The 72,089-nt window shown below is 35.5% G+C and overlaps 1 protein-coding gene across 2 annotated transcripts; it reads left to right on the top strand.

Moving 5' to 3' along the window:
• The first annotated feature begins 43,148 nt into the window (after positions 1–43,148).
• Positions 43,149–47,591, top strand: LOC113353841 (heavy metal-associated isoprenylated plant protein 41-like). Of its 2 annotated transcripts, none has more exons than XM_026597318.1 (4): positions 43,149–43,221; positions 43,341–43,485; positions 45,786–45,984; positions 46,481–47,591. In XM_026597318.1, exons 1-4 carry the CDS (start codon positions 43,171–43,173, stop codon positions 47,271–47,273), a joined length of 1,188 nt encoding a protein of 395 aa, XP_026453103.1. In that variant the 5' UTR covers positions 43,149–43,170; the 3' UTR covers positions 47,274–47,591. The 2 variants fall into 2 exon arrangements, with proteins under 2 accessions (XP_026453103.1, XP_026453102.1); XM_026597317.1 differs by having other exon boundaries at positions 46,448–47,591.
• The last annotated feature ends 24,498 nt before the right edge of the window (positions 47,592–72,089 follow it).

Raw genomic sequence — 72,089 nt, 5'->3', positions numbered from 1 at the left:
ACCGAGCCGAAAACCCGAACCGATCTGGAACCGGCGGAACCGTACCTGTTATTGTACCGAACCGAGGAAGGGGGTACAGGTACCGGTCCAAAAAATAGGAACCGAGGCTGATGAGGTACAGGTACACGGTCCTGCCTAAGTCCCGTACCGTCCCGGACCGAATATACCGAAGAATTCTAGCCATCAGATTTAGAGGTAGTAAACTAATAATAGCCATTAGATTTAAGGGGGTATATATAGAACATAAGGCTAGGGTTTCTTATTTTCTTCTTTCTTTTTTCCGTCTCTCTCAGAGAAGGAGAAGAACTCCATTAGAGTTACAGGGAAGAGTTTTATTCTAAATCTTCTCTTCTCCATTAGACTTCAACTCCACGAACACCAGTTACACTTACACCACCTCTAGATCGAGAAGAAGAAAGAGAAATTGTTAACCAAGGGTAAGTTTTTTTGCTTTTTTTCTCTCCAATTTTACTGATTCTTTATTTATTGTGTTTTATTGTGATTCACAGAACTTGATTCGTTATTTTTATCGTGATTTTTGATGGCCAATTGCTTGGATTTGAATTAATTTAATTTAGGGTTTGATATAGGGTTATATCACGCCAAGGAGAAGACGAAGGGAAAGGATTCAAGGAACCATCCAGCTCAGAAATTGTTAATCAAGGGTAAGTTCATCAAAATCTCTCATTCATTCCTGTGAAATCTTCTTTTGTTTATGTGAAATCTCTCATTTTTGTAGGGTATTTATGTTTGTTTGATCCTCGGATTTCTAATTCAGTGACTTGAGATGCTAATTAAAAAATTTATGTGAAAATTCATTAAACCATATTGTAATGGAATTCAGAATATCTAAAATTTGTTTATCTGTGCTGTGTAGGGTTTCTTTGGTTTGATTTAGGTTTGGTTGGGGAACTGTATATGACTTTACTTAGCTTGAGATTTGTAAATGAGTTTAACTTGTCTATTTTAAGGATATAAGTGGAGTGTGCTCTCTGCTATGAGCAATGTATTCTAGAGCCTTTAAATCCAACTTTATAACAACAACAAGGATCTTGATGTTTTCCTTTTGTTAAAGGAAATGGTCTGGGATACATAGCAACATGATCTTTATGTGCCCATATAATTATAATTATAATGGCGTTGCTCAGATAAATCTTTTCTTGTAAATTTGGGGAAGCCATTTTTTGTAGATTTCGTGACTTTGTTATGTTATGCATTTGGTAAATTGTGTAGGTCCTAAGTGGATTGTGTACATCATTTGCATTTGTAGGTCCTAACTCCTAAGTAGATTTTTTACGTAAAATTTTCATTTATTTTGTTTTCAAGTTGCATCATGTCCATTTTTGCTTTATTAGAATTGTGTCTGTAGTTAACACTTGTATTATCTAGTGTAGCTTTGTTATATTTGTAGTACAAAGTTGTCGCCACTAAATAATTCGTTGTTAGTAATAGCTTTAAGGTACTTACTTCCTTGTTTTGTAAATATATATATATTTATGTGAACTGTTTTTTTTTCTTGAGCTTATAAGGTGCTTGCGAATCTGCTGTACAAGACAAGGAGGAAGAAAAAAAGAGATTAGTAATTGTTTCTACTCGCGGTTTAGTGCCGGCGGTAAGTTTCTTGAAACAATAATGTGAAATGATGCTTTTGTGATAGATTTTTACTATGGTTGCTTACTGAAACTTCTGCTTTGCTTTGTATCATTCACTCCCTGCAAATATGGTGTGTGCAAATTTGGAAACCATGACTCTCTCATTCCTTATCTGACCCTTGTGCATTTGTTTGATGTTCTAGTTGCTCTTACTGATTCATGAACATGTGTGTAGTTTGGCACTTTGGCTTGTAATCTTCTTATGTATTTTATATGCAAATGGCATCCTGAATCTGCAAAGTGATAATGGTTGTTGTTGTTGTGGATTGTGGATTGTGAATCGAAATCATGTTTGAATTGGTGCCTGTTTCAGTTTATTCCATTAGTGTTAGGCATTTCTGTTTGCAGTATCTTGTACTTTGTTGGTCTTTTATGTATTAAACTGTAAACTCTAAACTCTTCTTCGGATTTTCAAATTTGCATTTTATAGAAATGCTTGCTCATTTTCTTTCATTTTGCTCATATATTTCTGAGTTGGGTGATCGGTATGTTCTTATATACTTAAAAATGTTGTTTTTGGTTCAAATTACTTACTAACTGCTATTAATTTTTTTTTTTTTGCAGAGTTCCACTGGTTCTATCATAGCCACCACCAGTGCTGTCATGGAGTTGGAATAGCCGAATAGTCATCTTTTCTTTGCAATGTCCTTCTTTTCTTCATTCAAATTACTTAAGAGTCTCAAGACTATTGTTTGTAATTGTGTATGTCTATGTGTTGCAGCTACTTTCTACTTGCTATGTATTTAGCTTTGATTGTTAATATTACATCTATCTTCGATTATAAAGAACAAGAATTTTTTTTACAAAAGTACCGACTGATACCGGAACCGTACCTGGTACCGTACGTGTACCGAATTGTACCGGAACCGAGGTGCAAGGTACAGGTACCGGTCCAAAATTTTGGAACCGAGGCTAGGGAGGTACAGGTACTCGGCCTCCGCAAGAACCGAGCCGAACCGTACCGTGTGCACCCTTAGTCACACTAGCTTTCCAAAATTGGTTGACTAGGTACTAGGATTGGTTACCACATTATTATGGTATTTTACTTGTAATCGGTTGCACAAGTCATATGATCGGTTACCAATTACTAAGACTTGTTGTACGTCTTACAAGGATCAATTCCACATACTTGTGATCGGTTGCACCTCTTACTAGGATCGGTTCCCCAATGTCTAGAGTTGGTCATACCAATTACAATATATCGATCATACCATCTCAGGTGATTACTTAAGATCGGTTTCACTAATAAAGTCATACCAATACAAAAGTCAGACATTATGAATAGTTTTACCAAGATACCTAAATAAGTTATGAGCGGTTATACTAACACACATATTGGTAATCCAAAGATTTGCAATGAATAACAATACCAATAAGCCTAACGATTTCCCTTTCGATTCACAAAACAAGTTTATGAATTGTACTTCCTTTGAACGAATGTAAAACATTGTTTCCTAGGAAGAAATCTTCGCCCATACTATATTTCTCTAAACTTGACATACCAACGCTTGGTGGGTTCAACCGAGCTATGCTCTAACAAGTTCTATATTTCTCTAAATCAAATCGAAACATTCCTGAATATCACTGTTCCATGCTATTTTCGAATAATAAACTTGAATCATAATTTGGTTCCGAACAATAAATTGTTCTCCATCGAAATTTTATCAAGTATGAACAAATTTTCATTAAGCTTAGTCATTATATTTCGAGAAACTCGTAAACTAAATAACTAGTTCGCGACTCGAAATTCTTGTATATGCATGTTAGTCTAATTAGTTATGCTACAATCGTCTCAAGGATAGAAAGGTGAATATAACTTGAGAAATAGGTGGTTCTCCAAAAGCTTCGGTTGATCTTCGCCTTCAAACAGTAGAAAGCAAATGATGACTGGTTCGTTTCTCAACCACCTCTATCCTGGACCGAGACCTAACTAATTGTAGACTATAAATCAAGATATAGCTTTGACAACTAAATTTGATAACAAGCTTGATATAACAACACTTGTGAGTACGACCGAGCAATGCTCTAACAATCTCCCCCTTTGTCAATTTTAGTGACAAAACTATTTAATACATATGGATAACAAAAATAAAGTTTGTAAAACTCCTCGATCCATTATGCCTTGATTTCCTTGGTATCTTTAACTCTCCTTGAACTCATGATTTTGAACGTGTTCAACTTAGCATCATCGTTTGTGAATATATGATTCCATAGCAATAACAACTTTGAAAATAATATTCTCAATTTGTTGTTACACAAAAACATAGTATTATTATCTTCTCTCCAAAGTTAAGTTGTATATCATCTCTGAAGTAATACTACAGTGATATGTTTTTCCCCTTTAATCAATACTTACATCTTTTCTAGAATAGGTAAACCTATTGCTTAAATGATTCACTCCCCCTTACATAATGATTTGTAAACCATATGTATGTAGTATGAAACCACTAAATATTTCTCCCCCTTTTCGTCAACAAAATTAACAAAGGTACGAAAATTGCGGGATCATAATGATACAACCAAAAGGTATCTCAAGTTTAAGGAAGATGGAGATACTACATGTTAGAGCATTGCTCGGTCGAACTAGCATGCGTTTATATCTGAAGCATGTTTGTCAATGTTAGTGATCAAAACTATAAGTCTTGATTTCTAGCATATCTGTAGATGTCTCGGACTAGGACATAGATAGTGTAGTTGAGCTTAAATCTCTCGACGTTCATTTCCTGAAGACGAAGAACTACTAAGGGGAGCTTGTGGAACTTCTTCGACAAAAGGTATATGGAGACTTGAACTTATCTATCACTTGGAAAGTCTATTTCTACTATCTCCTATATTGAGACATAAGTCGTGTTACAATATAGTTTTCTCTATATACATTTGAGATTTCGAGCTGAGTATATCTCACTTACATATTTCTCAACATATGTGTTGGTAAGCTTTCGCTTCGACCAAGTTCATCGTATATCATGAGAAAATTGTCGAGTAACATCTTACATGGTTTGTGTGATACAATCATTTGGTGTAAGACTTGGAAGGTTTCAATAATGATTATTTCAATATCTTGAAAATTGCTTTGATGCTAATAGTGTGTGAAAACGACTATTGACATTACAGAATAATGTTTCAATGATTCAAATAAAGAGTTGATGATGTAACCATCTTTGGATATAAACATATATAGTCTTTTCGCACATTGGTGTATAAGTCCATAAACCGGGAGCCAAGAGTATGCATATGTGTGTATACGGAATTGGTGAAGGAGACAGGTTAAGTATGCGTACCCGTACGCATACTGGCGGAAGTTCTCGAACCGAGAATTTCTGCTAAGTTTGGTTTTGTCAAAACTCATAACTAGTCACCTTAAGTATGCGTACCCGTACGCATACCGGCGGAAGTTTTTAAACCGAAAATTTTTGTTGAGTTTGGAAACTTTACAAACTCAAATACGGTTGCTTAAGTGTACATACCCATACGCATACTTAAGTTGGTTACTTTGAACTAGTTATGGTTAAGATGAATAAGGTTGATATGAGAGTAATCATATGGCTAACCTCGGTTAACTATTTGTGAACCAACATGGTGTACACCTTTAGGTACGGCTACATAAACCTAAATGAGGGTACATTTAATTTGTGTGTAACAAGATAAGTTCGATCTAACGGTTGAAAGATATTAACTTGGTTGAATCAGGTTTTTCATCTAACGGTGAATATTGAATGATTTGTTACCAAGGTAAATTGGATTGCAAACCCTGATTTGAAAACTATATAAAGGAGAAATCTAGCAACTAGGAAACCTAATCCCCACACCTCCTGTGTGTTACTAGTTGCATAACTAGAGTCGATTCTCCTTTAACCTTAGGTTTCTTCTCGAGACCCTGTAGGTTAACGGCTTGGGATTGTGAAGCCAGACCCAACTATTATCTTTGTAGTTGCGTGATCTGATCTTGCTGTTTCTATCGTGTTGAGTGTAATTGAAATAATTGGCTCGAGATTTTATATCTCCGATAGGCAAGATAGAAAAGTAATCACAAACAAACTTTGTCTCATCGTTTGTGATTCCACAATAACTTGTTTCGCTAGTCGATTAAGTTTATTGTGAGGTGATTGATAATACTAGGTTGTTCTTCGGGAATATAAGTCTGGTTTATGATTGGCTCCTGTTCACCTTGATTTATCAAAAGACGGAACAAAAACTCTTGGGTATTTCTGTGGGAGACAAATTTATTCAATCATATAGACTTTTCTGTGTGAGACAGATTTGTCTATCAAGTCTTCGACTTTGGGTCGTAGCAACTCTTAGTTGTGGGTGAGATCAGCTAAGGGAATCAAGTGCGTAGTATCCTATTGGGATCAGAGACGTATGGAGCGCAATTGTACCTTGAATCAGTGTGAGATTGATTAGGGTTCAACTACAGTCCAGTCCGAAGTTAATTGGTAGTTGTCTAGTTTCTGTAGCGGCTTAATATAGTGTGGTGTTCAATCTGGACTAGGTCCCGAGGTTTTTCTGCATTTGCGGTTTCTCGTTAACAAAATTCTGGTGTCTGTGTTATTTCTTTTCTGCATTATATTTTGTTATATAATTGAAATATCATAGGTTGTGCGTTAAGATCAATCAATTAGAATATCCAACCTTTGGTTGTTGATTTACATTGATTGACACTTGAACATTGGTCTTTGGTACCGTTCAAGTAACTCCTCTTATATTCAATCAGGCTCCCAGATTTCTATTTGCTGATTGCAGATTGAATTAAGAGTTAGAGATATTAAACTCTTTGATATACTTTATTCTAGATTGAGTCTGACTGTCTAGTTGATTCTCTAGAAAGTGTATTGGAGTAAGTCCTCTCAGATTGCAAAACGAATTCTTGGGTGTGGTTGTTAGACCCCCGCATTTTCAATTGGTATCAGAGCAGGCAAACACATTAAAGACCTTATAAGTCTATGTTTATAGCGATCTGATATGGACAAAGGTGTTATCTCTATAAACGTACCACCAGTCTTCGATGGCTCTAATTACTTATGGTGGAAAATTGCTATGCGTGTCTTTCTTCAAGCGCGTGATTTTCAATCATGGGTTTATGTAGTTAATGGCTATGATGCTCCCGTTGTGTCAGTAGGTAATGTGAACGTTCCAAAGAATATTGGTGAATACAATGTTGCCGAGATACTTGTTGCAAAGAAAAACTCCTACGGTTTGAATACCATCATACATGCTATTACCCCAGATCTTCAGCACCATGTGACTACGTGCACTAGGTCTAAAGATGCTTCAGATATCTTAGAAACCGTATTTGAAGGTAATACCAGTGAAAAGGAAGTTATATTTCAAAACCTTAATTCCGATTGGGAAAACCTTCGTATGGCAGATGAAGATTCATTTGATGAGTTTAATCACAAAGTGTCTGAAATTGTTAATGCATCTTTTACATTGGGTAAGACTATTCCTAAAAAGGACATTGTGATGAAAATTCTCAGATCGCTGCCATCTAGATACGATTCTAAGAAGCATGTCATCGTTGAAGGAAATAAATTTGATGTTCTCTCCAGAAAAACGTTGGTTGGAAAGCTAAAGATCTTTGATCACGAGCAGATATCCAAAATCGGAAAGGATGTTGCCTTCAAAGCACAAAAGAACACTAAATTACTTGATAAAAGTAAAAGCGTTTATGTCTCTGAGGATGATCTTTCTGAGACTGATTCATCAGATGAAGATCTTGACAAATCAGTATTTTTGATCACAAGACAGTTTACGGATCTTCTTTTAAAGAGAAGTAAACGGGTTTCAAGAGACAAACCTAGGTCGTCAATTAAACCTCACAATCGCGTTCCTCTTAAAAACAGGGATGCTGACGAGGCTGATGACGAGGATATACCATTGTGCTTTACGTGTAAAGGTTTTGGTCATTTTGCAAATGAGTGTCCAAATCGTAGAAAATACATGGGAAACAAATATCTTGCTGCAACTCTTGATGAAATGTCTGAACATATGATTCCAATGAAGACGAAAAATCAAGTGTTGCACTTCTTTGTGAAGATATCGATTTTGATAACTGTAGCAATACATACATCAATCTTGATATTCTTCCAGAAAGAAACTCAACCATCCTGGAAGAAGAAATTAACCTTTTGAAACTCTCGATCTGATTTTTCAGGTTCCACTCTGTGCCTAGCAGCTTGCACATCTCGGGAGTCTGAATCAGCGAATCCATTGACATGTTCTTATTGTTCACTCAAGGGTCGTGAACTTTCAAAGTGTTGCAAGTATAAACACAAGATGAGACATGTCAAGAGACTTCAACGAAGAGAAAATCGCCTAGCAAACAAGCTCAAACTTGTTCAAAAAACCGTTGAGGTATGTAAAATTTTATCCTCTTCAAAGAAGTTGGTTTCCAAAGATAGGTCAAGACCACTAGAAAAAAGATTATGGTCTAAACACCTTAATAGACATGGATCTATGAATTCCTTTCAAAATGGTCATGGTGGACAAATTATTGTTCACCACATCACAACTTAATTGTGTTTTTTTGTGCATCTTGTCTCATGTGCCTGATCAAAAGAGACAAGAACTTGCACACCTCAGGCTCAAAAAAAGGAAAAATCAACTTTTTGTTTTTCTTTTCTTAGATTTGCTGTATGATTTGAAATTCCTTCATATCTAATTGATATTGGAAGGAACCTCCCTATTTATCAAAAGAGGGTTATTCTCGACTATTTCACTCTCTTTAGGGTCGTGAATCGAGCGTGCGTGAACCTGGTTGGTTAAAAGGTTCCATAACCCTACATTCCTTTTTCCTTCACTGAAACTCTTTTCATCTTAAGACTGCTTGTTGAGTTTATATTGTGATTTCCTCTCACAAAACCATACACGTATGGAGACTCCAAGCATCATGTGTTCTGATGGAAAAGATGTTAATATGATTGTTAAGACATCAATCATAAAGGAAAAAGAAGAATCTCCGTTTCCTCCGACTTTGAAAAGAAAAAAAAAGGAATGTCAGGAAGCCAAGAGTTGTTCCTTCAAATTCTCAGAAGTTTTCTGATGTTCTTGAAGAGTTGAAGAAAGCAAGGAATGAGATTCAGAAAATAAAGGCTTTTGTTATGAGAACTCTCGAAACTCAGAAGGCCCTGGTTCGACATCATCAGCCTAGAAGGTTCGTTGGAATCGACTCCTTTCTCCATGAACCCTATGTACCTATGGCTGTTGACGACAAGGAGTTCGAGGACGATAAAGAATTCTTCAGAGGTATCAATGTCTAGTAAATCTTATTTTTGTGTTTTTAGAAGAATAACTAGGGTTTGGAATAGCCATTATTGTGAGTACACATAGCTATGTCCAACAATTTTTCATCTTCATTGTTATTAGATTTATTTATTTAAATTCTAAAGTATTTTTGGAAGATGATTTTTGCAATTTTAATCTTTATGATTTTATATATTGTAAATTGTTATGGGATATGTTGTTTACGTCCGTGAACCTGTGACTATCCCATACTTGTTCAAAAGTTATCTCTATTATGTCGATATGAATGTATTGATGGAAGATAGAATGAACTTTTGACATTACAAAAGTTAAAGCCTTTTATGTCATGTTTTTGATAAAAAGAAAGGATAAAACTTTTGTTTACAAGGATTAAGTCTATTATATGTCATTGTGCAAATAGTGATGAAAAATAAAATGAATCCTTGTTTATTCCGCAGTATTTGGTCAACCTCCGATCCACTTTTTGTGCATATATTGTGTTGTTCCATAAGGTTTCTTATGTTGAGCACAATCGACTGAGTTGTTCATTCTCTTATGATAACTTAGTTGTTGCTCCGTAAGGTTCCCTATGTCGAACATGATCAACTAAATTAATCATTCTCTTTTGGTTATTTTAGTTTTTGCTCCGTAAGTTCACTTATGTCGAGCTTGACCAATTAAATTGATCACATTTTGTGGTTAATTTGGTTGTGTATTCCAATTGAATTAATCATGGGTTCTCTTGTGATTAATTTGGTTGTATTTTTCGATTGAGCTAATCATGCGTTCTCTTGTGGTTATTTCAATTGAATTTTTTTTGATACAAATTCATGTTTTCATGTGATTTGGCTGTCCAAAGAAATCCTTCTTTTCTTGTAAAAGAAAGGTCGCCTTTGTTGTTCCTTCGGGGATGACATTTTATGGGGGAGAGTTTATTTTGAACTTGTGCATAATTGCCAAATCTTTGTGGGGAGAGCGGCTGTGGAATTTTTAGGGGTCATCTTGTATCTTCATTAACTCCTTGATGAATGCATTTAACTTCGGCTTTATGATTGCATCTAAATTTGCTGGTATGTTAATACACCTTTTGGTCATGATGTATCTCCGTGGAAATTTCATTAGGATCCCACTAATTTTCGTACATTTGCCAATTATTTTGACAAAAAGGGGGAGAATTAATGTGTAGTTCACACTACAAATACATATGGTTTACGGATCATTATGTAAGGGGGAGTGATTTTCATGTTGAGATATGTATTGACTAAGGGGGAGTGATGCATATCGCCATAGTGTTATTGTCAAAGTTGTAATACAATTGAACTTTGATGTTATATAATAATATTATGACACTGTATAACAATGATTGAGATCATTTTGATTTCTCATTGTTATAGCTACGGATCTTCAACAACTGTGATGCTGAACTTACAACCTTTAGGATCATGGAGTACTTGGAAATGACGAATATTTCGAGTCGCGTTGAAGATGCCAAGGAGATGAAGCATGAGGATGAGAATCTACATTTTTTTTCAATTTTGTAATCCATATGTATTGATAGTTTTGTCACTAAAATTGACAAAGGGGGAGATTGTTAGAGCATTGCTCGGACGAACTCGCATGCGTTGCTATCTCAAGCATGTTTGTCAATGTTAGTGATCAAAACTATTAGTCTTGATTTCTTGCCTATTTGTAGATGTCTCAGACTAGGAAATATATAGTGTAGTTGAACTTAAATCTCTTGACGTTCATCTCTTGAAGACGAAAAACTACTAAGGGGAGCTTGTGGAAATTCTTCGACAAAAGGTATACGGACACTTGAACTTATCTATCACTTGGAAAGTCTATTTTTACTATATCCTATATTGAGACATAAGTCATGTTACGATATAGTTTTCTCTATACACATTTGAGATTTCGAGAAGAGTATATCCCGCTTACATATTTCTCGAAATATGTGTTGGTAAGCTTTCGCTTCGACCAAGTTCATCTTATATCATGAGAAAATTGCCGAGTAACATCCTACATGGTTTGTGTGATATAATAATTTGGTGTAAGACTTGGAAGGTTTCAATAATGATTATTTCAATATCTTGAAAATTGCTTTGATGCTAATAGTGTGGGAAAACGGATATTAACATTATAGAAGAATGTTTCAATGATTAAAGAGTTGATGATGTAACCATCTTTGGATATAAGAATATATAGTGTGTTCGCACATTAGTGTATAAGTCCATAAATCGGGAGCCAAGAGTATGCATATGTGTGTATACAGAATTGCTGAAGGATACATGTTAAGTATGCGTACCCGTACGCATACTGGCGGAAGTTCTCGAACCGAGAATTTCTGCTGAGTTTAGTTTTGGCAAAACTCATAACTAGTCACCTTAAGTATGCATACCCGTACGCATACCGGTGGAAGTTTCTGAACCGAAAATTTCTGCTGAGTTCAAAAACTTTACAAACTCAAATCCGGTTGCTTAAGTGTGCATACCCGTACGCATACTTAAGCTGGTTACTTTGAACTAGTTATGGTTAAGATGAATAAGGTTGATATGAGAGTAATCATATGGCTAACCTCGGTTAACTATTTGTGAACCAACATGGTGTACACGTTTAGTTACGGCTACATAAACCTAAATGAGGGTACATTGCATTTGTGTGTAACAAGATAAGGTCGATCTAACGGTTGAAAGATATTAGCTTGGTTGAATCAGGTTTTTCATTTAACGGTGAATATTGAATGCTTTGTTACCAAGGTAACTTGGATTGCAAACCCTGGTTTGAAAACTATATAAAGGAGAACTCTAGCAATTGGGAAACCTAATCCCCACACCTCCTGTGTGTTACTAGTTGCATAACTAGAGTCGATTCTCCTTTAACCTTAGGTTTCTTATCGAGACCCTGTAGGTTAATGATTTGAAGACTTCATTGGGAATGTGAAGCCAGACCCAACTATTATCTTTGTAGTTGCGTGGTCTGATCTTGTTGTTTCTATCGTGTTGAGTGCAATTGAAATAATTGGCTCGAGATTTTATATCTCCGATAGGCAAGATAGAAAAGTAATCACAAACAAACTTCTTCTCATCGTTTGTGATTCCGCAATAACTTGTTTCACTAGTCGATTAAGTTTATTGTGAGGTGATTGATAATACTAGGCTGTTCTTCGGGAATATAAGTCTGGTTTATCAATTGCTTTATATTCACCTTGATTTATCAAAAGACGGAACAAAAACTCTTGGGTATTTCTGTGGGAGACATATTTATTCAATCCTATAGACTTTTCTGTGTGAGACAGATTTATCTATCAAGTCTTCAACTTTGGGTCGTAGCAACTCTTAGTTGTGGGTGAGATCAGCTAAGGGAATCAAGTGCGTAGTATCCTGCTGGGATCAGAGACGTAAGGAGCGCAACTGTACCTTGAATCAGTGTGAGATTGATTAGGGTTCAACTACATTCCAGCCCGAAGTTAATTGGTAGTAGGCTAGTTTCTGTAGCGGCTTAATATAGTGTGGTGTTCAATCTGGACTAGGTCTCGGGGTTTTTCTGCATTTGTGGTTTCCTTGTTAAAAAAATCTGATGTCTGTGTTATTTCTTTTTCCAATTATATATTATTATATAACTGAAATATCACTGGTTGTGCGTTAAGATCAATCAATCAGAATATCCAACCTTTGGTTGTTGATTTACATTGATTGACACTTGAACATTGGTCTTTGGTACCGTTCAAGTAACTCCTCTTATATTCAATCAGGCTCGCAGATTTTTATTTGCTGATTGTGGATTGAATTAAGAGTTAGAGATATTAAACTCTTTGATATACTTTATTCTAGATTGAGTGTGAGTGTGAGTCGTGTGACTGTCTAGTTGATTCTATAGAAAGTGTATTGGAGTAAGTCCTCTCATATTGCCAAACGAATTTTTGGGTGTGGTTGTTAGACCCCCGCATTTTCACTACATAATAACATAGTTAAAATGAAACTCTTCATATCAACTTATTCAGATGATTTCACATAGTAATAAATACTTAGCGCTCATCCTAGGAGATTAAAAAGATATAAGCATCCTCTTTATAATTCCACAGCCACACTCCCCACAAAGATATAACAATTAAGCACAAGTTCATTTAAGAACTCTCCCCCATAAAATGTCATTCCCTAGAGAACAACATGAGTGACCTTACTTTTGTGAAAAAGAAGGATTTTTGCGGACATTAGCAAATCACAAGGAATTGTATCCATAGTATCGACGTCAATTAATCTCAAGGCCACGAACAACGAGACAATTTTACTCGATTTTACTCAACATAAGAGAATCTTACGGAGTGTGTCAAGCAGCAAAACATAAGAGTGTGATCACAAAAAGATCAATAATGCGAGGAAAATCTCAAAGAGTTATTCTATTTTCTGTTTATAAAAACATAATATATTTAACTTCTGAGCATATATGAAATATTAGCTCGATTCACGAGAACGCAAAAGCACAAATATTTCATAAGATTTTTGCAATAATTAAACCAATAATGATTACATACTGCAAGTTCATCTTATAACAACTCTAGAATTTAAACAAATAAATCTAAAAACATGCAAGATGAAAAACGTTGGAAATAGCTATATGTAATCACAATCTTTGCTATACCAAACCTAGTTATCCTTCTCAAGAATAAAATCCTCAAAAGAAGTTTCCTAGTATTTAAAGTCTTTGAAGAATTCTTTATCATCTCCAAACTCCTTATCAATAACTGGAATAGGAACATAGGGTTCATGACTAAAGGAGTTAGCTTTTGCAAACCTGGTAGGCTGTTGACTGACAGGCGCTTGAGGTTTGGGAGATATTTGAAAAACTTCTTCAGTCCCTGCACTTCCTTCTTGGTTTTCTTAAGTTCTCCAAGAATATTTTCAAACCTTTTCTGATTGGAATAGTCCAATCTGGGTTTCTTTTTTATTCTTCCTTTTCCTCATAAGAGACGAGACAAGAGGAAGAAACATCTCCTTCTCCTGGTTGGAGCCTCCATGATTTATGAGAATAAAATGGATTTGTGAGACACAAATATATGTATCAACAAGAAAACCTTTTTGTGAAAGAGATATGAGTCTTAAAGAGGATGACATTTATTATGCAGGATTTCGGAACTTATAAGGGTTCACGCACTGGAATAAACAAAATCTAAAATGGAATAAAATGTTATTTTTATCTTTTTAAAGTTTATCAGATCAATCTTTTTTCAATATTATTAGAGGGTGGAGAACCAAGTAATAAGAAACCCTGATGTGCATAGATTTTATCTCTTTCAAGAGCGCATGAGATAAGACGCACATTTCAATACAATTAGATTGTCACCAGATTCCTGCACGAAATTTACAATATCCTTCAATACATAACGTTTAGTCCGGACTCTTCTCTTTGTTTGAGATCTTTCCTTATCCTCTGGATTAATCGATCTCTTGGAAGACGAAGAATTAACCTCGTGTACCTCGGGATTGGACTTTTGAACAAGTTTAAGCGACTTTGCCAACTGACTAGCCCTCTGTTGCAGTTTGTTGACATACCTTAGTTCATGTTTGTACTTGAAACATCGTATGAGTCCGTGACTTTTACTGGTACAATAAGGACATGTCAAATTGGAGATGGTTTTAGGAATAACTTTAGCGGCTAAACACAGGGTACCTGAAACATTATCAGAATTCTCATTAGTATACGAAAAATCCATAACGCTCTCCAATGATTTTGATGAAGAATCTTCAATTAAACTATCAAGATTGATATGAGTATTTCTACAATTATCATGACAATTTCACCCAAGAGTGCTACACTTGAATTTTCTTCCCCTTGGAATCGTAATGATCAAAGGTTTCATCAAGTCTCGCAGCAAAAATTTTGTTGCCAGTGTATTTTCTTCGATTTGGACACTCATTGGAAAAGTGACTGAATCCTTTACACCTGAAGCACTATGGCATATCCTCGTCGTCAGTGTCGTTGGAATCTCTGTTTTTAGCAGAAATACGATTATGTGGCTTAGCTGACATTTGAGGTTTGTTCTCTGGAGAATCGTTCATTTTTATTTCTAAGAAGTTCTCTAAACTATCTTGTGATCAGAGAAACTGAGCTATCAAGATCTTTATCTGACAAATCAGGATCGCAAGATCATCTCTAAAAGAAGGTAATTATCTTTTATCAAGATCTTTCACTTTTTAGGGTTTTAGTGTTTTTCAGTGCCTTGAACCAATATCCTTTCCGTTTTTGGATTGCAGTTCATGATCAAAGATCTTCAACTCCCCAACAAGAGTGTTCCTGGAAAGTGTATCAAGGTTATTTCCTTCTATGATGACATGTTTCTTAGCCTCGTATCTTGCTAGTAAGGATCGAAGAATTTTCATCACAATGTCCTTTTGGGAGATAGTCTTCCCTAATGCAAAACAAGCATTAAAAATACTAGACACATTTTGATTAAATTCTTCAAACGAATTCTCATCAGACATACAAAGGTTTTCCCAGTCAGAAGTTAGGTTTTGAATCCTAGAATCTTTCTCTGAGGTATCTCCTTCAAATACGGTTTCAAAGATATCCCAAGTATCTTTAGACTTAGTGCACGAAGTCAAATGGTGCTGAATATCTGGGATTATGGCGTGGATAATAATGTTTAACCCGTCAGAATTATGCTTTACGACACTTATCTCGGTTTCACTATATTGTATCAATGGCTTCGCAACAATAGCTTCGTCTACAACAACTGTTGGAGCATTATATCCAATAACTACAATTTTCTATGTCTCAAAGTCACGGGCTTGTAGAAAGGAATGCCGACTTTCCACCATAAGTAATTTGAGCATCAAACGTTGGCGGTATGTTTATCGAGATGACACTCTTGTCCATATAGTCAGACTGCTTCAAACACAGACTTATTAGGTTTTAATGTGTTTGCCTGATCTGATACCAATTGAAAACACTGGGGGTACCAAAATACACCACCAACTTTTACATAGGAAATCTGTATGGACAAACTCAACACAACTCCAAGAGTTAAATCTCAATCAAGGAAAGTGTCTAGAGTTATACATCTCTCTATCTCTTGTTGTTAGAACGTTTATAGAATTGAATCTATGAACCTAACTATAAAGAGAGTTCTTGGATGGTACCAAAGATCAATGTCCAAGGATTAATCAAGTCTTATCTAACAAACAAGTTCAGACATATCTATAGTGATTGATCAACGCACAACCTGTGATATTTCAATTATAAAGATAAACAATATAATGCGGAAAAATAAATAACACAGACAACAGAAATTTTGTTAACGAGGAAACCGCAAATGCAGAAAAACCCTGGGACCTAGTCCAGATTGAACACCAAACTGTATCAAGCCGCTACAGACCCTAGCCTACTACCAATTACCTTCGGTCTGGAACGTAGTTGAGCCCGAACTCAGTCTCCCACTGATTCAGGTACAATCACGCTCCTTACGCCTCTTGAATCCCAGCAGGACTCTGCGCAATTGATTCTCTTAGATGGTCTCACACCAATTAAGAGTTGCTTCAACTCAATTGAAGACTTTAAACCAAATCTTCCTCCCACAGATTACGCCTATGATTGATTTCCTAATTTACGATCTAAACGGATGATCAGATCAAATGATAGATCCAGGAGGTGGAAATCGATATAAACTTGACAGAAATCCGGCTATCCTCAAAATTCGGATTTATGCAACCTGAAGTACATCCTAGATTATTATTCACCTCACAAGTATAAAACTTGTGGAATCAACAAAGTCTGAGATGAAGAAAACTTTGATGATTACTATCTATCTTGACCGTTAGAGCAAGGCTCTACAAACAATCAAGATCAGGATACTCAAGTTATCAAGATAAAAGATAATTAATCCTGGCTTCACAAATCCCAATGAAGTCTTTGTAGTCTCTAAATCCTAAAAGGGTTTCTGGACAGGACGGCTTTACATACAACTAGGACACACCCAAAAGTAGTGTCGGGATTCAAAGATCTCAGTTTCCAAGAGTTCCCCTTATATAGACTTCAAAGCCTAGGTTGTTTTAGGTTTAAGCTAAGATAACTTTGGAACCAAACAAACAATATTCACCGTTAGATGAAAGCTTTGAATCTTATTCACATATACAACATATACACTCTGGTTAGGTTAATTGTAACTGAATCGTGTATAAAGAATATGTTCAAAATGGTTAGCCGAAACTAACCGGTTTGAACTTTAAAAGCTCAACACTCATTTTCATGTTCACTAAGACATTAATCTTGAGTCGCAATCATGTGATCAAATAAGTCTAGTGTCAATTAGAGAATTGATCAAAGACAAATTACTTCATAGAAATAATTTAATTGCAATTGAATCATAATCGACATAGTTGGTAAATGTACAAGGTACAAATACTTGAATCGTTCGTGAGTCGGCTGAGTCACAGTACGCGGACCGGTTTGCAAACTTAAGCAATTACCGAGTTCCGGAATCTACAAAACTTTTCAGTTCACGTAATGGTTTGCACACTTATATGTAATTACCGAATTCCGGACTCTACATAACTTTTTAGTTCACGTACCGGTTTCCAAACTTTGAACCAACTCAAAGTTCCGGAGTCTATAGAACTTTTTAGTTCACGTACCGGTTTGGAAATTTAAGACCATTACCGGTTCCGATGTTCACAGAACATTTCAGTTTGCGTACCGGTTTGGGTACTAAAATGGTTCCAGAATATAGAATTGTATTGGCTCGCATACCGGTTTGATACTTTAACCCGGTTCCCTTACCACAGTTTCAAAATGGTTTGTATATGAATATACATACCTATCTGGATAACGAAACAAACAGATTTTCCCATGATGTACATACGAATATGCAAAACACACAAATCTAAAAGTCGATATATAGCTACTCCGCTACGTATATGAAGCTATGTATACAAATACATGTAATACGGCTTCAGACATATAACAGTTTTCTCAGTTTAAGACTGATAACATTGTCTTGTATTCTGAATGTAGTAGTTCTATATTTCTTAAAATCAAATTGAAACATTCCTGAATATCACTTTTCCATGCTATTTTCGAATGATAAATTTGAATCATGATTTGGTTCAGAACAATAAATTGTTCTCCATCGAAATTTGATCAAGTATGAACAAATTTTCATTAAGCTTAGTAATTATATTTCGAGAAATTCGTAAACTAAATAATTAGTTCTCGACTCGAAATTCCAGTTTATACATGCTAGTCTAATTATTTATGCGACAATCGTCTCAAGGATAAATGGTGAATATAACTTGATATAGGTGGTTCAGTCTTCACTTACCTTTTGTTGATGAAGTCCTCCAAAAGCTTCGGTTGATCTTCACTTTCAAACGGTAAAACGCAAATGATGACTGGCTCGTTTCTCAACTACCTCTATCCTAGACCGAGACTTAACTAATTGTAGACTATAAATCAAGATATAGTTTTGACAACTAAATTTGACAACAAGCTTGATATAGCAACACTTGTGAGTTCGACCGAACAATGCTCTAATACTATCTAATTAATCAAAATAAAGAAAACTCTGTAAAGGTAAAGGACACCTACTTATAACTCTTAGATCTCCAAGAAGGCTGAAGAACATACCCCGTGTAAAAAATTGTGCTCATAATTAGCAGCAGGAACTTTATTGTTTCTCATAAATTAGCGGGTAATATTTTTCTAGAGAATATTATTCAATGCCAAAACTCGACGTATGTCGCCTGATTAGAAAATGTAGAGAATATATCACCTAGATCACTAGCTGGCAATCCAATAACTTCATTAAAATATACTCCTCTTCTTGGGGAAGAGAGAAGAATAATTGATCGCCAGAGAAATCCTCGATCAAAGTAAAGAACTAAGATCTAATACCTGGGTCATATTGTCTATCTATATAATATCATCTCGATGAGTTGTTAAATCTTATCTCAGAGCTAAGTTTGTAAAGTACATCTTTTAGATGAAAAAATATAATATCTACCAACAATTGACAACTGGAGTGTCCTGGAGATCGGAGTTATGAAGGAGCTCACGTCGAGATCGATTAATAAATCCTCAGCTCGAGCACGATCAGAAGATAATAACTTAACAAGAGGACAAGACGAGACAAATAATATTACAACACGTGGAAGATGCGATTTCTGGAGCAGGATGCGAAGAAAAGGCCAAGGATGTCAGGATCAAGACTTGGAGATCGAGAGATATCGAAGATCAAAGCTCGAGAGATTAACTTACTAACGAAATAAAGTCTGAGTGGATCATGACGTCACTGCCAGCTAGACAGAAGTGGTCTCTCTGTAGCTACGTATTCAGCGTGAGTCACACTCTAAACCAATTGAATATAAGCCCACGAAGGCTCGCCTTATAAAATAAGACGTATAATTCAGTCTTACTTGATAATAAGAATTATCTTTTTTATTAACTATGTTCTCTATCCTACTTTTTGATCACGACCTAGGAATTACTCGATTATCGCCAATTGGACCTATAAATAAGTAATCTACAGACAAAGATTAGTAATCTAACAGAGTCGGGAGATAGAATTAACCAGAAAACAAATCTATATCTTGTGTAGGTACGTATTTCGTTACCATTGATCATACACGAAAATACGCATCTTCAACTTTTTTGTAACTTGAGTATACCAGCTGATTTGGACATCCCGCGATCTTATCAATACAAAAAGTTTTTAAACTCCGGGACGAAAATCATCCACAGACTATTTTGGTCAGTTCACAAAATGTTTTAGTCTTATGAGTTATTAAACTCCATTAATGCTTGAAGGTTGACGAAAAACTTAACAATTATTTTTGACTTCTTGGGGTATCCAATTAATGCATAGAGCTTATTTCGAAATATATGCGGTTGCACACTTTTCTTTATAAATTAAGGTAAACTCCTCACATGCTTACATGATCAATCTATATGGAGAATTTAAGCTTGCTTAGTATCAAAATAATTCGTAATCATGGAAACAAGTTCAAGAACTCGACTTTAATTATAAACTGTCTAGTTTTTTTCATAGTTATAAATAATAGTCTCTCTTCATACTAGAATCTTAATCCTGGCACTTATGTGACCTAGTTGAGGCTAGTGACATTCTCTAAATACCTAGGTTTCTTCATGAAACTGTAATCGGTTACGAATTTTAAAGTATTCACCGAGGGATACACGAAGCCCGGTAATTCTTGATATCCGGAATCGTACCTTTTTTTTCCTAATAGGAAAAGATATTTCATTAAACTTGAAGGGAATCACTTCCCAAAAACAAAGAAATACTACTAGTCCTAGTTTCTTTATCCAAACAATGGGTTACTTCATTTGTATCTCTCGGAACATGAACACAAACCCAACTACTGAAACTTCCTAAAAGTTTTTTAGGATCCATGATAATCGGTTTTTGATGCGTTTAACAGATCCTATTTATAACCAAAACCACGTTCAGACAATCTCCCTCCAAATGCAGCTTTTGAATGTTTTTTTTTCCTCCCAATTGATTGCCTCCTAAGCTGCAATAGCCTCTGCATGTTCTTCATTTTCAGCTACTCTTGGGATGCACCATGCTCTACAGAAAGATCCTGCATCATCAATCAATATTAGACCAGATCCCATAGCTTTATTTTCTTTTTTGAAGGCTGCATCAAAATTAATTATTTTAAAATCAGATTATGGAAGGTTCCATCTGGTTGGCTCTCTAACTCTACCAACATGAAAGTTCCCAACTGTGCTTTGTCTCAAGTGCTCATTCCATTCACATATCTCTTTATTAACCAACCTTACAATCCCATTTACTTGGAATTGAGTATTTTCAAACACAAATGAGCATCTTTCTTTCTAGACATTCCAATGAATATATCCAGCAACAATTGTGAAGCCATCATGCACATTATTTGATGTAAACTATCTTGAAATCCAATCCTTGAGAGACTGCCCTGCCATATTCCTTAAAAAAAACCTATCCATTGCCATCCACACCTGCTTAGTTAGCAGACAATTTAATAACATATGATCATTAGGCTCAATATTATTATTACAAAGCGAACACGAGGAGTTTACACTTGGCACGAATCTAGCAAGTCTTTCCCCGACAGGTAGACAATTATGAACACATTTCCATATGAAGTATAAAGTCTTCGCACGTATTAAAGGATCCTTCCAAAATTTTATCCAAGGAAAATTCAACTAAGCAGCAATTGGGTTAGCATCGTGACCTGCACTATTAATAGTTCTATAGGTAGTCTTCATCGTGACCTCCATCTTAATATATCACTTCCTTTCGTAGGAATTCTAATCTTACAAATTTCATCAACAATCTCATAGTCAAACAAAGCTTTTAAGATATATATATTCCAAGTATTAGTTCCAGGTATGATGAGTTGATCAACAGTCTTTAAGTCAATAGATCTAAACCTAGGTGACACCAAATCAAATATATTGGGAATCCATATTGATATTAATTTTCCATTTCTAACATCCCAACAATAGTTCTCCTTAATGATTTGTAAACCATCATATAATATTTCCAGACCCATGAGCCATGCTTCTTAGCATTATAAACATGGGATGACTATTGGGGAAATATTTACATTTCAAGACCCTAACCCATAAAGCATTTGGTTTACATAACAGTCTCTAAGCAAGCTTCACAAAAAGAGATGCATTCAAATCAGTAGTATTCTTAATGTTCATGCCACCTTAGAATTTAGGCATAGTGATAGTATCCCATCCCTTAAGAACTAAACTTCTACCGTATTTTTTTTTATTCCAAAAAATTCCTACGAATGTCATCAGGCCTATTTGTGAGTCTTTTCGGTATAGGAAAGACAATTAAGTGGTGTGAAGCTAAAGATCCCAATACAACGTGTGTCATAAATGTTCTAGCAGGTTGATTAATGTGCTTACTCTTCCAAGTTGCTAACCTATCATGAAATTTATCTTGCAGGGTCCCGAAAGTTTCCATCTTATTTCTCTGGATTAACAGAGGAACACCAAGAACACCAAGATACTTATTTTGGAGGGCTAATATCTTAATCCCTAAAGTAACTTTAATCCAGAATCTTATCTATTATAAGGTACGTCTCTTATGTTATACGATCATTCAATAATTATCGATCAGGGAATAAGTTTGATATAAATTGTTAGAGCATAGCTCGGTCGACCTCGCATACGTTGCTATCTCAATCATGTTTGTCAATGTTAGTGATCAAAACTATGAGTCTTGATTTCTAGCCTACATAGCTAAGTCTCGGACTAGGATAGAAAAGTGTAGTTGAGCTCAAGGACATCATGGAGATTCATCATACAACGACGAATATCTACTCAAGGAACCGTGGACCTTCATCAACAAAAAGGTATGTGGAGACTTGAACTTATCTATCTGTAGGATCAGAATCTCGCAACAATTATGTCTCAGCGAAATATCAATGGTATTGCACAATAGCGTCGCAGAACAGTTTCAAAAACGACGTCAACAAGGATCATGAGAAAGATGTGATAGTCTTGCGAAAATTAGAGAGCTTGCGAAGTTAACATTTGTAAGGTTACGAGAATGTCGCAAACCATATCCGAAAATAAAGGACAGATTAGCTGTCATCCACTATGTGTTTCCTTATAAATAGTCATTCGAGTGGTAAAGGAGAGAGAGATCTTTTTGAGTAAGAAACAAGTAAATAGGAGAGAGAAAGTTCAGAGTAGAGATCACTCTTGACTTCTTTATCTTTCTTGTAAGAACATTCAAAAATTAATCAATAAAATTAAGAGTGTAAACCTAAAAATGAGCTGATCAACAATGAAATCATATGAGGGGTGTAGTGTAGGATTTCCTGCAACTACATAATGGCGCTAGAAACAGGGACGAGTTGAAGATTATTCTAGAAAAATATAAAGATTGATATTGATATTTGTGAAAATTTAAAGTAATTGATTAAGAATTTTTCATAATTTCTTGAAATACTGTTAGCATTAAAGAAATGGCTAGAAGAAGAAATACATCTGAACAACCGACTACTATTAGAAGAAGCAAAAGAATTGCTGGAAGAGAAAGAAGTGAAATGGGAGAATCTACTAGAATGAGAAATAATAGAGAAAATCTAATTCAATCGCCAATTCAACAAACACTAGTTCAAGAGAGGAATACAGATTATGATAGAGTGAGCGTACACACTTGGCGATCAAATTCAGCAGAATAAATAGAAGAAGAGCAACAAAATAGAAATTACAGACAGGAAGAGAGAAATCAAGAAGCATATGAAGGAATAATTCATGGAGGTGAGGAAATTGGAGCGTTAGAAACATTGAGACGAAGAATACATGAAGAAAGAAGAGCTGAGGCAGAAGAACATGCGAATTTAACAAGACAAAATCACGAATTAAGGATGGAGATATCAGATTGCAAAATAGAAGATCAAGAAGTATTACAAAATCATATTCCAGATCGACTAGAAGAGAAATGAGGCAAAATTCACCCGCGATCAATGCTGGAAACAATATTCAAGAAGAAATGTCAAATCCTAATGAAGAATATCGCGAAAATAGAGAAAGAATTGATGATCGTTACATTCCACAAAATGAAACTTTTGATGATGGGCAAATTGGAGGAAATCAAGAGAACGGGCAAAATCAGAGACAAAATAACCAAGATGGCGAAGGAAATCAAGAGGAAGGAAGAAGAATTTTACATGTGAGAGAAACTCAAAGAAATCAACAGACAATTGAAGAAGAAATTGAAAGACATAATGCTGAACAAGCACGTTTAATCTGCGAACGTGAAAGATTGAGAGCGGAAATGGAAGAACAAGAGCTTCAGGAGACAATTCGCCGAAACAATCATGACAATCGAGAAAGAAGGCGTATACAAAACCGGAATAACGATAATCTCAATGAGGAGTATGATAGAGTAAAGAGAATGGCTGAAAGACAGCGAATTGAATTGATAAGAAATGAACAAAATTATGGAGGGGAAAATGAACGACATCATCATTTGCGAATTCAAGATAGGGATGAGGAAGAGAATCGCAGAAGAAGAGATGAGGATAATGAAAGAGATACAAAATTTCGCAAGAGAAGATAGACGTGAACGCAGAAGAAGAGAAGCAAAATTAAAGAGACCAATGGGTCAAGATTCAGGAGTAAATAAACAAATCTTGAAAGAATTAGAAGAAATGAGAGGAATGCTAAATAACAGAGGAGAAGTAGGTAGAAGACAATTGGATGAAGCAATAGAAGAAGCTGCGAAAACTCCATTTACAAGGGAAGTACAATTAGGAGGAATACCACCGAAATGCAATTTGCCCGCATTAACCAGCATTTTCGATGGAACAACTTGTGCAATTCAACACATTAAAGCTTATGTGAGGTGCATGTTACAATGGGAAAATCATGATGCGGTATTGTGCAAATATTTCGCATCCAGCTTAACAGGAGAAGCGTTAAAATGGTTTGAAGGTTTACCAAAGAATACAATAACCTCCTTCAATCATTTGCAGACCACATTCTTGGGGCATATATAAGTAATAATTCCTCACGACCTGGTATAGAAGATGTGTTTGGATTAAACAAAGGATTGGCGAAAGTTTGAAACACTTGACTAAAAGATGGAGAACTATGTGTAGCGAAATGGCTGGCCGTGTAGATGAGAGATATCTCATATTATCATTTATCAATGCTATGTTTGCAACAAACCTGTTGTATGTCCAAATTTTCAGAGTCAAGAATACGATTACAATGACTGAATTGCGAGAACTTCAAGAAGAATACATTGCTTTAGAGGAAAACAAAATGAAATGGAATCATATCCAGTTGCGAACACCAGCTCACAAAAGCGAATGCAAGCTTATTACCCAAGCTAATAAACACAGTGGCGAATACTTCGCAAGTACAACAAGAAAAGACAGTAACAATCAGCAGAAGTTGGTAGCTATGGGGAGCGAGATCAAGAAGAGAAGAAAGAAATTTCTACAGTCGTGGAGGAAATAACAAGATTCAAAGACTCGATCAACCGCAAGAAACTTATGGAGGTCAAAGACCAAACTTTAATAGAGGACAAGGAGGTCACAAGTAATATGGGAAGAAATCAAGATGCCACCTCTAAATGCAAGTGTGGAGAATATGGGAAGCTATAATTTGATGGAGAATATACCAACACCATGGAACATGGGAACGGAACCACCCCAAATCACAGAAGTCATGAATTTTGTTTTATCATCATTTTCATGGACATACCACAAACGATTGCAGAAATGTAAAGAGAATTATTTTGAGAATGATAGATCAAGGAAAACTAAACGACTTTCTGGTAGGGCATCCGCAATCTCAACCATTACCACCACCGCCAGAACATCACAAAGTGAATACGATGAAAAAGAAAGAAACATTCTTCATAGAAGTTGGTGCAAAAGCAAAAAATCTATTTGTCACTCTATCGTACATTCATATAAGACAATTGAAGATTTTCATGATAATGTTTTAAGTAGAGTGTTCGCAAGAGATAATAATGAGAGAAATTATGAATATTGCGAAAATTTCGCGACTAGAGGAATGGCAGAAACAGATCATTTCTTTTACCGCAGAAGAAATTCCCGAAGGAGAAGAGGTGCATGACAATCCATTGGTAATAAAATTAGAAATTAATCCAAAACCAAAGAAGATGAGGATGATGAAGCTGAAGATTCATGGGCAATCAATAGAATCTAGTCGATACTGGAAGCTCTGTGAACATCTTATTTTATCATACTTATAAAACCATGGGTGGAAGAGATGATGATCTTATACCATCAACATATAAGATATATGGTTTTAATGGTACTGCTAACAAGCCTAAAGGGGAGGTTACTATGCAAATTCCATTGAAGGGAATATCTTCTGAAATCTCATTCTGTGTCGTTGATGTAGAATCACCCTACAATGCATTAATTGGTCGACCTTGGCTACATGGGATTCTAGGTGTAGCTTCAACTTTCCATCAATGCATCAAATTCCCTCACCCCAATGGTGTAGGAATCATAAAGGGAGATTGGGTTGAAGGAAAGAAATGTTACGAAACTGAGATAGAATCTTGCGAAGGAAGAGCAAACAAGAAGGAAAACTGGCGACACAAAATCAAGGATGTACAAAGAAGTGAGAAGTTGATGGTGGATACAATCGAAAAGAAAGGAGAAGAGATGTTACAAAATTAATGCTAGCTCAGGATAAAAAGGATGAACATACCATTACCAAGGAAGCAGTAGCAGAAAATCATAAAGAAGCAGAGGAGGGCAAAAGTAATAAAAACAAGAAATGTATGAATGATTAAGTTGTTGCGATAATCTCGCAATAAGTAAAATTCTCAAAAATACATTTGATTGAACAACAAAATTGAGATTGCGAAATTCAGATACAATATATGAATTGCGAGACTCTCGCAGAGATAATGAATTTTACAGAAACAAAAGAATGACAAAAGAGAAAGAGGCGAACCTTTATGGCGTACACCCTAGTTCGCGAATAAATTTCGCAAGAGGCAAATGTAAGACCTAAAGTACGTCATATAGGGGGTACCTGTTATGGCTCAGGGAAAGGCTACACCGCCACCGGAACCTGAGTCATGGAGATTTGGGGTCAATAAAGCCCATCCGGGAGAGGCACCTTGGATTCTCAACTTAAGCATATGACTTAGGTTGGGCGACTAAGGTAATAAGGACTCTCCCAAGGAGTGCAGAATCTGATCAAGGCGCCGAGGTACACGGTTGAGTCAAGGTGCGGGGCGTTTGAAGCGTCCTTGCCATTCTTGACAAGTCTTGGCTTATACTGCACTCGGCCTGAAGAAAACCCCACTTAGGGTGCAGTCTCGTAACCATAAGCCCTATAGGTAAAAGGGATAAGAGGCTGCGAAAACAACTGGTTGTTGTTAAGACTGGATGGGAGGAGCTAACCTTGTATGGTAGAAGTACGCCTCCTTGAAGGGGCAACCAGGGGGAGATAAGGGCGGCACCCTCCATTAGGGAGCTGATAAGTGTCTTAAGACGCAAATGTCATGAGGCTTTTTTTCGCAAGGATATTAAGGCTTGTCATATTTGTGCAACAATCCTGAAGAGGCAATAATACAAAAGAAAAAGATAAGACGAGATCAATGGGTTTTCGCATGAAAGTGCGAAGACGTCCTGCGATTTCGTCGCAAGACGGCAATGTCATGGGGCTTTATTTTCGCAAGAATATTTAGGCCTGTCATATTGTCGCAACATTCCTGAAGAGGCCATAATACAAAAGAAAAAGTTAAGGCAAGATCAATGGGTTTTTGCATGAAAATGCAAGGACGTCCTGCGATTTTGTCGCAATGACAAGAGGTGGCATAATAAGACCTTTAATTAGGAAGGCAAAATAAGACCACACAGGAATGAGATTTTGAAAAGAAACAAAATCACTTCGCAAAAGGTGCGAAATTATACAATAAGAAAATTATATGAAATCTCTCATTTGGATTTAAATAACAGAGGCAAGTATGGGAATGTATGAAATTAGAAAATGTTATTTCTCCATATGAGAGATTTACTCAAAAATTCAAGAATTAATAATTATATTGATTAATTGTATTGCAAAGAAGAATTGTTTTCATTCATGCAGGTTAAAATGAAGAACAAATATACAGAAAGAAGAAATAAGTGTACAAGTATTACAAAGAATCAAAGAAAGAAGTAAATATTTCTTGGTTAATCCTCATTATCTTCACCAGACTTGTTTCCTTCTTCATCTGCGTCAGAATCTTTATCACCATCAGAACTTCCATCACTATCAGACTCTTCATCGTCAGCTTCACTATCAGAGATAATCAAACTGGGAGTATTCTGTGGGATTTCTTCTAAAAGACAAGGATAATCAGAATGAGGGATATTATGATCATCACAAACCATCTGGATGGTTTGATTGCGAAAATGCATAGCGTCATTCTTAAAATTCTCAACAGTGATTATGATTTGATTCTTCAATCTAGAATACTTGTCGTTGCGAGAAGAAAGATTCTTTGCGAGTTCCTTCTTTTCAGCTTCAAGTTCTTCAATCTTTTCACGATATTTATTTTCAGAATCTGCGAACAAAAGGCAACCAATTATTAACTTGATGAAAATTCATAAGAAGCAAAAGATTAGTAAAGAAGAGCAATTAGCAACCTTCTCTGTCAGAAATCATGTCTCTAATCAAGGCTGTATGTTCAACTTGGAGACTAACATTTACGCCTAAATCTTTTCTAGCATCATCTAAAATTTTCGCAGCCCAGACAAATTCATCCTCACTACTTATGAGAAGACGAGAACGAATTTGATTTTCCCTTTCGCAGAGTTCAATATTCTTGCGGTTAGCTTCATCTCGCTCAAGTTGAACTTCAAGGAGAGCCTCTTGGAATTTCGCCAAAGCCTTGGCACCTTGATCAGAGATACGATCCTTATCATCTATGAGACCGCTAATTTTGGTTCTTAATCATTGGTTTTCTCTTTGGAATCAATAAGGAGACGCTTAAATCTGTTGGCTAAGCCTAAACTGGATCTATGATCAATTTCTAAGAGGCGAAATTTCGATCTAAGTTCATTTAGAAAGAGATGAAATTCTATCATTTGAGAAGCTATTTAAGGAATTGTTAAGACGTTCAAGAAGGGTATCATTATCCAAGGCATTAGGAAATGAGCGAAGAAGGGTAGCTTCATCAGAAAGACCATAAATGTCTGCAAAAAGGATCATTTAAATAAGATAAAACAACAGGATGAATGAATAAAGAGAAAAGAGAAAAGTAACATACCGTAAAGCTGATTATTAGCTTGTTGAAGACTAGAAATTTTATTCTTATATGAGGAAGAATCAATTCTAATTGTCTATTTTTCTCGCGAAGACTTTAACTTCTTCAGCTTCCAATTCTTCATTCTTTTGCGAAATTGAAGATTCTTCTTTTCAAGATTTTCGCGTCTTCTCTCTAGATCTGAGGCAACAGCAAAAGAAGCTTTTCCAGCCTGCGAAAAAAATAAAAAATATTAATATAGAAAGAGATTTTGAGTTATAAAATGAAAAGTAAAAAGATAAAAGTATACCAGACTATTGAGAGAATGCAAGAAGTCGGGAGTCACTGATCTAGAAACTCCGCGAAGAGAGTATCACCATCCAGTAAAGGGACATCACAAAGGGTAGCGAGAGCTTTGCAGGTATTTGCGAATTGGCTATCTCCCATCCTTGTAGAGAATCAGAAAAGAGGCCAGAAAGCTTAGCCATAGAAGATTCAGGTGGAGAATCTTCAGTTGCAGCAAGATCATCGTTATCTCATCACCCTTATCATTTCAGAACTTTCGTTAGGAAGAACATTTGAAGGAGAAGAAACGAACTTTTCTTTTCTTTGGAGGAGGACCAGTTGATTTTTCCCGAAGAGTACCTTTACCTTTATCACCAATCTTCGCAGCATCAACAGATTCTTCTACTTCAGCAATAACTTCACACACAGATAGAAATAAGAAATGGAAGCATGGAAGTAACAGTACTATTTAAAGTCATAAAGAAAATTTCTTACCTCATCTGTGTATGAGTGAAGAGCTAACAGAGTACTAGATTTCCCAGTCCTGTTATAACTATCTTTTAGTTTTTGGATCTGCGGAATATCGCAAGAGTTAGCGAACAGAATAGTAAAAATCAATAAAGAAGTATAAAATGAGTTAAAGGGGAGAAGTATACCTCTTTCTCCTTCTCGGTCCAGGAGAAAACCCAAGGTTGATATGCAGCGAGATTCGTAGGAAGAACGTTTGATCCGGCAATGTAAGGACCCTTTAGCATTAAAGGAAACACACACCATTTGTCATCTTTGGATTGGCGATGAGTTGTGTTTTTACCAGAATGCCAGTCAATATCTTGCATAATAATTTTGGCTTCATCAATGTTATCTTTTCTTCTTAATCGAATACCCCAGCGAGTATTCTCTTTCTTCATGGAGATAAGTTCGTACTTTTCAAAGAAATTCGCCACTATATATTTCTCAGCAACTATCTCTAGGTCTGCGAATTTTGGATCCCTAAGTTCTTTGGAGTAAAGAGACCCTATACCAGCACCACGATTAGCAAACTCTAGCATCAGACGGATGCAGTCCCCACTTAGTTGGAAAATGGCTCGCGAAATCCCGGATGAGCGAGAATTTCATAAAATAAAGGAATGTATGGGTTATAAAGAGGAATATGGAGACCTGCGAGAATTTGACCTAGCAAAATTATGATTGATTGATCATCACAATTTTCATTGGAGAAAAGCTTGACAGAAAGAATTGATTTGGCATTCACACCAGGAATGGGGGAGAGTGTAAGAACTTTATTTGCAAGATCTTTTTGGACATCTTGTAGATTCTTCTCATATCTATGACCACTTGGAGCCATGATTGAATATAGAGTATGGGAATGTATAGAAAGTAAAAGAATTGAAGGAAGAAAAAATTACAGCAGCAGAATTTGCAGAAGAATGACAGAGTCGCAGAGATGAGAGAATAAAAATAGAAGAGAAAGTAAAAAGAAAAGTGGAAAGAGGGAGGGAGAAGAGTATATAAAGAAAATTTACTTCTCGAAGAAATAAACACCATTAAGACGAAGAGACGTGAGCGATTGAAAGGTGGCGGTTACAGAAGACGTGTCAAGAAATAAATGGAAGAGAGAGTACGTGTGATAAATGTGGAATATGAAAAGATAAGCAGTTGCGGCATTTCTCACATCATTCTCTACTTTGCAGAGAAGATATGAGAAGAGGCAAGATGTAGGATCAGAATCTCGCAACAATTATGTCTCAGCGAAATTATCAATCGTATTGCACAATAGCGTCGCACAACAGTTTCAGAAACGACGTCAACAAGGATCATGAGAAAGATGTGATAGTATTGCAAAAATTAGAGAGCTTGCGAAGTTAACATTTATAAGGTTGCGAGAATGTCGCAAACCATATCCGAAAATAAAGGACAGATTAGATGTCATCCACTATGTATTTCCTTATAAATAGCCATTCGAGTGGTAAAGGATAGAGAGATCTTTTTGAGTAAGAAACAAGTAAATAGGAGAGAGAAAGTTCAGAGTAGAGATCATTCTTGACTTCTTTATCTTTCTTGTAAGAACATTCAAAAATTAATCAATAAAATCAAGAGTGTAAACCTAAAAATGAGATGATCAACAATAAAATCATATGAGGGGTGTAGTGTAGGATTTCCTGCAACTACACTATCACTCAAAAGTCTATCTCTTCTAACTCCTACTTCTTATGAGACAAAAGTCGTACGCTATATAGACTGGATCATACACATTTGACATTTCGAGCCGAGTATATCTCGCCTATCTATATCTCGAAATCGTGTGTTGGTAAAGCGTTTCGCTTTGATCAAGTTTATCTTCACCTAGTGACGAAAGTCATGAAAAGTTTCAATCACTTTGAGAATTGTTCTGACGTGAAACGGTCTGTGAATAACGGCTATATAACGTCCTCTGAAAATGTCGCAATGATTGGAATGAGAGTTTAGATTACATAACCATGTATTCCTTAATCCGAAGTTTTCGAACTTTGTTGATTGAGAGAAATCAGAGGAATTGGCTTTTCCAATTCCGTGAACTCAGTCCACGAACTGACGGAAGTTCTCGTACAGAGAATTTCTGCTGGGATTTTCCAAAAAATCATTTGCGTGTTAGTCCGCGAACTCAGTCCGCGAACCTAGTCCGCGAACTGGCTGAAGTCTCTTTGCTGAGATTTTCTGCTGAGTTTGGAAAACACTGCCGGTTGTCTTAAGTACGCGAACTTGTATGTGATCTTAAGTGGTTATGATCTAAAGATGTGCTCTGAACATGAAACTTAAATTACTAAGGAATGTTTTATGCAAACCGTGGCTATAAAGTTCATGAGCCGATTCAATCGAATCGAATCATCTTTGTTTCAATTGTGTCTTGTGTAGTTACATAAGATCTCATAGCAATTGAACAACTCTTTAACTAGTTCATTTGAGTCAATTGAACTAGTTATGGTGAAGAAGAACAAGGTTAATATGAAATACTCATATGGTTAACCTGTTGGGTTACTATGTTGAACCAACGTACACGTACACGGTTGGGCACGGTTTTCAAAAACCAAGTAAACATATATCTCAAGTGTGTGTGACAAGCTAAGTTTTCGATCTAACGGTTGAGAAATATTAGCTTGAATCTAAATCTGGTTTTCATCTAACAGTGAATATGGATTGCTTTGTAACTAAGGCAAAACCCTGATTTGAAGGCTATATAAAGGAGACATCTAGCATTGTGAAAAACTAATTCCCACACGTATGTGTGATACTATTGCGCTCGCTAGAGTCGATTCTCCTTTAACCCTTGGTTTTCTTCTCAAAAACCAGGTTAACGACTTAAAGACTTCATTGGGATTGTGAAGCCAGATCGATACTACTTTTATCGTAGTTGTGTGATCTGATCTTGCATATTTTATTGTACGAGTACGATCTATTGATTATCTTGAGATCGTGAGAGTTCTACGATAGGCAAGATAAAGAAGTCACAAACATCTTCGTCTCACTGTTTGTGATTCCTCGACAAACCGCCTGTGTAGTCAGGAAGGATTGTACAGAGGTGATTGATTAATCTAGGTTGTTCTTCGGGAATATAAGACCGGATTATCAATTGGTTCCTATTCACCTTGATTTTCATATCTTAAGACGGAACAAAACCTAGGGTTTTTCTGTGGGAGACAAATTTATCCTTTGATAGACTTTTCTGTGTGAGACAGATTTGTTTATTATCAAGTCTGCGATTTTGGGCTGCAGCAACTCTTGGTTGTGGGTGAGATCAGCTAAGGGAATCAAGTGCGTACTATCCTGCTGAGATCATAGGCGTAGGAGTACAACTGTACCTTGGATCCGTGAGAGATTGATTGGGGTTCATCTATAGTCCAGTCCTAAGTTAGCTTGGAGTAGGCTAGTGTCTGTAGCGGCCTAATACAGTGTGTTTTCAATCTGGACTAGGTCCCGAGGTTTTTCTGCATTTGCGGTTTCATCGTTAACAAAACTTCTGGTGTCTGTGTTATTTCTTTTCCGCATTATTTTTGTTATATAATTGAAATAATACAGGTTGTGCGTTTGTGATCATCAATTGGAAATCCAACCTTTGGTTGTTGATTGATATTGATTGATCCTTGGACATTGGTCTTTGGTACCGTCTAAGATATTCCTTGTATTTGATAAAGACTCGCTATTGTTTTTATCTTGAGTAAAAATCAAATCAAGAGAGAGATATTAACTCCTTGAGATACTTTTATCTAGATTGAGCCTGACTTTCTAATTGATTCTCTAGAAAAGTATTTCTGAGTTAGTCCATACAGATTGCTAAGCGAAATATTGGGTGGTGTTGTTAGACCCCCGCTTTTTCAATTGGTATCAGAGCAAGCAAACACGTTCAAGACCTCACAAGTCTGTGTTTGTAGCAATCTGACTCTATGGACAGTAGTGTTATCTCAATAAATGCACTATCAGATCCAGGGATATCAGGATTCTCTTCCTTGACTGATTTAATAAAATATATAAAAGAAATTCTATCTAAACCTCCACCGGGTTTAAAATCCCTTAAAGTGTTTTCAGGGCTTGAAAGGAAGCTTGAGAGCTCATCTCTTGATGTTGAGTTATACCTCCAGAAAGAGCAAGAATCTCTAGACAGGCTAAATCAAGTTATGATGAATAATATTCATGTTGAGGTTGATATTGATTTACTAATCAGTAAGAGCAATGCTCCTCCTGTGTGTAATCCAATTAGTTGTGATAAACTAAACGAATTACACGAGGAGTTTAAATCTCAGTTATCTGAGTGTATCACCTCAAAGCATGAATTGATTTGTTGCTCAGTTCCTGATACTTTCTATCGAGATAGTAGTATTGTCTTCTTTTATGAAGGATCTAGGACGTCTCTTTTTATCAAAAGAGTTTCCCTTCGCAGTACTAAAAACTATCTGCATAAACCGTTTTTTATAAGTTTGAAAACAAGAAATCAGAAACACAAATATTTTTGGGTTCTCTTGAAGTTCTTTGATAGACTTATAAAAACAATTCCTTGGGTGTTTCTGAACACTACAAAATTTAAGAGTTGTTGGAAAGAAACTCTTTGTTGGTACCATGGTGAGCAAGACATTGTTCACCTCAACACAACTTGTTTGTGTTGAAAGTGCATCCTCACCAAGAGATGCCCTGCTATGTATACGGTGAGGGAAGCACAACAACTGGGGCGCACAGATTATATTCCGTAAGGATGTAGAACTCAATTGGACTTTTCTAAAAAGGTATGTCTATAAACTTGAGCAAGTTTTATGTTTTTATTACTTGTTTGAGTACTTATAATGATCCATGTACCTTTATTATCGTTCATTTCTACCTAACTTGATATGTGTTTAAGGTTCTTGAATGTTTAAGTTTGAATACATTAGTTCGGGATGTTTGGACTTCATGGTACACATACCTAGTATGCATAACATCAATTAAAACCAAAATCCAGGGGTTTAAGTTCGCAAACCCAGTCTGAAAACTGGAAAATTTGTTTGCAAACCCATGTGCATACTTGCATGTAGACGTCGATATTCGGTAAACTTATTCTGGCCGTAATTTCTTCGTCCGAACTCGGAATGACCTCATTATTTTTGCATTCTCTTTCTATTAGAAGTCTCTTCAAAATGGAGATGAGAAACCTTGAATTTGTATGAGTTAAGATTGGTATTTGTCCTCTCTCTTGTTTTTGAGTGTTTTGCTCCATTTCGTCACTTGTTCCACTTCTCTTGAAATTGGGCACTTGGATTCTTGGAGTACTACTCTTCTAAGCTAATTTGTAGCTTTTAAAAGAATGTTTTTGGCTAATCACGAAGAAGGGAGTTCAAGAATGGGCAGTAGTAGGCATTACTATGGAATTCTTGAACGTTCACAATCATTTCATGTGAACTATGGTGCATGGTCGTTAATGACTTTGTATGATTTTCTTTGTTAATAAAATCTTTTTATACGCCTTTAGTAGCTATTCTTGGTATAAATCCGGGCGAAAAAGATTGATTCTACCCTCTAAGGACAAATCATCTTATATGTGCATTACGAGCTTGTCTTGATTCCTAGGAAACTTCTTATGAGAATTTATTCTTGTTTTTGAAGGATTACAAGAGTTTGGAATAGCAATTATTGTGATTACACATATCTATGTCCAACGATTTCATCTTCATGTTTTTAGGTTTTTGGTTTTTAAATTCTAAAAATATTTGGAGGATAATGTTGTTGCAGTATTAATCTGTTTGAGTTTGAAGTATTGCAATATTTTTTGGGATATGTATTGTTTGATTCCATGAACTTGAAGGTCCCATATGTTGTCAAAAGTAAAGTCGTTTATAAATTGGTATTCGTATTGATGAAAGGACGAATGGACTTTTGACAAATACAAAAGTTATGCCTATGCAGTCATTTATTTGACGGAAAATAGGATAAAATCTTTTGTGTGACAAGGATAAAGTCTATTATGTCGTTATGCAAATAGTGATGGAAAAATAGAATAGATCCTTGTATGTATTCCACAGTAATGATCACCACTGATCCATATCTTATGTATTACTGTGAGGCTCTGTAATGTGTCTTATGTCGAGCACGATACAACTAAGTTGATGACTTTGTGATTAAGTTTGTTGGTTGTTCCGTAAGGTACTTTGTGTCGAGCATCTCTTGGTTGGTTATTTAGTTATTTGCTCCGAAAATCTTCTTTTGTCGAGCAAAATCTTTTGACAATTAAATTGATTACTTTTGTGATTAGTTTGGTTGTTTGCATTCCAATTAGATTAATTATAAGTTCTCTTGTAATTAGTCTAGTTGAGTTTTCATATATTCCACATATCCTTGTGTTGAGTATATGAACGGCTATACAAATCATGTTATATTGGTTAATGTAGTCGTATATTCCGTAAGGTTTTTTCCTTATGTTGAGTATGTGAATGATTAAGTTAGTCATCTCCGTATGATTATCTTAGTCGTAGCTCCGTAAGTTTACTTATGTTGAGCACTTTCAATTAAATTGATCACTTTTGTGGTTTGATTTAGTTGCGTATTCCAATTGAATTAAACATGGGTTTACTTGTGATTAATTTGGTTGAGTTTTGGATATAGAAAATCATTTCTATGGTTTTTGGTGTCCAATTAAAAAATCCTTATTTTCTTTCGAAATTAAGGTCGCTCTTGTTGTTCTTTCGGGAATGACATCAAATGGGGGAGAGTTCTTTTGAACTTTTGCTTAATGGTAATATCTTGCGGGGTGTGCGGCTGTGGAATTTTGTAGGGGTTATCTTGTATCTTAAAACTCCTTGATGAATTCATTTAGCTCCGGCTTTATAAATTGCATCTAAATTAAGTTGGCATGTATTTTTTCTTTTAGTCTATGAAACGTCTCTTCTCGGAAATTTCATTAGGATCCCGTTCTTGTACCTTTGCTAATTTTGTTGACAAAAAGGGGGAGAATTAATGTGTAGTTCTACTACATATACATATGGTTTTCGGATCATTGTGTAAGGGGGAGTGGTTTCCATGTGAGATGGAGTATTGACTAAGGGGGAGTGATACATATCACCGTAGTATTATTGTTAAAGTCGTGATGCAATTGGAATTTGATGTTACATAATAATACTATGTCACTATATAATAATGATCGGGAATCTCGATTTCTCTCATTGTTATAGCTACGGATCTTCAACAACGGTGATGTTAAACTTACAACCTTTGGGATCATTGGAGTACTTGGAAGGACGAATATTTCAAGGAACGTTGAAGATTAGACTATGGAATAGGAGCCACTAAAGTTTATCTTTTTTGTATTCCATATGTATTAATAGTTTTGTCACTAAAATTGACAAAAGGGGAGATTGTTAGAGCATAGCTCAGTCGACCTCGCATGCGTTGCTATCTCAAGCATGTTTGTCAATGTTAGTGATCAAAACTACGAGTCTTGATTTCTAGCCTACATAGCTAAGTCTCGGACTAGGATAGAAAAGTGTAGTTGAGCTCAAGGACTTCATGGCGATTCATCATACAACGACGAAGATCTACTCAAGGAACCCTGGAACTTCATCAACAAAAAGGTATGTGGAGACTTGAACTTATCTATCACTCAAAAGTCTATTTCTTCTATCTCCTACTTCTTATGAGACAAAAGTCGTATGCTATATAGACTGGATCATACACATTTGACATTTCGATTCGAGTATATCTCGCCTATCTATATCTCGAAATCGTGTGTTGGTAAAGCGTTTCGTTTTGATCAAGTTTATCTTCACCTAGTGACGAAAGTCATGAAAAGTTTCAATCACTTTGAGAATTGTTCTGACGTGAAACGGTCTGTAACGTCCTCTGAGAATGTCTCAATGATTGGAATGCGAGTTTAGATTACATAACCATGTATTCCTTAATCCGAAGCTTTCAAACTTTGTTGATTGAGAGAAACCGGAGGAATTGTCTTTGCCAAGTCCGCGAACTGAAGGAAGTTCTTGTACCGAGAATTTTTGCTGGGATTTTCCAAAAACTCGTTTGCGTGTTAGTCCGCGAACTGGCGGAAGTCTCTTTGCCGAGATTTTCTGCTGAGTTTGGAAAACTCTGCCGGTTGTCTTAAGTCCGCGAACTTGTTTGTGAGCTTAAGTGGTTATAATCTAAAGATGTGCTATGAACATGAAACTTAAATTACTAAGGAATGCTTTATGCAAACCGTGGCTATAAAGTTCATGAGCCGATTCAATCGAATCGAATCATCTTTGTTTCAACTGTGTCTTATGTAGTTACATAAGATCTCATAGCAATTGAACAACTCTTTAACTAGTTCATGTGAGTCAATTGAACTAGTTATGGTGAAGAAGAACAAGGTTAATATGAAATGCTCATATGGTTAACCTTTTGGGTTACTATGTTGAACCAACATACACGTACATGTTTGGGCACGGTTTTCACAAACCCAGTAAACGTATATCTCAAGTGTGTGTGACAAGCTAAGTTTTCAATCTAACGGTTGAGAAATATTATATTGAATCTAAATCAGGTTTTCATCTAATGGTGAATATGGATTGCTTTGTAACTAAGGCAAAACCCTGATTCGAAGGCTATATAAAGGAAACATCTAGCATTTTGCAAAACTAATCCCCACACGTATGTGTGATACTAGTGCGCTTGCTAGAGTCGATTCTCCTTTAACCTTTGGTTTTCTTCTCTAAATCCAGGTTAACGACTTAAAGACTTCATTGGGATTGTGAAGCCAGACCGATACTACTTTTATCGTAGTTGTGTGATCTGATCTTGCATCTTCTATCGTACGAGTACAATCTATTGATTGGCTTGAGATCGTGAGAGTTCTCCGATAGGCAAGATAAAGAAGTCACAAACATCTTCGTCTCACTGTTTGTGATTCCTCGAAAAACCTCCTGTGTAGTCAGGAAGGATTGTACAGAGGTGATTGATTAATCTAGGCTGTTCTTCGGGAATATAAGACCGGATTATCAATTGGTTCCTGTTCACCTTGATTTTCATATCTTAAGACGGAACAAAACCTAGGGTTTTTCTGTGGGAGACGGATTTATCCTTTGATAGACTTTTCTGTGTGAGACAGATTTGTTTATTATCAAGTCTGTGATTTTGGGTTGCAGCAACTCTTGGTTGTTGGTGAGATCAGCTAAGGGAATCAAGTGCGCAGTATCCTGCTGGGATCAGAGGCGTAGGAGTACAACTGTACCTTAGATCGGTGGAAGATTGATTGGGGTTGAACTATAGTCCAGTCTGAAGTTAGCTTGGAGTATGCTAGTGTCTGTAGCGGCTTAATACAATGTGTATTCAATCTGGACTAGGTCCCGGGTTTTTCTGCATTTGCGGTTTCCTCATTAACAAAACTTCTGGTGTCTGTGTTATTTTTTTTCCGCATTATATTTGTTATATAATTGAAATAATACAGGTTGTGCGTTTGTGATCATCAATTGGAAATCCAACCTTTGGTTGTTGATTGATATTGATTGATCCTTGGACATTGGTCTTTGGTACCTCCAAGTTATTCCTTGTATTTGATAAAGACTCGCTATTGTTTTTAGCTTGAGTAAAAATCAATGAAGAGAGAGATATTAACTCCTTGAGATACTTTTATCTAGATTGAGTCTGACTGTCTAGTTGATTCTCTAGAAAAGTATTTCGGAGTTAGTCCATACAGATTGCTAAGCGAAATATTGGGTGGTGTTGTTAGACCCCCGCTTTTTCATAAATTACAAAGTACTCTTCGTCTCAGACTTTGTAATTTTCACAAGTATCATATCGGTTTGATTGATCTTGTGAGATACAATCGATTGGGCATCTTTATAACCTTTTGAAGAGAATAAGCTATCATAATTGTTGATGTTTGCTTGATATCTTCTTTACCTTGAAGATCCCTCATAAGAAAACAGATTTTCATTACCTCGATTTTACATCTTTCTGAAGAAAATTAATAAGCTCTTTGTCAGAGGAAGATTAATTAAAAATCTTCACTTATGTTGAAGCTACTCCTGGGGATGTAAAGGAAGTCAGTTAGGGGAATCAAGTGCACAGGTTCTTGCGAGATCCAAGATACATAAGGAGAACGATTGAAGCTGAATTGCTCGGAGGGTCGATTCGGTCTCAACTACATTTTACTTCGAAGTCTGATAGTAGACTGGTGTCTGTAGCGGCTTAATACAGGGAGGTGTTTAAAACTGGACTAGGTCCCGAGATTTTTCTTCACATTGTTGTTTTCCTCGTTAACAAAATTTCTGGTGCCTTGTGCTATTTCTTTTCCATATTATATTGTTTGTTTATATAATAGAAATATCACAAGTAGTACGTTAAACAACCAAGATAGTTTTTTAAGATCTAATTGTACAGAACTTGCAAAATTTACTCTTGCATATTCGTGTTTTGAGATTACAAGACTTGTTCTTGTTGGAATTCGCTTCGTGTACTGTTCGTGTATATATTAGGTTGATTTTTGGATATCGATTTTGAGATCGTCCAAGTTAACCTGTTTACAAATCAGGTACATGATATTTACCTTTGATACTCACTGATAGTAACAAGTTTGTCTATACAGGTTTTCAAACGAAAAGTTGGTGGTGTATTATGTACCCTCTCCATTTCAATTGGTATTTGAACATGCAAACGCCTAAAAGACCCAACAAGTATGTGTTTGTAGCGATTTGAAATTTATGGTTAAGATTTTTACCCCTGTTAACGTACCACCAGCCATAAATGATACAAATTACTTATAGTGGAAAATAGTTATGCGTTCCTCTTACAAACTCGTGATTTCAGACTGTACCTCATATCTTATTTGGGTATTTCATCCACCTTCTGATTTACAAGTATACGAAATATCCATTCCCGATTAAGTGTTACAACCGCAATTTTTTCCCTTTACGGGAATGCCTCCGTGTAGGTTGACCTTGCACAAATATCCTAAAGGATAAAAATAACCTTTATCCATAGCCAACTTGAGAAAATTGCTTTTTGTTAAGGATATTTCCGTGAGAGGTATTTTTTAAGTTTCTTGATTTTCATAGGAAGGTATTTTTTAAGTCATCTGGTAGATGTCGAACATCAAATATGGAATATCGACACCCTAAATGCTTTGTTCGAACCTAGAACTGTCCAAACCATATGTCGCATCCCCCTTCGGCTTAGTAGGAACGACACAATCAGGTGGAAATTGAAACTAAATGAGAAGTTTACAACTGCCTCCCTCTATCATAGTACTAAAAATTTGATACTATAATTAACTCCCCTGGGAGAAAATTTGGAGTATGGAAACAACCCCAAAAATAGCTTTATTCGTCTTCAAATGTATGCATAATATGATTCCGGTAGCTGCTAAACTTACCAAGTATATTGATATGCCAAACATCTTCCCATCATGTACTCAGCCCAATGAAACTATATAACATCTTTTCATGGATTGTCCTTTTGTTAGAAGTGTTTGGTTTGCTTCCTTTGCAAACCTTTTTGTGCATGGTATCCCTAATTTGTCCTTGCAGCAATGGATTACTAGTTGGATCCCCAATCCAGTTGGTTGGGATAACGAATTGGGTCCCTGGAATGTTCTTTGTGTGGTTGTAATTTGGCACATCTGGCTAGCTAGATTTGATAAATATTTTAGAGGAGTCAATCCCAATCCCCAATATACCTTTATTATAGCCAAACAGTTCTGGCTGGAGAATGTGCAGGCTCAGTGAAGCATAAGACCTACTTTGCACCTGCCTTCGGCACAACCCAAACAAACAGTTGGCAGAACCCAGAATGCAGAACTGCGAAAATCAACTTCGTTACAAATTGGAACCAAACAACTAACACTATAACTACAGCTATGATTCTAAGAAATACTCTAGGCTATTGCAGGGAGGTTTGAACCATGGAAATCACGGCTCTGAATAAGGATGTTGGAGAGGTGTTAGAAGCAACTGAGGCGTGGAAATGGGTACTACAACTTCAAGCTTCCACCATCAGCATTGAAGCTCACAACACCAACCTGATCAGACTCCTCCAAGGTCTTTAAAGCAGTATGGACTGGCGTGCAAAAACTATCTGGGAAGATAAAATCTTAAATGTTTTTGTTGCTCTTCCTTCTTCAAAACTTTTTACTTATGTTTCAACTTGAAAACTAGCAAACCGGGCAACAATTGCATTAGCAAATGCCACTACTAATGCAACAACAACCCGTGACTACAAGGGTTATCCTCCAATGTGTATTTTTAATCTTTTGCATCAAGATAGGCTGGGTGCCTGTACCCAAGCCTATGACGGAGAAGTTTATTTTGATTTTTAATTTCTTAAAAAAAAGAGGTATTTTTTAACCTAGCATTTTTAGGGGCGACCCCAAAAGAATTAGGGGAGACTTTTTTATTTTCAACCCATAGACAAGGTTATGGGATGTCCTAATGGTTTGGAGAACACGTAAACGGCCTTGATAATCGGTAGTTTAGGATTGATTTTAGCAACCGATTATGATTGTGTTCTTCTATTCTTTTCTTTGTTTTTAAAATAAATAAATTTGGGTCTACTATCAGAATCAGTATATAATAAACATCACACAACTACCGATCGTGAAAGTAGAGCAATCCGAAGTTTCATTTTTTTTTGCAAAAATTGAATTTGGGGCTACTAACACAATCGACAGATAATAGACATTATCTATCTACCGATTGTGAATATAAAGAAATTCCAAATTCCATTGGTTTTTGAAAAATTTGAATTTGGGGCTACTACCACAATCGGTAGAAAATGAACATCATGAAACTACCGATTGTACAATCGATAGATAATAAACATCACGAAACTACCGATTGTGAAAATAGAGAAATTCAAAATTCCATTGGTTTTTGAAAATTTTGAATTTGGGACTACTACCACAATCGGTAAATAAAGAACATCATGAAATTACCGATTATGTTTGTGTAGATAATTTGAAAATTTAAGAATTTTGACAAAATCCAATTTTGGGACTACTTTGTAATGTGGAAATTAAACAAACTTCATTACTACCGATTATGTTAGTTCATTTACTACCGATTGTAATTGGAAGTTAAATGAACTACATTTACTACCGATTATGTTTGTGTAGAGAATTCAAAAACTTAAGAATTTTGACATAATCCAATTTTGGAGCTACATTGTAATCAGAAGCCAATTAAATGTCACTGTCTACCGATTGTAGATATATTTTGGCTAATTATTTTACAATTGGTAGATGTGGTAATCCATTATCTACCGATTATGGGTAGTTTGGCCATTAAAAAATTTCATGATGTTCTCCCGATTGTAAACTTAATTACCGATTCTGGGTAGTTTCTCTCCATCGTAAATTTAACTACCGATTATGAAGGATAATTTGACCATTAAAAAAAAACGGGAGATAAGAAATAGCTTCATTTTTACGTTTGGATGACCTGTTTTTGTTTTATGTGCCCCCTAAAAATGTTAGGTTTTTTAAAGTTGAATAAGGTACATTTAGATGAGTATTTTCCTTTCTCTCCAAAGTCGGTAGTAAATATTCATGCCACAAATTTTTGCCCCTAACAATTGTCAGCCATTTTTACAGCCTCCACGGCTGATTAGTCAAGTCAAGTGTTGATGGATTTGTGTAAAGTGACGATACGTTTTCTGTACACGAAGTCCAAAGCTGTAGAAAAACTTCTTTATGCATTCCTTTCTTCTCAAGGAAGCCTCCTTTTTAGTCCTTTGGTTTTCCACTGTACAAAAAAAAAAAAAAAAAAGAACACTGAAATGGCGGTCAAGTCAGGGGTGGATCATGAAGAAGAAGAAACCGAAACAAGGGTAAACCTTTTCCCTCTCTTTTATATCAAAATATCAAAGTGGGTTTTCATCAATTTCTGTTTTTACAACTTCTATGGTACTTTAATTTTTTTATTTTTATTTTTTTTTGGTATTAACAGGATGAAACAGAGAAATGGATTCAACATTACTCATCGTTGCATCAAATCCTTTTAGTGGGTGATGGAGATTTTTCATTTTCATTATGTTTGGCTAAAGCATTTGGTTCTGCTTCTAATATGGTGGCTACATCACTTGATCAATATGGTATTATCAACTCTTCACCCTACTCTTTGTTTTTGTTTTCATGCTTCTATTTGACTCAATACTACTACTACTACTCCCTCTTAATACCCTACTGTTTCATTAAGTAATGTTGCACTTTTGCAATTTCTAGGGATTTGTATTTTGGTACCAAATGAAATTGGAAACTAGTCCAGAGAATCCTGAGCTGATACTTATATCTTCTCTAATGTTTGTTGAACAATGCAATTTAGGCTATTTGAAAATGCAGGTTTCTGATTTTTGGAGGTTAGCATGTCTTGAAAATCATGTTTTGTGGGTTCTTAGGGTCATACTTTTACAAGTAAAAGCTAATTTATTTACATTTGGTAAATATGTTAATGCAAGTGGATATTTTTCATTTAGGTCTTAATTAGATCATCAACAAGTGATCTAACCATAGGATAAGAGGTTTAGGATGGATATGCTGTGATGTCAGTTACGTGACGATTTGAATGGTGCTGAAACTGTGCTCAAATTGAAATCTCGGGGCATATTTCCAAGATGACACTGGATTTTGGGGCATAATCCCCATTTTCCCAAATTGAAATCGAGAGATTTAGGGACTCTACCACCTATATAGTAGTAATATTTAGATTGCGCAACTAATGTATTTTGAAGGAAAGTATCTAACATACAAGAGCATTTAGTGGAGATGCGAATAGGTTTGAAGAAATTGTAGAAAAGGTTTAAGAAATGGGTTTTAATTGTTTACAAACTGCATTTCCTAGAGCTATACATGGACTGAAATGGATGTTTACAAGGAATGGTCGTCTGAGTATTAATTGACGACTATATCATGTATTGAAAGCGGTATCTGAACTGCATTCAGAAAACTTACCAACCTAAATCCGTCGTGCAATTGCTTGCATACATTTCACTACATCTCTCCATCTATCGACCACTAAATTGTTTGGTAACCTCTTGTGCCTTGACGGATAATGATGAAATGCATGTAAGCAACTGCACTATGGATTGATTGGTAAAGACCTATCTAGTCATTATCTCATATATTGCTGGCTTTGCAAATCTGAAAAGTACTGGCCCGCATTAGTTTTCTGAGTGTTAGATATGATAAGAGTGAAAATATGAGGTATTTGTAATCGAAATAGGTTTGAGAATTGAAGTCCGACATTCAATGCTTTCCACTCCAAGCATATATATTCCAGATTTATCTCAGTTAGTTAATATTCTACTCTGAATGTAGACTCGGAATAGTTTGATGCGAGAATCTTGTTATCATTGCTATGATATCTTGCCAATTATGTTGATTTGAAAACCCTCACAATGATTTCATTTTCATTTTTCTGAATGATTTAAGGTCATTACGCTCATTCTGATTTTGATGTTAGATGTTTCTAATTTTCTGCTGTTATTCTGTCTTTCCTAATTTATGACTTCATTTATCCTATTTGTTATGTTGACTTGTTGTCCTTGTCCTTGTAGAGTTAGGAACTTGGTTGTTGCTGTTTTGTTTATTGTTGTTTTGCAAAATCCTAAATATTACTTCCTACATAACAAACTTCTGTGAGGGTTTAGAATCTTTAGATTCCAGACTCAAGGTTGTCTTGGAGTGTTAGGGACTTTGGGGATATCTATCTTCACAGCCCTAAGAAGCCACGACTCAAGACATCCAACTGATCAAGCATTATGAACCATGCCTATTTATATGTTTATGTAGATACTATTCTGTTGAAAATTTCTTGAATTGTATTAATTAATCATCTGAAAATCGGTACGAGATTAAGAAGTAAAATAGAGCGTTAATCAAATTTAGAGAGTGTAGAGAAACTTGAAGCAACTCTCATGTGTAGAATTGGTCCTATGAAAGGCACTGGCTTTAAAGTATTCTGTATAGTGTTAGAGTCACAGTAAAATACAGTTACACATGTGTAGAATTGGTCCCAGGAAGTCATGTCTTCCTAGGATATAGGTATGTAGCTTCTAGCCTTTGTACGATGGTTATCTTGTTTGTTACTTTGTTTGTTTTTTGATCAATGAGATGATTGTCTAGTGAGAATGATAGGAATTCATTGTCTTCCTGTGAAACAGGAAGTATCTCGTGACTTCTGTAAAGATGGCTGTCTTGCATGAATGATAGGAATTCATGTCTTCCTATGAAACAGGAAATATCTCCTAGCTTTACCTAAGTTTAAACTTTAAATATGGCTTGCCTTTATAGTTTACTAATTCACAAAAGAAAAAAAAGGAAACTGGACATGTTTTCATTCTATCTTTTCAACTTTTGCCAACCTTAACATACTAATTATATAATCACGAACCAGATGTGCTGATTAAGAATTACCAGGACGCAAAATCAAATTTGGAGAGTTTAAGAAAACTTGGAGCAACAATTATGCATGGTGTGGATGCCACCAGAATGAAACTTTATCCTGACTTACAAAGGCGGAAGTTCGATCGAGTTATCTATAACTTTCCACATGCAGGATTCCATGGAAAGGAAGATCAAGTTCACATGATCAAGTAAGGTCTCTTTTTCCGATTCTTTTTATTTCTGTTTACTCTCATTTCAGTATTATGTGATAATGTTAGTGGTATATGCATGTGTTCCTGCTTTCCTTTCCTCTATACACACATTGCAGTGGATTTACTATAGAAGCGTATTCTGCTATTGCTATTTTTTTTGATTGATCATTCTGCTATAGTGCTATTATATTGGATACAGAAATATCTGGAGTGTCGTTTATTTGCAGAATGTATTTTTTCTTGGACTTAGTTGTAAACAGGGGGTGAATGTAAAGGATAACAATACTATAATAGAAGATATACTTCAAGATAGTATCATGACGAAAATTTTCTTTCATCTCTCTATCACATGCTTATTTTCAAATTTATTGAGAATTCTAAAAAAAAGTTTCACATTAATTCTTTGATATTCTTACCAATTTTTTTTTTTTTTTTTTTTTTTTTTTGTGTGGTGACATAGGATGCACAAAGATTTAATTGGGGGTTTTTTCAGGAATGCAAGCCATATGCTTAGACCCTTTGGTGAAGTTCACATTAACAACAAGAAAGCACCACTATATGAAAGCTGGAACCTCGAAGATCTTGCTAGGAAATACAATTTGGCATTAGTTGAGCGTGTTGAATTCAAAAAAGAAGACTATCCAGGTTACAAAAACAAGAGAGGAGCTGGGCCAAGATGTAATGAGCCATTTCCTTTAGGAAAATGCTGTACTTTCAAATTTGTTTTCAAGAAGTCTGCTCTCGAGTATATTCACACTGCACCCTACCAAATTCAAAGAACACAACCACAAGTTCAAAACCCACCTCCATTTGAACCTAGTCATCTTTCTATACTTCCCCAAAATCACATGGTCCGACCACATACTGATAATCCTACTCCACTTAAAGTTTATAATCCCACTTGGCTCCAAGTTCAGCAAATGCCATCTCAACCTCAAGACCGAGTTCTATTTGATGTTGGTTATCCTCTTGCAAAAGTGAATAGACCAAGTAACTTTAGGTATTTGGATTCACCATATGCTCCGAAGGTTTCTGATAAATGTTATTGGATCTTTCATGAGTATTTTGCAGACACCGAGAAAATGTACGGGCAAACAGGTTACCATGTCGGCCGGGTTGTTCACGAAACTCTGAGAACTGGATTCGACAGATGCATGATAGAAGCCAAAGGAAGAGATCTTAGTGGTTATATAATGCATCTCGAAGAACTACACCATTACAGTGTTTCGAGATCAGAGTGGTTGCGTAGAATGTTGTATCATCTTGACAAGCAAAAGATGGGTTGAAGTTTGGGTTGGAAAGCTTTGTGCACACTGGTGAAATACTTAACCTTAAACTATCAGGAGTGGTTTTTTCTTGGAAGTCCCCTAATTTTGTGCAGGTTCTGATGTTTTTACTGCTAAACATTTTATGCTTCTTTGGTTGAGGCTGAGTTCTGGGAAGTTCTTCCCGTATTTTGTGCAGTATCTGTTGCATTTCCCATCCATCCGGATTGCACGCTATACTGTTTTTGTCTGAGACTGTGAAGTCCATTGTACAGTGAAACTTAAGTTTATATTGCTAATCTTATTGTAGTCAGTTGACTTGAGCTCTTACAATTAGTTAGTCCCAAAATTCAGCTTATGTCTTTTGAGTCCAAATCTGTTCACACTCCTCTAACGAGTGTATATTTCACATATTCTTCTGATTGGTTGATTATTTAACTGATGATCCCATTATCCTTCGTGTTTAGAAATACGGTCCTCGTTACATAACTTCCTAAATTAAGTCAAGAGTAGAGATTAAAATATGAAATATACACTCGTTTAAGAGTGTGCACGAATTCGTACTCATGTTTTTTGGTTGAAAGATTTTACAAGGCTGTTTTGTGGACATTATTACAATTGTCTCCATTTTTAGCTTTGGAGAAGTCAAAGACTAGAAGCTGTTTAGCTTGGACTGAAATCTTTGACTACTGGAACCAAGAGTTTGAAACATTTAGCCTTTCTTTTTGGTCAACACGATCGAAGTTTGAAAGGAAAAGGAGGCGAAATGTCTCACCCACCACTCAAACTAGTAGTATAAATAAAGGAAGACAGAACTCTCCCAATTCATATTCTTCAAGCAATTCCAACCATCTCATGGGTTGGGATGTATTCTAATCTCTAACAAAATTCAAATCTATTTTCTACCAAAATTCTGATTCATTTTCTCTTTTTTCTATCAGAAAATTCTTTCTCGTTTTCTCATTTTTTATTCATTTTATCATAAATACTTCTCCAAATTTTGGATCTAGAGATGGGGAAATATATTGAGATATTAGATTTAGGTGTTAGAATTGCTGCAAGATTTCATTCTCACTGTCCACATCCTGCTAGGATGTATTATCATCCTCCTCCTAACCATGCCAACCTACAACACCAAAAGGAAGTCTATAATGAAGCGTCATCGAGTATTAATAGCAGCAGCAATGGAAATTTTGGACTCAAAGTTTTTGGAGTTGGTGGTCTTGATACTACTGAGTTCATTCTTCATTCTCTAATTGTATAAACGATTAATTATACGCAGGAAAAAAGAGTTATGCAATATATTTTCTTCTTTGATTTTGATTTGAATTGTTTTCTGGTTAGTGAAATGAAATGTCTCCACTGACTCATTGATTTGAATAATTTATTACTACACGGTTTCCTTGTTAGGCAAATTATGTGAACAGGTTTGAGTTGTCATCCATTTTGTTCCCCCTGAAGTCTTGGAATGAGACATAAAAGCATGTACAACGCACAATTTGCTGTTTTCGACATACAATCGCTTCGGGAGAGATTTTTTTCCAGGAATCGGCCCAGAACTTTTCCCAAAGACAGTGACTAAATACACCTTCCAAGTTTGGGATCTAAGCCATTTATTTGGGGCCTGTTACTGAAAATAAAAAAGGTTATTAGGAAGTAAATTCTCAAAACCCCTTAACCAATTATTTTCTTACTTTACCCCTGATTAGTTAGTATTAATTAATCGTATTAGGTGTTAATTAGTCATGTTCGATGTGAGATCAACTAATGTAAATCGATCTTCAAAACATCAAACAACTAACTTTTTTTTGATTTTTTAGCCTAAAATACTATCCAAAATCGGTGATAGTTCATGCACTAGTAAACCGATTCTGGGTTGGTGTTTCGAAATTTACAGAGGACATACAGAAAAGGTTGGAGTATACATAGATAAAATATTGGGTCAGGCCGGGCTGCCTGGTCTGTTTCCTATATCAAGCCAGGCCGGACGGGCTTGAAATTAAGCTACCTAGAAGGCCTGTCAGGCCGGGCACCAACACTAATTTGAAGCCTAAAGCCAAAACTTAATCGTTAAACAGGCCAGGCCGGACATGCCACCTTTTTCTAGTATGACATTTGACATGTTTGAAAAACAATATAATTAAACAAGCTCACTGTCGAACAACAAACAATCTAATGAAACAAATACTCAATAGTCTTAGAGGATGTAGAAAAAGGAAAAACAAAACAAACATAAATTTCTTATCAAAAGAATAACTAAAACTCTATGTCGAAATTGTTTGTTCTTAATCAGAAAAGACCATCCATGAGCTCCCTGGCTTCTCTACATCGAAGAACTTCTTTATTCATGTACTCAAAAACTTGGTACTCTATGCTGCTTTACCTACATAGGTTAAAAACAAAGCCAGATTAGGGAATACAGAGAAATCATATTATAAGAAAATAAAAATATGCTTTGTTTGCCTATTCATTGGTTAACTTTTTATCAAATTATCAACTGAACTAATGTCATATATACTAGATAATTATGAGTTAGAAAAAACATCAGAACTAACAGTAAAATACTTAGTTACATACCTTAAGGATAAACTGAATTAAGGGTCACTTGATCGTCGTCATCTTCGGTGGAAAAATCATCGTTCAATGGATCCATCGTTTGAAGGTAGTCTTTAAACTCATCTTTCCACCAATCTTCAAAACACACACACAACACTCTAGCATTTTTGGCGTTAAACAACTGCGATAATCACCCACAACACGCTTTTCGAGAAAAAATGCTGATTCATATGCAACCGTATACACCTGAACTGCTAGGATATCACGCGCAATGCAAAAGAACCGGATACCTCTTTTCGTTTTGTTTCCACCAAGCCAATACATCAAACCTTTTCATCTTCTCTGAACTTGGTGGTGGCTCAGCGTAATACCTTGTAAATTCTTGTGATGTTGTAGCAAGTGGCTCACTTCTATGCTTACTTCGAGATTCCCAAAAAATGTCTTCAACTGAGGAGCTAGCATTCCCTTAAGTGCCCTGTAAAGGTGGATGTGTACTAGTGAGAGTTGTAGAAGTATTCAAAACAATATTAGCTTGTTCGTCCACTTCCATGACAGATACGTACTCATCAAAATGACTTTTCATCTTTTGAGATATTAAATTGCTTTGCTCCTAATCACATCGAATTTTATGTGCATAAGTACCGAAGCATTCCTAAATGTCAAACAGAGTAGTTTCCATACCTTTGAAGTTAAGCCGAGGATCCAAAATGCAAGCTATCGCAAACAAATCAGGAGTCTCACCCCAATATTTTACGAATTTTTCTTCCATGGTAGCAATAAAAACCTTCAAACTAGGAATATTTCTATGAGCTGAAAATACTTTCCCGATACCAAGCAAAAATCTAAAAACAGAGTTACTTGTCGCATAATTAGCGCAAGAAAAGTAGTTAGTTGAACTCCGGCGACTGAATCGGTTTTTTTCTTCAAAATTTTTTCTTCGTTTTCAGTGATTCTCAATTAATTGAGACGCTTCTTAGGTAGAATAAATGATTGGTGTTTATCGAAAAGATGACCTAATCAATAAATAACGACATTTATGTCGGAAATCCATCAATCAGAAACTGTTTTTACTTCTGAAACAACACCAAAAAAATTTAGATCTCAAAATTCTGATTCTTCAATGGGTACAACTGAAAACAGTGAAAATCCATCATGTTATATTCCTGATGATATTATTTGAAAAAATGGGGGTACAACAACCACACCCAATATTTCGCTTAGCAATCTGTATGGAAAAACTCCAATATACTTTCTAGAGAATCAACTAGACAGTCAGACTCAATCTAGATAAAAAGTATATCAAAGAGTTCATATCTCAATCTCTCGATTTGAAATATACTCAAGCAAATAGGAATCTGCGAGTCTTTATCAAATACTAGAGAGATAACTTGGATGGTACCAAAGACCAATATCCAAGTGTCAATCAATTTAAATCAACAACCAAAATGTCGGATATTCTAATTGATTGAACAACGCACAACCTGTGATATTTCAATTATATAACAAAATATAATGCAGAAAAGAAATAACACAGACACCAGAATTTTGTTAATGAGGAAACCGCAAATGCAGAAAAACCCCGGGACCTAGTCCATATTGAACACACACTGTATTAAGCCGCTACATACACTAGCCTACTCCAAATTAACTTCGGTCTGGACTGTAGTTGAACCTCAATCAATCTCACACTGATCCAAATTAAGCCGCTACAGACACTAGCCTACTCCTACGTCTCTGATCCCATCAAGATGCTACGTACTTGATTCCCTTAGCTGATCTCACCCACAACTAAGAGTTGCTACGACCCAAAATCGAAGACTTTAATAAACAAATATGTATCACACAGAAAAGTCTACGGTAATAGATAAATCCGTCTCCCACGAATATACCTACGAGTTTTGTTCCGTCTTTTGATAAATCAAGGTGAACAAGACCCAATTGATAAACCAGACTTATATTCCCGAAGAACAGCCTAGTATTATCAATCACCTCACAATAATCTTAATCGACGCAACGAAAAAAGATATTGCGGAATCACAAATGATGAGACGAAGTGTTTATGATTTCTTTTATATCTTGTGAATTCTTTTAGCACAACTAGTATCACACAGAAGGTGTGGGGATTAGGTTTCTCAGTTGCTAGAGTTCTACCTTATATAGTCTTTCAAATCAGGGTTTGCAATCAATGTTAGCTTGGTAACAAAGCATTCAATATTCACCGTTAGATGAAAACCTGATTAGATTCAAGCTAATATCTTTCAACCATTAGATCGAAAACTAGCTTGTTACACACAAATGAAATGCAAATGTGTATAATCTAAGTCTATATAGCAAAACGACTTTTGTCTCAAGATAGGAGATAAATAGACTTTTGAGTGATAGATAAGTTCAAGTATCCACATACCTTTTAGTCGATGAAGATCCACCAGTTCCTTGAGTAGTCCTTCGTCTTGTATGATGATTGCTATGGAGTTCTTGAGCTCAATTACACTTTCTAACCTAGTCCGAGACCTTAGCTATAGTAGACTAGAAATCAAGACTTATAGTTTTGATCACTAACATTGACAAACATGCTTGAGATAGCAACGCATGCGAGTTCGACCGAGCAATGCTCTAACATTATTAATGATTGTATGGATGAATGGAGATTTAGTTTGATAGGCAGACTAGATTTTGTTAAATTGAAATTTGAAGCTGCTGAAACTGTTTTGAGACAACAATGGAAAATTAAAGGTACGCTTCAACTCGTTCCAATAGGCAAAGGTTTCTTCATAATTAAATTGGATAATGAAGATGATAAAAAGCATATCTGGGGAGGTTTTTGGTCTGTAGAATCTTAGACTTTAAAAATTCGTCAATATGTTAATCCTGAGAAACAAAAGTCTTCTTTTTTCTTTGTTTGGGTTCAGTTACCTGGTTTAAGTATAGAATATTGGAAGGAAAGTATTGTTCTACAAATTGGAAGAGCTTTAGACCAGTAAAGGTTGATGAAAATACTTTAAACAGGAAAATTGGTTATTATGCCAGTGTATTGGTTGAAATTGATATAGCTAAAGAAATTCTAAGCAAAGTATGGGTAAAATCTATATATGGAGGTTTTGAGCAAGCAGTTCAGTTTTCAAAATTACCTAAATATTGTAATCATTGCAAAACAGTGGGACATTATGTTACAGAATGTAGACTCAAGCAGAAAGAACAGATGCAGCAGGAAGAACCTATTATAATTCAAAAAGAGCAAAACAAAATATGGAGAAAAGTTAACTGAAAGCCTAAAAAACCAGTCCAAATAGGTTTTGATATTTGTGAAACTTTAGTTGGTCAAGATGACCTTCAGACTGAAGCAGTAGTTGAAAATGAAGTAGCAATTATTGAAGCAATCATTCCTCCAATACAGCATGCAGCAGAATGTCTAACAATATGGAGAATGCAGTAAACTCAGGTAAATTTCAAGTGCTTCAGAATTTAGAAGATAATGCTTTAAATTCAGTGGTAGAGTTTCCTGCCCCATCAGTGGAAGAAGTAATTCAAGCAATAACTAGTTCACCATCAATAAATTCTGTTATCAATGTGCTTCCACCATTGGGGAAGGGAGGTACAAAATCAGTTGAACAGTTATCTGCAAAACAAAATACTGGTAAGAATGTGAATGTTGTCACAAGACAACAAGCAGCAAATTTAGCTTCAAATGGTGGTAAAAATGGAAATTTGAGAAGATCTTTTTCTCAAACTCAACCTTCTAAATGAAAGCGATCTATTTGAATGTCATAGGCTTAAGAAGACTTAAAGCCAAAGATAAACTGAAAAGTTTAGTGAATTCATTAAGTCCTACTTTAGTTTTTGTTGCTGAACCAAAGGTGAAAGTTTCTACTGATTTTTGCAAAAATCTTAATCTTCCAAATATGCATTACAAGATTATTCATAATTCTTCTACAACTAAAAAAGGAAATATCTGGATGTTTTGGAGTGCCAATACAGTAAAACTTTTTTAAAATAATACTCGATAATATAATAGTCTCGCTAAAATAATAAAATTTTCTAGTCCCGACTCGGGCTCTTAGTGCTAAAATAATAAATTCGATAAAATTATGATATAATATATTTCAAAATCTCCCCTTAAGCATTAATAGGTCCTAAATATTATATAAAATAATAATTCCAATAGAAAATAAAAAACAATTTTCATACACATTAAATTTTCTCAAAATATGATTCGATGTTGGTTTGTTTTTCTTTGAAGTTCAAATCAAGTTGTATTTCATCCTTAGTACTGTAGTTCGTAGTGCACTAATTAAGATACTTTATTTTTTATTTTCTCAATACGGAAATTCTTGTTCTTTCCAAAGAAATTTTTTATATTGAGAATTATTCTTTAAATTAATATATTATTATTATACGTATAAAATAATAAATTATTATTTTATCGATTACGTAATATCTCTTTAAAATAAAAGGATTTGGGTGGTCCCAAGCCTATTATTTTATAGAAGTTTTACTGTATTAGTTGTCCTACTGTTGTTTCAAGTACTTCTCAGGATATTACAGTGAATGTGGGGGGAGTATTAATTACCGGAGTTCATGATGCATGTCTAATTGTTGATAGAAGAGCATTATGGACTGAGTTAGAAAATTTAAGCTCATTAAATCTGCCATGGTTAAGTCATTGGAGATTTTAATACTGTCATGTGTTTAGAGGAGAAGAAAGGGTGAAGATCTCCATTAACTATTTCCATGAATGAGTTCAATAATTGTATTCATGTATGTGGTCTAATTCAAGCTCCTAAAACTGGTGTTGAATTTTCATGGTGTAATAATAGAGAAGGATCAAAGAGGATTGTGTGCAATTTGGATAGGGAAGTATATAATGCTAAATGGCTTGATATTTATCCTGGTTGGAGCTATAAAGTTTGTGCAAGAGGCACATATGATCACGGTGCTTTATTAGGAGTGAATGTTGTCATGCAAAAACCTAAGAATGCTCCCTTCAGAGCATTAAAGGTTTGGCTTAGTCATCCTGATTTTTGTTAAAGAGTCATGGGAAATGGATTTAGTTGGTAATCCAGCTTTTATTTTTCTCAACAAACTCAATAGGTTGAAGCAAATAATAAAACAATGAAATTGGAGTGTTTTTGGTGATATTAGAGTGAAACTACAAAATGCCGAGGAAGAAGTGGTACAAGCTGCTCTCAGTTCTGATAGACAACCAGATAATATAAACTTATTGGATAAACTGGTAATTGCAAGAGGTAAGCAGGAGATCTTGTTACAACATAGCAAAAAAATAGCACAACAGAAGGCTAGAGTCAAATGGTTAAAATAAGGTGCTTCTGATACAAACTTCTTTCATACTTATATCAAAATCAGACAAGCACATAATGCAATTTCAGAATTGGAGAAGGTATCTGGGGCCATTGTTACAACTCAACAAGAAATATCTGATACTCTTGTTGAACATTTTGAAGATAAATTTAAAAAGAAAGAAGTATTTTTTGCTGAAGGAAGTTTTGATAATGTGCCAAAAGTAATAACTGATGAAGACAATGTGCTTCTTACTGCTGTTCCTAAAAGTGAAGAAATAAAAAAATTCAGTATTTCAAATGGATCCAGACAGTGCTCCTGGTCCAGATGGATTTGCTGGATGGTTTTATAAACAAGCATGGGATATCATTGGTGAAGACTTAATATCAGCAATTCAATACTGTTGGAGTAGAGGATTTATCCCTAAAGGTATGAACATAAATTTTCTTATACTTCTACCAAAAATTCAAGGTGCTAAGAAAGCCAATCAGTTTAGACCAATTGGTTTAAGTAACTTTTGCTTTAAGATCATAATAAAAATACTCACTGTAAGAATGAGTATTATTATAGATAAAGTAGTCTCTCCACAACAAGGAGCCTTCATCAAAGGGAGAAATATCCAAAATCAAATTGCTCTAGCTTCTGAAATGATAAATGAGATGGAAACTACAAGAAGAGGTGGTAGTATTGGTTTAAAACTAGACATAACACATGCATATTATTCACTCCGCTGGGATTTCTCGTTTCAAGCAATGTCTTGTTTTGGGTTCTCTGCTCAGCTACTACATTATTTACAAGTATTATTTCAGTTTACAAAAACATTTGTAATGGTGAATGGTGGCCCAGATGTTTTTTTCTCAACGGGTAGAGGGTTAAAACAGGGTGATCCATTATCACCAATTCTCTTTCTGATTGCTCAAGATGTTCTAAGTAGAAGACTTACTAATATGGTACAGGAGAGAAAATTACTTCCAATGGTGGTTAGAAATGGCATCTATCCTTCACATATTTTTTTTTGCAGATGACATCTTCTTGTTTTGTAATGGCCAAAAGAGAAATGTGGAGAATTTAATGAAGCTGTTACAAGATCATCAAATATCTTCTGGTCAAGTAGTAAGTACGGAGAAGAGCAAATGTTTTGTAGGAGGTAATTCCGATGGCAGGAAAACCCAAATTGATGATATTTGTGGTATGAAACTCTCTAATTTTGCTGATAAATATTTAGGAGTTAATATGATACCAGGGAAAATAAAATCATGTCACATATGGAGCTGTGTAGATATGCTACAAAACAAGATGCCTGGATGGATGGGTAAGATGTTATCATTCCAAGAAAGGCTTATTTTGGTGAAATTTGTATTAGGTAGCATGCCAATATACAATATATCAGTGTATAAATGGCCCAAGAAAGTTCTAAATGAATGTGAAAGAATAATTAGGAACTTTATTTGGCCAGGTGATCCATCTTTGAGAAAATTAATAACTTTGAAATGGGAAGAAGTAAATTCACCATTAGATGAAGGAGGCTTGGGTTTGAGAAATTTAGAAGACATAAATAAAGCTCTTTTTATGAAGTTAGCTTGGAGAATGCAAAATGGAGATGATGAATGGGCAAAAAAAATTTAGGCTAAGTTTCAGACTAAGCAAGGTGATTGGATAAATTACCATAAAAATTCTTCCATATGGCATGGCATAAAATGGGTTCTTGAAGACATTTTTGACAACACAGGATGGCTGGTTGGTGATGGGAAAAGTATTTCAGTTTGGGATGATATATGGATTAAAGAAGCAACTTTAAGATCACTCTTTCCTGATAATGTTTATATGGCACATAATACTGACATGAAGGTGGAGCAATTACTAAGAAATGGGGAATGAATAATTCCTTCTGAAATAACACATATGCTTGATGTTAATTAACTTTCAGTAACAGATGGTGAGAAAGACAAAAGAGTTTGGATATGGTCTAAAACTGGGGATTTTACAGTGTCATCCGCAGTAAACTATGTAAGAAAGAAATTTCCAGAGCTACAATGGCCTAAAAAAGTTTGGAACTCATCAATTCGTCCTAGTGTGTCAAGTAACATCCAGAAGTTGGTGAAAGGGGTTTGGGAAACTGATGAGAACATTAATAAGAAAAGCTTCCAGCTAGCATCAAGATGCTCCTTTTGTAAACAAGCAGAAGAATCCACAGATCATATATTGTGGCATTGTAATTTCAGTGAGAAAATATGACAATGGTTGGGTGGAGTTTTTGCATTCTTCAACCCTATATCACTTTGATGGCTAAACAAAGTACATATGTGAAGGAAATATGGATTTCTGCAGCATTCATTATAATGAAAGGACTAAGCTTTCTCAAAAACAAGACAATCTATGATGGGTGCCAGCCAAATGCAGAAGTTCTGTGGAAAAAAAATTATTCAATTTACAAAGGATTGTGAGGTGAGAATGAAGGGGCATATGTGGAATACAATGGAAGATCTTCAAATTCTCAAGTTTTTTGGAATGCAATGTAGAAGAGTGAAAAAAAGATTTATTCTGGAGTGTTATTTCTCTCTGGCTATTGAAAACCAAATCTTATTGTGTTGTGATGGTGTTTCCATACATAATCCAGGAGAGACGGGTTATGGATTTATTGGCAGAGACACTGCATGTAGTTTTTTAATAGCTGTTGCAGGTGGAATTGGGATTGCAACAAACTTTATGGCTGAAATCTTTGTAGTAATAAATGCTTTGGAATGGGAAATAAGTAAAGGATTTCTCCAAGTACGCATTAGAACTGATTCAAATGATGCCATTCAGTCTTTTGTATCTAGAAAAATACCTTGGTATGTGGCTACTAGATGGAATAAAATCCAGGCAAGGCTGATAAATTTGCAATTTGTACATAGCTACAGAGATATAAATTTCTCTGCAGACAGCCTAGCCAAAAAGGGTGCTACTTTAAACAGAGGTGAGAAGAGAGTTTATTTGTCTAAGCCATCTTTTATGTTAGAATTAGAAATGCTAAATAAGGCTTATTATAGATTTTGTTGAGTTGTAGATGGTTGTTTGCCTGTAAACATCCATCTTGAGTGAATTTGTTTGGCTTTTGTATTCTTTTTTATTATCAATAAAAAGTTCAATTATCAAGCAAAAAAAAAAAAGTAGTTAGTTGCTTCATAAAAAGGCTTCAAGAAATGGCACAACAGTTCAGCATGTTCCCAATTAGAATTATTTACACTGTAACGACATGCCATGTCTGCTAGACACCTTTGAATTGCATTACGATAGGGAAGTACATCTTTTAACATTATATTAGTGGAGTTCCACCCATGCTCATTGAAAAAGCGGGGGTCTAACAACCACACCCAATATTTCGTTCGGCAATCTGTATGGACAACTCCAGTACAATTCCAAGAGAAAACTAGACAGTCAGACTCAATCATGGATAAGTATCCAAGAGTTATATCTCAATTTCTCAAATCAATCTGTAATCGAATAGATAGAAACCTGTGAGCCGGATCAATATGAGAAATAATTTGGATGGTACCAAAGACCAATATCCAAGCGTCAATCAATTTCAATCAACAACCAAAGGTTGGAGTTACCAATTGATTGAACTATGCATAACCTGTGATATTTCAATTATATAGAAAATATAATGTGGAAAGAAATAACACAGACACCAGAAATTTTGTTAACGAGGAAACCGAAAATACAGAAAAACCCCGGGACCTAGTCCAGATTTGAACACCGCACTGTATTAAGCCGCTACAGACTCTAGCCTACTACAAGTCAACTTCGGACTGGAATGTAGTTGAGCCATAGCCAACCTCACATTGATTAAGGTACTGTTAGAGCATTGCTCGGTCGAACTCGCATGCGTTGCTATCTCAAGCATGTTTTTCAAAAGTCGTTTTGCTATATAGACTTAAATTATACACATTTTCTATTTCGATCCGAGTTTATCTCGTTTATCTATTTTCTCAAAATATGTGTTCGTAAGCTTTCGCTTTAGCCAAGTTCATCTTTACCTAGTGACGAAAGTCATGACAAGTTTCAATCACTTTGAAAATTGCTTACTTTGACGAAAAATAGTTTGTGAATAACAACTATAGAATATCAACGTCTTCTAAGAATGTTTCAGTGATTGAAATGAGAGTTTATATAATATAACCATTGGAGGATATAAGCATTGTTGTGGAAACACATATATGTATAATTCCTTATTCCTTGAACCGAAGTTTGCGAACTTTATTGATCAAGAGAACCGAAATGGTGGCGTGAGCCAAGTCCGCGAACTCAGTCCGCGAACTGGCGAAAGTTCTCGTCCCGAAAAATTCTGCTGGAGTTTGTAAACTCCGTCCGGGAACTTAAATCCGCGAACCCAGTCCGCGAACTTGAGTAGGTTATATCTAAAAACGATGTTTGTGAACTTATTCTTATATAAACTAAGGAATGCAAATTGCAAACCGTGGCTATATAGTTCATGAACCGATTCGAGTGAATCAAATCGTTTTTGCTTCACTTGTGTCTTGTGTAGTTACATAAGATTTTCTTGCAATTGAACAACTCTCTAACTAGTTCATTTGAGTCACTTGAACTAGTTATGGTGAAGAAGAATATGGTTGATATAAAAGTGATCATATGGCTAACCATTTGGTTGACTATTGCTAAACCAACAAATGTACAAGTTTGGGTACGGTTACACAAGCCTAGAAACGTGCATTTCATTTGTGTGTAACAAGCTAGTTTTCGATCTAACGGTTGAAATATATTAGCTTGAATCTAATCAAGTTTTCATCTAACAGTGAATATTGAATGCTTCGTTACCAAGATAACATTGACTGCAAACCCTGATTTGAAAGACTATATAAGGGAGAACTCTATCAACTGGGAAACCTAATCCCCACACCCTCTGTGTGATACTAGTTGTGATAAGCTAGAGTCGATTCTCCTTTAACCTTTGGTTTCTTCTTCTAAAGCAGGTTAACGACTTAAAGAATTCGTTGGGATTGTGAAGCCAGACCGATACTACTTTCTTGTAGTTGTGTGATCTGATCTTGCTGCTTCTATCGTACGAGTACAATTATAATAATTGGCTTGAGATTGATATCTCCGATAGGAAAGATATAAAAGAAATCACAAACACTTCGTCTCATCATTTGTGATTCCGCAATATCTTTTTTCGTTGCGTCGATTAAGATTATTATGAGGTGATTGATAATACTAGGATGTTCTTCGGGAATATAAGTCTGGTTTATCAATTGGGTCATGTTCACCTTGATTTGTCAAAAGACGGAACAAAACTCGTAGGTATATTCGTGGGAGACAGATTTATCTATTACCATAGACTTTTCTGTGTGATACAGATTTGTTTATTAAAGTCTTCGACTTTGGGTCGTAGCAACTCTTAGTTGTGGGTGAGATCAGCTAAGGGAATCAAGTACGTAGCATCCTGCTGGGATCAGAGACGTAGGAGCATAACTGTACCTTGGATCAGTGTGAGATTGATTGGGGTTCAACTACAATCCAGACTGAAGTTAATTTGGAGTAGGCTAGTGTCTGTAGCGTCTTAATACAGTGTGTTCAATCTGGACTAGGTCCCGGGGATTTTCTGCATTTGCGGTTTCCTCGTTAACAAAACTCTGGTGTCTGTGTTATTTCTTTTCCGCATTATATTTTGTTATATAATTGAAATATCACAGGTTGTGCGTTGTTCAATCAATTAGAGTATTCGACTGTTGATTTAAATTGATTGACACTTGGATATTGGTCTTTGGTACCATCCAAGTTATCTCTCTAGTACTTGATAAAGACTCGCAAATTCCTATTTGCTTGAGTATATATCAAATCGAGAGATTGAGATATAAACTCTTTGATATACTTTTTATCTAGATTGAGTCTGACTGTCTAGTTGATTCTCTAGAAAGTATATTGGAGTTTGCCCATACAGATTGTTAAGCGAAATATTGGGTGTGGTTGTTGTACCCCCAGTTTTTCAGGTACAGTCGCGTTTCTTACGCCTCTGAATCCCAGCAGGACTCTACGCACTTGATTCCCTTAGTTGATCTCACCCACAACTAAGAGTTGTTATGACCCAAAGTCGAAAACTTGATAAACAAATTTGTCTCCCACAGAAAAGCCTATTTTAATAGATAAATCTGTCTCCCACAGAAATACCTACGAAGTTTTGTTCCATTTTACTTCGTATACATGAAGAAAGTGAAGATGTAACGACTTCAATGACGACATCATCCTTCCTCTTGAGGTTATTAATATTGACTTGATCTTGTTTCCATTCCTAACATATCTTTCAAATTGTTTTAGAATGAAAACATAACATGTAAAGATATATACATATGAAATTCTAGTGTTAGAATTGGTCATAATAGTATGATCAAAGTATTAAGGAATCATATTACGAAGTATAACGTTTATCTTTTGAACTTCGTAAATACGACATCGACATAATCTATTGTATTTAGTTACTTGATTATGTGTGCATTATATAGGTGTGATTTCATCCTAGAAAACTATGTATTATTACATTAGTTCAAGGAAGTAGATGTATGAACTTGTTTCATAATCGAAAGATAAATCATGATGTGTTGATTCAGTTTTCATTTAATATTTTGATTGACCAATACAAGATGACTAGGTAGAACCTATCTTAACTTTGGTTGAGAGATGAGGTATAACCGGTCATATCCTATGGTATGTAGCTAGTTTTAATCGGTCACAAGTTACTTTGGAAATCAAGGTGTAACAGATCACAAGCTATATAGGAATGCAAGTTGTAACCGGTCACAAGTTACTTGGAATCCAAGGTATAAACATTCACAAGATAAATTGCGAAGCAAGGTGTAACCGGTCATAAGCTACTTTGTGGAGCAAGGTATAACCGATTACAACCTATCTTGGGAATCATGTTATAACCGGTCACAACATATTTTGGAGTAATCGGTTCCATTGAGAAAAATCAAGTTTTCATGGTTCACCGTTCACATATTTCTTCGTGATGCAGGTGTGTGAATTAGGGTTTAGGGTTTGCCAAGATGAGAAGCTTCTAGATGTCAGCATTATTTGAACATGTACATAACTCTTATTATTAATTGTTCAAATATATTCCTTGATACTGAAGGTGATCCCATATCGAAAAATTGAAAAACATTTAATTATGATTTTCATAATATGTGTTTTAATTACCAGCAATTAAAGCATATCCTCTAGAAAATATTATTAGTTAATGTGCTAGACTAATAATAAAAGATTTTTAAGAAAGTTTTCGGATATATGGTTTGGTAATTAATTGGAAATATAAAAACCAAAATTAGGTACTTTAATGTTAATATCTTGAGAATATTTTCGGTTTTGGAATTTCCTTGTTATCCAAAAAACCTTGGTCAATGAATAGTTGAGTTTGCATTTCTTGCAAACTATCTTAAGAGGCAGAAAAACTTCATTCGTGTAGTTTCTGGTGGAGCCGTCTATTCGGAGAGGTAAGTACCAGAATTAGGCGAAATCTTTTACGACCGCTCGTTTAAAGACTTCCGTGGAATCAAAAAGCTCTACGAGTACCGTTGGTGGAAACTAGATAATTACGTAGTTATTTTAGTTCTCGATTATTGATTTGACTGACTAACGGTTGTTGAAACTTTGATTGCACCTAGTTTGTTTATTCTTTGGAACCTTCTCTTATGATATAAGGCTCATGCAAACTAGATCAAAGTATCGACCGGATCTTTAGATCCATCTTCCAATCTAAAAACATCTTGTGATAATCCATTATTAACAGACTCCGTTCTGTGCGTGATTGTTCACAAGAGGATTCAAGTTGTATTGTGCAGGTTATTGAAGGAAATAAAAGATTTGAAGACGAAGAAGAATTCTTATTAGTTTTCATATCTTGTGGATTTAGTTCACAAGAAAAATTGATCGGTGATTCGGTGAATCAGTGGTGTCTGTAAGTATTTTTTTGAAACTTAATTTATATCTATTGAAGATTTGTTATCAATTTAATGTTTTAATTTCTAGTGATTTCTAGTAATAAGTATAAAGTATGATTATTGAGAAATGAATTTCATGCCTATCAACTGTTTGTAGAGTTGTCTAAAATGAGTAATTGCATTATACATTGTCTTCTTCCCTATCTAGATGTTTAACCCACTCATCGTTCCTCCTATAATTGAATCATACCTCTTGATTGACCCTGAAAATGACAATTATATATTCGATTTCAATTAGGGAGCTTAATGGACTTAATTTAGTCTAGTTGTTGAATACGTGAATTCCCTATACAAGCCAAGTTGTATTCACTGCTTCTTTTAATCAATTAGATCTGAAAGTACAAGTTTTTTCTGATGCACAGTAATTAATATTTGGATAGTACCAAGCTTGGTCCAAATTGCTTGTTAAGTCATAGTTTGATGGTGGAAAAAGGTGTTATTTAATTCTTGACCTTTTAGTTTTTAACCTCTGCTTAATGCTTATAAGTAATTGAAGTTTTATTTGGTCAGTACCAAGCTTGATCCAAGTTGCTTGATTAATCATAGTTCGATACTGAAAAAAGGTGCCAATTATTTCTTGACCTTCTAACATTTAACTTTTGCATGTCTTTGATTAATACATAAAACTAATTGAAGTTCTGTTCTAGTACATAAGTTTGTTCCTTTGATCTCATTTTACTAGTTTTTTTTTTTTGCAGTATAACTTTTAAAGGTCTGTTAGGTGTACTTTTTACATATACTTAACTATCCGTGTTATGTTATTAGCGGGAACATACATCATGGATACTAGTGAAGTTCAAATAAATACTCAAGGAGATAATGCGACTAACTTGAATAGTAATGTTGATAGCTCCTCAAATCCATCAACTATAACCAAAGAACAAGAGAACCAGAAAAAATCTAAGCTGACATCAAAGGTGTGGGATGATTACGAACGATTCAGAAAGGCAAATCCACAAAACCCTACCGAAGTCTTAAAGAGGGCACGTTGCAAACTATGCAAAATTGATTTTTCATGGGATCCCGGTACCGGCACATCACATCTTAACGGGCATACTATAAGCTGTCAGAAAAAGCAAAGAACTGATTCCTCGCAGACCTTAATAGCCAGGAATGCGGAAGGTAACTTCACTTCTTTTCAGTTTAGTCAAGCTAGAGCAAGAAAGAGTATCATTAAACGAATTATCCAGCGTGAACTTCCTTTCTAATTCGTTGAAGATAAATTTGTTGCATGGTGTATCAACGACATCTTTAATCCTAGTTTTGTTAGTTTTAGTCGAGCTACTGCTTGAAATGATATTTTGAAGTTTTTTAGAGAAGGGAAAGAAAATTTGAAGAATATTCTTTTGGAACATTCAAGAAAAATTTCTTTGACTTCGGATATTTGGTGATCAAAACGTACGAAATTAAGCTACATTTCACTCACTGGGCATTTTATTGATAAGGATTGGGTGTTGAGAAAAAAATCTTGTCTTATTTATTAATTTATGTGTCACACACTAGAGAAAAAATTGCTGAGATGATTAATCATATGTTAGTTAGTGATTGGGAAATTTCTCAAAAAGTTTTTTCTCTTTCGATGGATAACGCTAGTGCTAATGCACTTTCAATCAAACATTTGAAAATGTTAATGCCTAACCTTCCATCGAAAGGGGATTTATTTCACGTGTGTTGTTGCTGCCACATATTAAATTTAGTTGTTCAATATGGATTAAGAGTACCAGAATTTAAGGATATGCTTGAACATATTAAATATAGCTTTAATGTTGCATCTTCTGCGAGATATGGGCAGTTCATAAATGCATGTCGGACAGTGGGTATGCGTCCTAAAAAGATCGAAACTAATTGTGAGTCTTAGAGCACTGCTCGGTCGAATTCGCAAGCGTTGCTATCTCAATCTTGTTTTTCAAGTTTAGTTGTCAAAACTATAAGTCTTGATTTCTAGTCTACTTATAGCTATGTCTCGGATTAAGAGTTATAATCCCTGACACTTTTGTGTCCCAGTTGCTTGCTAGAGTCGTCCTCTATTAACATAGGTTTTTTCTGAGGAACATAATTAGGTTTACGAGTTAAATACTTCACTTAGGGATTCGTGAATCCAGGTCCGGCTATCTTTACCTTGATAGTTTAAGTATTCTTATCTTGTTCTTATTGATTGTTGAGGTTTCCGTCCATCTCCAATCAGGAACGAGATAGATAGAAATCGCAAAGTTCTTTTCGTCTTAGACTTTGTGATTCCTCAAGAAGATATTTAAAACTCTTCTTTGTTTATAGGTTTAAAATTATTATTGAGAGGTGGTTAGTAATCCAGGCTTCTCAGTCGACCGAGTGAAAGTTTTTCACATTCGTGAAGTTTGTTAGCTTTGTCTATTGCAAACAAATTTCAATCCTTGATTTAAACGATCTAAAGAGTTCAAATAGGTTATCTGTTAGAGTCAGCTATCAAAAGTCTTCACTGAGTTTGGAGCAACTCTTAGGATGTAAAGGACGTCATCTAAGGGTATCAATTGCGTAGAGCATTGTGAGGTTCAAGAGACATATGGAGAACGAATATAGTTGAATTGCTTAGAGGGTTAATTCAGCCTTAACCACATTCCAGTTGAAAATCTGATAGTATGCTAGTGTATGCAGCGGCTTAATACAGTTTGGTGTTCAAAGCTAGACTAGGTCTCGAGGTTTTCTGCAGACGAATTTTTCCTCGTTAACAAAACTTCTGGTGTCTTGTGTTTTTGCTTTCAATATAGGTAGTTTAAGTCCTTATTAATTGTGATCAATTACGAGACTCGTTCTTGTAGAATCCAAATCTTGAAAGATAGATAACAAGTTTCATATTTGGAAGAATTCAGATCTTCTTTATTTTGATACGACTAGATTGATCTTGAATATTGATTTGTGAGATAGTCCAAGAAGTCTTCTGCACAATCAGTTTCACATGCTTTGTTGTCTAGATATATTGATTATAGAAGAGATAAGAGAAAAACTTTGTACATACATATTGTTCAAGGATCTTTAATTAGATCTACTTGTAATATTAGGTTTTATTCATACAAGTTGCTGATCAAAAAAGTAGGTGGTGTACTTGGTACCCTCTCCTTTTCATGGAGAATGTCTAATCACCCTTCTCTTGCTGCTTAAAATTTGAATTTGATGCGAGAAAATTGTTGCGCCGCGCTAGACAGGTCGATGATAAATGATCTTTTTCTCATTGCTATCATGGCAATATGGTCAAGCCTTTGAAATTTGCGTAACAAGGTGTTTTCGATGGTGGAACTGTGAAACTCTATAAGCTTAAATCTAAATTCCATCATCAGATTCCTGCCTTTTCTCAATGATGTAAAAGGTTTACATTTGATTCTCCCGATGACTTGATAATATTGAATTACTTCAGAGTAGATTTCAGGAGAGTTAGATCTTCTTCTCCCATCGACTGTTTTTGGTACCCACCTATGATGAACAATTGTTATTATGTTGTGATGGTGCTGCCTTGAATTATCCTGGTCCAGCTAATGTAGGAGTTGTAGTGAGGAGTGCTTGTTGTGATTATGTTGGAGTCGTTATTTTTCCTGCGTGAAGCTTCAAATTACATGGCAAAAATTTTCGCAATCACCTTTGGCCTGGAATGGGCTTTTAAGTTTGGTTTCAAGCTTATCAAGGTTCGGTCTGACTCTTATAGTGGTATTAAATCTTGTGATAGGAGAAAACTGATGTGGTGTATCAACATAAATGGTTAGCAGTCTGTGCTAATTATTACAGTTCAACTTTGAGCATGCTTATAAAGAACTTAACTTCTCGGATGATAAGTTAGCCAAAAGAGTTGCACTTTACCCTACATAAAGGGTAAGTTACAATAGCAGTCCTGATATCATCTCTTCTATCGGAATGCCTACCGTATTTTATTTCGGATTCAAATGGTCTGTAGGTTTTGGTGGCTTTTCTGGCCTTTTTGCTTATTTTCTATCTTAAGTTTTTGTATTTATAATTTTCTTTTGATAAAACTCGGATTCAAAGAAAAAGGTGGCGATACCCAATAACAATACCCAACTAAATATCCATATAATCACTAAAAAGCCCACTTGATTTGAGGATAGTTTTACTCAGGGACGTTCCTGAAGAAAATTTTTCCCGAAGTGACTTTTTTTCCCCCATAAAATATTTTTTGGCACAAATTCAACAAATAAGATCATCAATGGTTTCTCATATTAATAATTAAAATAAAAATTTACAAAGTTTGTTTTAATGTCTTTATCCCACAACGCAAATTCTCTAATAATCAACTTATAATCCATTTTTCAGCTATGTCTATTTCAATAGCTATCATAGCCAATCCATTCAACATTTCTTGTAACATTGAAGATCGAAGATAAGACTTGATTAATTTTAACTTCCAAAAACTTCTTTCTGCAGTGGCTATGTCTACTTCTTTCTATAAAAGTGTTTCTTCTCAAAGTTTAACTATTCAGATAATTTATTTTAAGCCCTTCAATTTAATCTTACTAACATTTCAGTCCCTAATTTATTTATTTTAATAAAATCTCCCTATAATTACAAGGCTTTTTGTTGCCCCTGGGCTTGTGGTGCTTTGCCTGCTTCCCTATCAGGCCCGACCCTTATTTTACTCTGTTCCTAACTGTTAGGTTTTTTTACACCATTGCTAATAAGGATACCGGTTTAGTGAATATGGTACCAAATTCCATATAAAACGGAGAATTTTATTATTTTGTCGTACACGGAATTTGATATATTTCTCCGTAACAAACTGGTATTAGTGGCCACTTTTTCTTTTTCGTTTAAAATTGGAAACGTCAATGTATCACACCGTTACTTTTTCTTTTCTTACGGTACTAGTATGTGACCCCCTAGAGAAGAATGCACGGTGCAAAACCTTCATTTACGTATACATATTTTGAGATCAACCGGTAGGATGAAGTGTTGCAGTGTACATCTCACTCAAGTAGTTGCATGCTATCGTTTATTTTATTTTTTTATTACCTAGACAGGACAGCTTCACAGTAGCAGTACACTGTTTAGTTTAGTTAGTCACACACATTTCCTAAGTGCAAAGTCCAAAGATGTAGAAAAACTTCTCTGAAGGCATTTCTTTAGGCTGTTTTCTTACTCACCAACGAAGCCTCTTTGTCCTTTGGTTTTCCCCTGTAGTAATAAAACACTAAAAATGGCGGTCAAGTCAAGGGTGGATCATGAAGAAGAAACTAAAACCAAAACGAGGGTAAACTTCTTCCCTCTCTTCCACATTAATGTTTAAGTGTTTCTTTTTTTTTCTCTTTTCTTTTCTTTTTTATCAATTTCTGTATGGTTACTTTTTTTTTTTTTTTTTTTTTTGCAGAATGAAACAGAGAAATGGATTCAACATTACTCATCGTTGCATCAAATCCTTTTAGTGGGTGATGGAGATTTTTCGTTTTCATTATGTTTGGCTGAAGCATTTGGTTCTGCATCAAATATGGTGGCTACATCCTACATCACTTGATCAATATGGTATTATCAACTCTTCCCCTTACTCTTTGTTTCTGTTTTGATGCTTCTATTTGACTCAATAGTAATACCTCATTGTTGCATAAAATAATGTTGCACTGTTGTAATTTCTGGCACCAGATGAAATTGAAAAGTAGTAGTACTATTTGAATATGTTGCTTTTTGTCTGTTTGTTCTGAATATGTAGAATTGGTGCTGTGAAAGGCCATGGCTTTTGAAATTCTCTGTATAATTTTAGGGCCACAGTAAAATATGGTTACACCGACTTGTGGGGCAACCATGAGATAATTTAGTGTCATTGATTGATATATTTGATGGTTAAATTATAAGAAAGGTATGAGAGGTACCATCAGCTTGCGCTTGATATATATTGTTGATTTGTAGGATAAGTGCTCTCAATTTACTGTTAGCATCTGAGGTTGCCGAAAGCTTAGTAGAGATTGGCTGCCATTGTATCTTTTGGAATCTTCGCGGTTACACAAGTTTGATGAGTGTTGTAACTTATAACTAACAGCCCGGAGAATGTTTGTTTTGTGAAAATGATAGGAAGTAGTCTTCCTAGTATAAAACAAATATCTTCTAGCCTTTGTGAGATGGTAGTCCTGTGAAAATGATAGGAATTCATGTCTTCATATGGAACAGGAAATATCTCCTAGCTGTCTCTGAGTTTGAATATGGCATGTCTGTATATTTTATATGAGTTGATTCACAAAAGAAGAAAATAAACTGGACATGTTTTGTTTCTGTTTTTCAACTTTTGCGGACCTTCTAAAACACTATATATTCATGAACCAGATGTGGTGATTAAGAATTACCCGGATGCAAATTCAAATTTAAAGAGTTTAAGGAAACTTGGAGCGACAGTCATGCATGGCATCAATGCCACTAAAATGAAACTTTTCCCCGACTTAAAAAGGTGGAAATTCGATCGAATTGTCTATAACTTTCCACATGCAGGATTCCATGGGAAGGAAAATGATGTTCGCATGATTAAGTAAGTTTGTTTCTTCTTTCTAATTTCTATTTACTCTTATTTCCTCATTGTGTAACAATTTTAGTGATATATGCATGTGTTCCTGCGTTCTTCCTCTCTATATGCACGCCGCAGTGGAATTACTATGCAAGTGTTTTCTGCTGTTATGTTTTAATTCATCTCCCTATCACATGCTTATTTTAAAAAAGATATTTATGAAGTCTTCACGCTGCTTTGATATTCTTACCAAGTTTTCGTTGTTGTGGTGACATAGGAGGCACAAAGCTTTAGTGCAGGGGTTTCTCAAGAATGCAAGCCAGATGCTTAGACCCTCTGGTAAAGTTCACATTAGCCATAAGACAACAACACCATATGACAAATGGGACCTCAAATATCTTGCTGCGAAACACAATTTGGCATTGGTTGGTTGTGTTAAATTCAGAAAAGAAGACTATCCAGGTTACAAAATCAAGAAAGGATCTGGGCCAAGATGTAATGAGTCATTTCGGGTAGGAGAATGCAGTACTTTCAAGTTTGAGTTTTTACACTGTGTGAAGAAGTATGCTCCTGGTTATATTCATTCTCCACCCTACCAATATCAAAGAACTCAACTACAAGTTCAAAACCCACCTTTGTTTGAGCGTTGTCACCATACCACACTTCCTAGAAGCCAAGGGGTCCCATTACAAACTCAACAATTGCCTTGTCGACCTCAAAACCGAATTTAGTTTGATGCTGGTTATCCTCATGTAGAAGTGAATATGCCAAGTAACTTTAGGTACTCTGGTTCAACATACTCCCCGAACATTTCTGATGACTGGTATAGGATCTTACATTGGGTATTTTGCGAACACTGAGAATGTTTGGCAAAACAGGTTTCCACGTTCGCCGCGTCGTTCATGATGCTCTGAGAACTGGTGCTAGATTCATGGTAGAAAGCAAATATTAATGGTTGATAAGCAGTAGCAGATGGGCTGAAATTATATAGTTTTGGGTTGGAAAGCTTCGCGCATTTTGGTCGTACTGGTGAAAATATTAAGCCGTTTTTTTGAAGTCCCGTAGTTTTGTGAAGCTTCTGATGTTGTTACTGCTGAACAGTTTATGCTTCTTTGTTGTTGAGGCCGAGTGGTGTGAAGTTCTTTTGTCCGGGAAATTCCCAGTTTTTTTGCAGCATCTGTTGGATTTTTCTTCCATTCGGATTCATACTGTTGATCCTGAGACTGAAGTCCATTGTACAGCGAAACTTAAGTACACATTCAGTTATATATATGCTAATATTAAGGTTATTTTCACTTTGGCATATAAGTTGAGTCCAATGGTGGATTTTGACACCTAATTCTGGGAAAATTAAGAGAAGTCGCTTGGACCATTTCTCGACTGTCAACGGCCCCGTTTGACTCAGCTATATGTTATGTAAGCAAGACCCACCTGATTTTTGTGGCAACAAGTTTTTGGAAGGCTTGACATATTATTCATCAAGATTCGTGTGAATTGCGACTCCAGATCAATGTCTTTTGTTGCTTCATTTAACTGGATATTGAGTTGCAATTCAAGGTCTTGCAGTGCGCTTTGGAATTAGTGGAAAGCCCGCCACTAAACCTACACCGTTTGTTTTTGCTAACTCCAGATTTTGATACAACATTTGATTTGGCTCGCCCCATACTTCTGAGCCAGAGATACAACTTTGTACATGTCTCTCGTTGTGCCGAGTCAAATCCAGATTAGTCGCGAAAATTACGAACACTCCGCTCCGTATTATCGCACCCCGCCCAAAACAACAGATTTAAAATAGTTTGAAAATATCTGCATGCAATCCACATGTAAAAAACCACTGTATAAATGGTTCAAGTGACCGAAGGATAAAGATTTAAAATTCAAAACATCAATTATGAGTCAACGTTACTTTCTTTCTAGCATTTGTTTGTTCTTTTTTTAATTACCTTGACAGGACAGCTTCACAGTTGCAGAACAATGTTTAGTCACGTACATTTCGTAAGCGCAGTGTCCAAAGAAAAGGTGTAGAAAAGACTTCACACTTCGCTATGCATTCCTTCCTTGTTAAGGAAGCCTCTTAGAGTCTCAGTCCTTTGGTTTTTCACTTTTCCGAGATAGAAAGTGTAAAAGAACACTGAATATGGCGGTCAACTCAGGGGTGTGTCATGAAGAAGAAAGCTAAAACCGAAACAAGGGTAAACTTTTCCCCTCCCCCTCTTCCACAAATTATGAAAGTGGGTTTTTATAAATTTCTCTTTTATGAAACTTTTATGTTTTGTTTTGACAGAATAAAACAGAGAAACGGATCAAACATTACTCATCGGTGCATCAAATCCTTTTAGTGGGTGATGGAGATTTTTCATTTTCGTTGTGTTTGGCTAAAGCATTTGGTTCTGCTTCTGATATGGTGGCTGCATCACTTGATCAGTTTGGACTTTTCGCCTTACTCTTTGTTTCTGTCTTGATGCTTTGACTCAATAGTAATTTTTTACTGTTGAAAAAGAGAAATTGCACTTTTGCAATTTAGGAATT

The sequence above is a fragment of the Papaver somniferum genome, chromosome 2 (assembly GCF_003573695.1).
Source record: "Papaver somniferum cultivar HN1 chromosome 2, ASM357369v1, whole genome shotgun sequence".
NCBI classification, from domain to species: domain Eukaryota; kingdom Viridiplantae; phylum Streptophyta; class Magnoliopsida; order Ranunculales; family Papaveraceae; genus Papaver; species Papaver somniferum.
This window is presented reverse-complemented; position numbering and strand designations above follow the sequence as displayed.

Coding starts and splice junctions, on each gene's coding strand:
- LOC113353841 (XM_026597317.1), top strand. CDS start 43,171: ATGGCGGTCAAGTCAGGGGTGGATCATGAAGAAGAAGAAACCGAAACA. Junction 43,486..45,785: donor TACATCACTTGATCAATATG/GTATTATCAACT, acceptor ATCACGAACCAG/ATGTGCTGATTAAGAATTAC. Junction 45,985..46,447: donor GATCAAGTTCACATGATCAA/GTAAGGTCTCTT, acceptor GTGGTGACATAG/GATGCACAAAGATTTAATTG.